Source organism: Sipha flava, unplaced genomic scaffold, assembly GCF_003268045.1.
Source record: "Sipha flava isolate LNK unplaced genomic scaffold, YSA_version1 0_pilon_pilon, whole genome shotgun sequence".
NCBI lineage: Eukaryota > Metazoa > Arthropoda > Insecta > Hemiptera > Aphididae > Sipha > Sipha flava.
The window spans coordinates 1,970,230-2,033,897 of NW_020271713.1; the positions used below are offsets into that span (position 1 = coordinate 1,970,230).

Sequence of the window (63,668 nt, forward strand, 5' to 3'; positions counted from 1 at the left end):
CATATAGACTTCATATAGACTACTATAGAGTGAACGACAATTACTAAATGTTCCGTTAAAACACTTATGTTTTAACGCGTGATTTCCTGCTGTCGTGTGATTTATCATGAATACTATCAGTTGTATGTTGTATATCACTATATGTTGTAATAATAATCGATGTTGTACCAGGTCATTTGTTGACGTCCACCACAACCGATTCCTATATACCAACGTTATCATAGTTAACAATAGAAAACATGGGTTCGATAATGTGCGACGTATTACGTTTTGGATAAACATCCTACATATTATTACATCCTATACCAGTGGTTTTCAACCTGGGGGTCACTAAAGATCATTTGGGGATCTCCAAAAATAAAGAACAAATGGTTATTCATATCAAAATGTATTAGTTTAATTATTATGAATGTACAATAACATATCGAATAAAATATCGTGTAGTGTAATCTTATCTAACGACGGATTTTCAACTAAAGTTTTTAATATAAAAACAAATATGGAAACTATAGTTTCAGCATTTCAAGCACGAATGTCCCATTAAAACAAGAACATTTTTAACATACATTTACAAATTATTATTTTTTTTTATTATTATTATTTATTTAAGTATATGTGTTCAAAAAAGTTTCATATTTTATTATAAATTATTCGTATGGTTCGCGTTAAAGAAAAGTAAAAATTGGGGGTGGGCAGTCATGATTCGAAATAGGTTGAATACCACTGGCCTATATTACGTATTATACACGTATTGCGTTGAGTAAATCAAATGTAGGCAACTGATCTCTCTTTGAAACTTTGAATTCAGAAAAATAACTGTGAAACTGTTATGAATTATCACACGTATCCATCGCTAATTGTGTTTTATCTAATTAAAAAAGGAAAATTTGTGACTTGAAATATATACGAAAACTTTTGCATTCGTATACCATGATTGGAGCGGTACAATTTTTGAATTAACCACTGTTATATGGATGCCAAGTTTTGAAAAAATTATGGAGTACATATTTTTGTAGATAACGCGTATAGCTTGTACTTGAAACAAGAGCAAACTTAAAAATGTAATATTCTTTTTATATCTGTGATCATTTATCAAACACTTATGGCATGAAAATCTGCATAATTCATTTTTTTGTTTTTTTTTGAAAGAAATTATTTATTTTTTCCTTTGAGTAATATATTATTAATTATTTTTCACTTATTGATAGAAACAATAATTTTTTTTTTTTCGATTTCAATCAGATTAAATTTTTTTAATTTATAAATTATGCTAAATTATTTTTAACTAAAAAAATAATTTTTAAATTCTAATATATTTCCCTAAGTAATTTATGGATCACTTTTTGTTCTCACTTGATTATGTACTTATTTTAAAAGATATTTTTATAGTGATTACACCACCAAAAATACGCTTTAAACATGTGGTCAGTAATCGCTTAATAATATTTAAAAGATCCATCGTCTATGTAAACTAGTACCTTATTTTAATAAAAATCTGTCATATAGTGTAAGACTTAGCTCGGTCCGGAAGCCTTATTTTGAAAGAGTGGTATTCCTTTTGCCTAAAATTGACCTTCACTTTTCACCTACATCCTCTTTATGACTAAAAATGATAAAATACGAGTAGATTTCTCTTTTTTCCTAAAAATAATTGTATCCTTTTCGCTCACAGTTTCACGTTTAACATTTTAGAAAATACATTATGGAAAATAATAATAATTTTGGTATACGAGTATATCTGATATAAGAATTTTATCAACAAATTAACGTTATAAAATTAGTGTTATCGATGTAATATACAACAAATAATGTGATCAGGTTACAGATATTAATTTTAGTATTTCGTTCACTTTCGTATGCTTGTTTTTTTTCTATCTTTATATAGTGACCAAGGCCGCCCGCAGGGGGGGGAGGGCCACGGCCTCCCCCCGCTAATTTAGATAATACCTAATTTTTATTGCATTTATATGCATTTTATTTATCAGTCTTGGAGGGCGATAAGGAAGACTGATAACTGATAAATTGACACAAAATTGTTCGTCAGTTTTCAATATCACTAGGTATTCGGTATTTGGTTCATTTGTTTTAATCATGGTTGTAGATTCATATCATATCAACTCTATGGTCCATATACAATTATTGTGGTTTTAATTGATAAAGTCATAGTGATGACCTAGGTTTAAGATAGAATTCTATCTAATTTTAATTCTATTTTAATTCTATCTAAAGCCATGGTGATGATTGTTTTATCATAGAATATATTAAATTTAATCTATTATGTGGTTTTATACTTTTATGATAATATTGTTGTTATTTTTTTAAAAAGTCAACAATCTGACATTGTTGAAGATACAATTAAGCTTTTCTGCATGGAACCATGGCGTGTTAAATTTTTATTTGACGATAATGATCAATGAGTCATAATTATTTATTATTAATTATTATTTTAATTTTGTATTATAAAGGCTTATTTATAACAAAAACATAATATTATATATTTATATATATGAATATATATATGTATATACTTACTATATTATAGTAAATAAATAATTTTTTTTAACGATGTGATAAAAAACAGAATTTATGGTAAGTGTATTTTTTCGCTGCCCCCCCCCCCCCCCCCCGAGAAAAAATTCTGCGGGCGGCCTTGATAGTAACTATACTTTACAAAAATGGAATTTTTAGATATCAATTGGAGCTGTCATACGATTCTTTATAGTAATCTTAAGTACAATTTCGAATCGAATAATAAAAAACTACCTGTTGGAGATGTGTAATGCAAAATTATACACGGATATAATAAAGCATTTACTTCATCAGTCGAAGAACATAATCATAATGAATATGATAAATCAAATATTAACCGCCAAATTGTAAGTACAGCATGTAAAAAAAATTCTTTAAAAGATCTCCAAAAAAATAATAGTATGATAAATTACTCAAAACGACGCATCTTCATATTTAAATTTAGTTGATATAAAAAGTATAAGGAACAATATGTATAAATCTCGTGCAGAAGTCCTTCCTCCTAATCCTACTAATATAAATGGAGTTCATCAGTATATTGATGCAACCGAAATAAAAACTGTAAGATGTGTACATTTTGCATTGCATAACTATTAAAATAAAAATGTAATATTTTCCTGTAAAAAAAAATTACATTTCTTGAGTCATGTTAAAAATATATACGTCGATGGCACGTTTAAATATTAAACCAGATATTTAAAAAAAAATGTTTACTATTTATGGATATGAAAATGGTCAATATATACCATTAGTTTTTTGCTCATAAGTTGATAAATCAATTCATACATATGAATTTATGTTAAAGGAAATTACCGAAAAATTTAACAGCCTTGGATTACGTCTATCCCTGTTAAAATTTATGGTTGATTTTGAATACGCAATGCATTGAGCAATAAAAATTATTTGGTCAAATACGGAAATCATTGGATATAGATTTAATTTAACTCATTAATTTATTAAGAAATGTAAAAACAATAATTGGTTGACTACACACTATAAAAACTACTTAAGATATTGGTAAGTAAATACACTACACGTTTGGTTTACTATTTTTAAATCCTTAAAAGGTAGGTGATTTTTTTGTTGAATATTTAATGACTGAATGATCTGAAAATGAAAAACTACTAAATTATCTGACTATTTAACTGATAACTGTATATTCGATGAAATTATATTCCCACTAAAGCCAAATCATGAAAGTTAATCACGACAACGAATGTATGCGAGTCTTTCACTCATTTTTTAACAAAATTTCTATTGTAATTCTCCATCAATTCATACGTGGTTGGCTATGGTACAACAATTCCAAACCGCTGTTTATATTAAATTAAATAGCATCCACTTATAATGCATTCCTTAAGATAGAAAATTAAAAGAACGCCAGTTAAAAAAAATGAAGATACAATACAGCAATAAAATAGAGGAGAGTTAAATCGGTATGAGTTCATTAAATCAATGACATTCAACTATACAAAAAATGTAAATATAAATTAAATCCATGACATGACATAAAATATTTTCTTTGACAACGTCAATCTATCGATACCATACTTTCCACAATTTTAAACATGAAACCGTGGGCGAAAAAAATGCAATTATTTTTGGGCAAAAAGAGGAAACTATTTTATCTTTTTTGATCGAAAAAAGGAGATGGGTGAAAAGAGTTGTGCATTTTTGTAACAATGCTTGTATATATGAATTATTCGCATGCGAGTGACTGCAGTGATTGGGGAGGGGAAGGGCGCAGAAACCATGAAGGAATTTCGAAATGTTGACGAATAAAAATAATAATAAATCCTAGGCCACAGCCGGACCCCGACACCTACCGTATACGTTGCTCACTAGCGCGAAACACACGAGCCCTGTACCGATATAGAAGTAATTGACTCGTCGTGTTCTATTCGTTCCGTTTCCAAGTTTCCGGTTCACGGTGTGTGTACGGTATTTTTCGTTGCCATATATACATCGATATTATTATACACGTGCGTACATCACGGTTAATCGATTATTATGTATCGCGATTTTAAAGAGCCGCGTGAAATATAGGCGTAAACGTGTGAATAATATGTATGGCTCTATTGGAAAACATAATATTGTCACACGTGCAGCAAAACCAAACGAATTTTACGCGTAGGTTTTAATGCGGGATTGAATTGATTTAAAAAAAAATAAAATGGTAATAATAATTCATTACTTACTTGTCACGCACTTGTATTTTATGTATGTGTGTGTGTGCCTGCGTGTGTATATGGGTGCTTGTGTGAGTGTATGTGTGTGTATCTGCAAAACGATCGATTCGTGAATAGTAATAAAAATAACTAGCCATTAGTGTGAATTTGCAAAATACCCATGTGAATAATTACATAAGAAAACAATTAACGGATCATTGAGCCGTGAAAACGACTGTTCGTTTATTTAATTTTTTTTTTTTTTTTTGTTGAATTGCAGCTAATTGTAACGGCAGTGACAATTATTTACTTAGCCATACAAGTCACTAATTAGCGATTTTTTTTTCGTTTACAATTTTCATTATTATATAGAGATTTTATTTTTTATCGTAGTAGTATTCGTTTGAGTGTTTGATGTCAATAACTAATGATGACCCACTTGACAACGACTGCCCCAACTATTTGAATATTTAAATATGTTCTATTTAATTACCCATTACCCATCGTTTATTTTTTATACACACTTTGTATTGCTAAAAAAAAGCCCCAGAAGTAATTCAATCATGTAATGATACATTTGAAAAATCACAAAATATCATACTTAGAAATAAAGTCATTAGTTGTCAAAATCAAACGTACATGCTTAACTTTCCCAAGGATAGGGGAATGGGGAAAGTGCCCTAGGGCGTCCAAAATATTATACATTTAGGTGGCATCATAAAAATTAATTATATTAAGAAAAATTCAGTGTTTTATTTTAAATAGGTATTATACTGAAATATCTAAGATCAGTACTTATTAAATTGTATATTATACCTAAACTATTGAATATCAAATCTAGTAAATAATATGAATAATGTGTTGCGTTCCTAAAACAATGTATAAATGTTACCGAAGAATAGAATATTATTGATAAATAATTTAACCTAACACATACAAGAAATGAAGAAAATCATACGCTAAAATTGCTATGTTAATTTTATAAGAAAAAATTAGTGGGGAGTGGTGGGGACGTCAAATTGTTTTTCCCTAGGGCGTTTTTAATAGAACAGCACTGTGTATACGTATATGTATCGAGCGTATAGAATTATTGTTTTTGTTAAGTGTATGAGTGTGTGCTAGTCATAATGTTAACAGTACTTTGCGCATAATAAAATAATTATGTATAAATAATTTGTAATAAATTAAAGATGTTGAATAAGTATATATTTGTTAAACGATAATCCCGTTGGTACTCAGCGTAATTTTTACGAAAAATGTTTTCAATGACCAGCGATGAAACTGTGCATACTAATGAGAATACAAAACTGATCAAATTGGCCGTGGGTTGAAAATCCAATGCGATGGACGGAAAAGTTTTTAGATGGATGTTTGCAACTGTAATAAATAACAACATTTTGTCGGGTAAAAATACATTTCACGACCCTAAAGATGAAAAAAAAATTAGGAAAAAAAATGACAGTGAATAACAAGTTTAAAGAAACAAGATGTGGAAAAAAATCACTTTGGGCGCAATATATATAATATAAAGGATGTTCGCGAATTCCGCTAAGTGCCGTTGTCTTATGACCATCGTTAAATCTTTTACATGAAATTTTTTTAATACTTACGATTTTCTTTAATATAATTTTCATAAAAATAAAATCGATAAAATATAAAGTAAAAGAAAGAAAATTACAAAACTTTTTTGATTATGGTAATTCAAAATGTATGCTTTGTTCGTAAAAGCTATCCTATAAAATGTTACACCAATTTTAAGTAATTTTAATCATCTTACTGAAGTATAGTTTGGAACTAGAATGAGTGTATTTGGTAAATGAATATATTAAAGAGAGAGGCTAATTTAATTTTGAAATAATTTTCGTACAATTTTACACTATTCATACTATATAATATATTAATCCAAATTATTTGTCATATATATATTGTATTTTACTTCTACTACATTATTCGATTTACTTACGGGGAAATTTTATATTTTTAAATATAATAAAATAATTTTATTGCTATTAAAAATCACATAAATATTATATGTATTTAGATACTTTCCACTAGCAATGCTAACATGTAAGCAATAGCTCGTTCATATAATACAAATTTAATAAAAATAAGATAGATTAAAATATTATGTTTATATAAGTATTGCTTTTGTTCATCATGTAGGTACGTGATCAATACAATTTTAATCAATTACTTATTTTTTGAAAAAAATTGAATTGAATCGAAGAAAAAATTGTGTGTGATAAATAGATTTTTCATAACAAAATTTATTACTCCTGCTCTTAATTTAAAATTTCGAAACCTATTTTGACCAAACATAATTCTCTGTAAAATGAAAAACACGACCAACAATGAAGTTTTCTTGATGTATGCAAATATAATGGAATATAGAACCAAAAAGCAACGGGACTGTAGTCACTGTTAAAAATTATTCGATTTAAAAATATAGTTTGTTCGTCAACAAGAGGATTCGAAAGAATAAACTTTGAAACAAGAAAATGAAAGATGAATTAATTTAAATCGTTACTAAAAATATGTTTAAAAAATGTTCAAAAATATCGTAGAAGATATTAAAAACAAACTTACCGAATATTTTAAGACTTGTAATATTAAAATATTTATTCTAAAAAAAAATATATTTATCCACAACTCTTTAGATTTTACATATCCATAGCGTTATAATATGAATTAACAAATTTTATTATTAAAATAAAAATGTTTTTACGAATTTTGTTTGTTTATATTTATCATTGAAATATTGATAAATTATTGTATCAATGATTCATAAGATAATAGTAAATTAAATAACTAACAGAGTTTCCGTAAAAATATATTTTGTCTTATTACTTTCCAATAATAATTTGTGTATATTATAACATAAGTACTATTAAAATATATGATAAAAAATTTATTGTTACTATTTATCAATCATTATAATATGAAGATACAATTTTATAATTTATACATAAGATATACAACAATTCATCAGTAATTAACAAATTCGAATAAATATAACTAGTAGCTATGTAATAATAACAATGATATCATTCATATTATAGTAACAGATAGTAATTTCGAAATACTTGACTAGTAAATTATATATTTTGGGGGCATTGAGTATGCAGCAATCGTCTAATATTATTATTACTATAGTGTGATAAATGTTTTGACCTATTTTATTTTTCTTTCATTTTTTGCATCCGTTCGAAAACGGTCTATCGATTTTAAAAATAGTAAAAATCGTCCTCAAAACAGTACAAGATTATTTTATAGTTATAAAAAAAAAAAAAAAAAAACTAACTCTCATATAGTAAGAAAACATTTGTTAACTCAAAATAGCTAAAAGTTGAATTGTTGTACACATAGGTATTAAAAACCTTTTTTTTTTTTTTTGTTTAAACAACCCGAAGGCTTCTTTATAATAACGATCAATGATCTTTAACAATACATTTCAATGGTGTACATAAATATTAATGATTACGAGTATTACATATACATATTAATGTAATTAATATGTAGATATATTTATTATTAGATATTTTTACAACATATTTGTATATATATATATGTATGATTATATTTAATACTTTCGCAAAATGGTTATCGAATATATTATGCTCGATAGTTTTGATAATATTAAAAAGTCACATATCATGAATTAAAAATAAAATATTTGGAAAGAGAAAAAAATGAAAACCAAACACTCGATTACATGCACTCCAACAGTTATATTTAGGATTACGCTAAAAGTATCGATAGCAAGGAGCTTGTGACGGCGAGTTTGCTGTGACAGAGATTATACGAAAGTTGCGCTTATTATTATAGCGATACTTTTGGGCCTAGAAGTTCACAGGTTTTTCAGGCAAGAATCACGTAATCAAATTTCAACCGTATAATTCACGCAAATAAATTATCTTCTGCTCGTAATCTAGTGACAACATGGACCCATTAAAGCGCATCGTATATTATATAACTCGAAAGGGTCAAAAACTTTTCGTAATTACATTATTCTTATGAATTATAATATATTATGTGTATATATAAATCGATAGTAGAAAGTAACTATCAATTTTGTTACCACGCAATGGCGTGGTATATTAATTTAATTTTTTGTCGTCATCCACCCGTCTTGGGGTTTTGACGACGGCACGTGGTGTACAACAAGAATGATAATAATAATATCACAGCGCAGCAGGACAAACCGTGAATGTTGAACACTGACACAAAGTCAACCAGTTCGCAGTGATTTACCGGTCATATATTTATGTGTCAAACGTGCTCGGAGTTGTAATTATTGTTATTACTTTTAACTACGATTTAAAGTGACAACTGACCCTGACAAAATTTGGGAAAAAAAATATCAAACTGAAAGTGCACACTCGTCACTCAAATCGTCCAGTCTGATGATTTATAAAATGATCTATCTTCCGCCGTTGACTTGAACATTACACGACATTCAGTACAAAACTATACCGTAACCTATACCAACAATATAATGATAACGCGTTATTATTATTCTGCAGCCGATATCGACGACCGATGTGTGTTCGCATATTATATTTAACGTTGTTCGCTATGACACGGTTGCCGTTCGGTTCGTGGATTATTTATTATCGGCGCGGAATAAATGAACATCAAGTATAGGTACGGATAAAAATATAAACTGATAGTGCGCAGTTAAATTCATTCATACGAGAAAAAATCTCCGTGTCGTAAAAAAAAAAAAAAATCAAAAAAATACATTTTATAATATATACGCGTGTACGTGTAACTATATATGTATCAGAAATTATTAAAACCAATATATGATTTTAGTTACATTGGGAAAAAAAGTAATTTTACGACTGAACTATTTTCTCGGATGAACGCAAAGTTTATAATATTATATTGTTATGTTCTGGTACATGTATAACACGATGACGTACAGCAATATTGCTTACGACTGGTGTTGTCGTCGTCTAAATCGTTATGCGTACACGAGATTTTTGCAATTTTTTTTTATATATATTATTAACTCGATTTAATGGTAATCGCGTGCTGTGACGGGATGCATTTCACTTTTGCCCGTTCTTCCGCGGCACGTCGTCGACCCGCGCGCGTTTCCGCGTGTCATGATCGCCACCATCGATGTTTTCTCGAAGAGCTCTTCCGACCGGTTGATTATAACCGGCTGCTACAGAGTACACAACTATATATAGCACGAAAAGTAAAAATCCATTACCGACAAAACTTGGCTTTTAAATGTTTTTTTTTTCTTTTTATATCGTTAGATAACATCGGAATCCAACGGAAACTCCATTGATTAAGAAGTTCGTCTTAAAACTTTGAACAGTTAGAAATTAAATCGGCCGGCATGAAAAAAATAAAATAAAAAAATAATGGGTTTTATATATATATATATATAAAATCACCGTAGGAGGATTAAGTCGTTTTCGGACCGATATAAATACGTATGTGTGTGTGTGTAACGTTAACGCGTTATCGTTAAAATCCGCCCTCCCTCCCGACCGAACGCGATGTTTAAACGCGCGTTTCGGCGGAGCTTCAGAACTCCCACACCCCTTCGTCGAATCGTTTAGGATATCTCACCGCTGAGCTAAATCTAATGGACGCGTATAGTCTCGGACCACCCCTACGGATACGACGAGGGGGAGAATCAGTAGCGTATTACGTACGATCAGCTTGCTTGACCCTGTATGGCCCACCCGACCGCACGCCCTGCCGGAGACGCAATCCAGACTCAGACTACTCCGTTTCGCGTGGTCAAAATTTAACTGTATACTTTTTGCGCTGCGGTCTCGATATCGTTGACATTGCGGTACTGTCGCTATTTTTTTTTTTTTTTTGCTCATCACGGTGGACATTATAATTATTTATTTTAACCCCACATTTCTCTGCCTTTATTGCACTCGTCTGGACACACTCTCTCCCGCTGCTATCGCGTTGCCAAATGACGTGAGTTAATATCGACCACGGGAGTATCGATATCCACAACGAGTGGAGACCGAAGTAATGACCTGAAGCTTAATATCTACACATTAAAAATTTTTAAAATGTAGCTATCTGAAAATCGAATGCACGGTAACGTGTTTTAACCAGTCTAAAATTGCAGACACCAACTGATCTGAGGAATACTTAATTTCCACTAAACATAGACTATATATATATATATAGACATAAACCGTAGACTTTAAATTGATTAAATCGATACAATCTATAGCAGGGGCGGTCAAACGGTCGATCGCGGACGATTTCTGAGTCGATCGTGTTAGAATTTATTTTTAGGCCACGTGTACTTCAACAATGCCCAGATCAATAAAATAAATATTAATATGTTAATTGGACTTAAGTATTTAGATTTTAGAAATTATTATATTATTTTTAGTAATTAATAATCAGTTTATAGTATTTTATATATGTTTATATACACTTTAAGCAAGTATGTTTCTTAATTATAATTATTTACTAATATAAACATTTTTCCAAGAAAGTCGATCTTCAAAGGTGAAGTATATTTTTAGTAGATCGTGGCCGAAAAAAGTTTGGCCGCCTCTGATCTATAGTAGTATCATATAAACCAACGATTAAATCAAATTATGGACCATGCAACATGGTATAAACAACTATAAAGAATAATAAAAATAGTAAACAATTAAAAAAAGGAAAGTTTATTGTATCGTTGACATCAATAAAACGTCACATTTTAATAAAAATTTATATTTTTATATAATATATAATATTATATCTATATAATATATTATATTATATAATACATATATTTATATATATGTATATTTTTTTATTTGTTAATATTAATTTGTGGCCAGTAAAAATTTAGTTGGAATACGCAAAAAAAAAATAATAGTAGAAGAGCTACATCCCCCTGCGCACCTTTCCAATCGATTCAAACTCTGTATACAAGTGTTTCTTTATATTAATTTTTTTTTTTTAATTTCAGACCGTTTTCGATTGTTGTGTAGGCACTCTCACGCGTGTCCTCTTTTCCTATTTTCTAAACATGACTCACTCGTTCTATTACTTTGACACTATAATAGGCGTTAACACACGCGCTCGTGCCGCGGTCGAGTTCGACAGACGCCGTATGTAACCTACATTATATTGGTTGACTACTTTCAATGCACCGAATTAATAATATAGCACGTATCGTGATAAAAAGCTACGTAAAGCAAAACGCGCTTGTAAAGGCATTGTTCTTTTACCGTAATGAGTTCTTACTTTTGGTTGTTCGGAAACAAATATTTTGAAACAAAACAAATTTTACCAAAAACTCAATTAATCGAGTATCGAACCAATATATTTAGTTAATTAATTATGAGTGTTATAAGTGTCTATAAACGGAATGATACACCGAAGTGTTTTGCTTGTTGTGTTTTTATATTGTAATATTATGCATCACCACTTCACTCTGATAAACTTATGAACCATATTTATTCACTTATGAATTACTGGTTCTCTACACGATATACGATTTTTTGTTTGTTTATAAAAACATAGTACTCTAAAATGAGAAATTCAAAATGTATGTGACCATAAAAATAAAAATTGAATATTTCGTTTAATTATTGTGTAGTTGTGATTTCAAAAGGATGAAATATTTTTTCCTCTCAAAACACAGAAATTAACAGAAAAAACGAATATTTAACGTTAAAAAAATAATTTTTTAATAATAATATATTGTCTACACAGTATATATTGTGCGTATAACTAATTTTGTGAAACATCGTAATGCGTAACTATTTTTCATGCGTTGTTAAAATATTAATTCCGTTACTGTTTTAATTCATCTTTCTTTTCTAAAATTCATAACTTTCCAAATTTTCAAACAATATGTAAATTATTGATTCACGTTCTTTATGGTGTTCATTCTTGATAATGTCATAGTTTTAGCAACGAATTAAAACATGCACTGACACCGTAATTACGAACAGGAGAAAATAATTTATCAATTGCACTATGTCATCGCATCATTATAAAACTACAATATATATTGTATTTTTTCGAGGGACACTTTTAGGTTTTATCATAAATTTTCCACTTCGATAATTATATGGATTTCGGTAAAATTATTTTCGATTAATAATTAAAGATAAGAATGTATACATTTTATACATCTATAATAGTATATCTCAAAAATAAATATTTATTGAACTATCATAATATTATATTGGACCGTAATGCATTTTGCAGTCATTAAATTGCCGAAAATGCGCTTTAACGGATCAAGATTCATAATAACTTAAAGAAACAGTTATGCTATTGATACTATAAATGTAAGCAAATTTAATTAAACTAAAATATATCCTGTATGTATCTATAAATATAAAATATATGCTTATGATATAACATATTTTTACACACACACACACATCTACTACAGCTTCCGGACAAAAAAAAAAATGTTTTACAAAGGTGAAAGATTCTTTTATCCGTAATACCCTTACATTTAATAAACATTCATGACTCGAATAGGGTTTATTCATTATCTTGCATCCTTGCATTCGAATAGTTTTAATTGTTTTAGATGAATACCTAATGTACAATGTACATTGTATATGTGTGTACCCACGAAACGAAATTATTTACACTAAACATTTTGAATTGGTATTAAACTTTTCCATGAAATTAAAATGTAAATAATATACGCTTGTTAAAAAAATAATAAAATGCATTTACTGCACTTAAAATTCTACTAACATTTTTACACGAATGATAACGGCACAAATATTAATACATATATAGGTATGTACTCCGTTTAATGACAACGTACGATGTCCGTGTCTCAATAAATAACGAACGTTTTCTCTCTAACATGACCTATAATCTCAAAAATTATAAAAAAAAAAGTTGACCTTTATATGTTACATGGTTTTGAAATTTTAATAAAAGTTATTAATTAGCAAAATGCGAAACACAAAACCTTCATAAGCGATGAAGAATTATCGAATTCCTCAACCCCTCTCCGATTGCAAATAAAAAAATAAATAAATAAACTGGGATTAATTATTCTTCAGATAATTGTAAAACAACGATTGCCTAATTATTTTTTATCGAGTTTAATTCTCAACTGTTTGATAATGAAAGGTTCACATCGGGATGAAAGAAAAAAAAAATAATCATGTGTCATATAATAGATAAACAACGAATTTAATAATGATTACCGAAATCAAGTATACTTCTTTTAGTCTTTTGTAAATAAAATACGTGTTTTTATTCGAATAATTTCGAAATGTTTGATTATTTGAAACATACCATGTACACAATTTTCATCTCTTAGACTGTTTTCTTTTCTTTTTCTATTTTTCATTTTTAAAACAATACCAATTGATTGAATTATTATCATTGATTTCATGAATACGATATTTTATCAGTCGTGACCTAAATAATCAATAAAACTACTTTTCGTTTTCTGAAAAGAAATTATACAAAGCGGGCAATCAATTATATTATTGGCTTACGTAGAGTTCGCGTTTTGAAAACTGACTATTTTGACAACGAACAAAAAATAACGTCGATCACACAGTGGAATATTTTCAAGTTAAACTTATTGAATTTAATTGTACAAATATCAAATAAGTAGAATTAAGTTATATTAAATCGTGCTGTTAGCAAATCATCATACATAATAACGGATTATAGTAAAGAATAAAATGATCCACGATCGACCAAAATTGCCGATAAAACTTAGAACCGTCGCATAGTACTACGGCGATAACTTTTAAAATTTCACTAATACGGTTCATATGATTTTGCAATAAAGCGGTTGTGCGCAAATGAAAAGAAAAAAGTTTAAATTATAAAAAATGTCGTGGTGCTTAATGCAATGTATTATTACAATATCTAAAAACCCATACAACAATTATTCACTTTTATTCGAAAGACATAGAAATAATTTATTCAGTATAACAATATGAATAATACGCGTCGATTCATTAATTTTTTATTACTGACACCAATAACTTCCCGTCGAAAATAATGGTGATGTTACTTCGTGCGATCATGAATTTCCTTCATAATATACTAGGTACAATATTTACAGTACCAAACGTGAGATACTTCTAAACATAACGGGCCTTTAGATTATTATTAAAATCTGGGTCGAATATGGGAATGAAGAGAAAATTTAAAATTAATAAGATGTTCTCGACCACTAAAATTTAGTTGGGTAAGATAAATTACCGTGATGTAGTATTTTAATTGGAAAAATTATTATACTCGGGCCTAATTAGGTGATACATGTTATTAAAGAGAGAATTAATTTGAAAAATTCTTCCTAATTTGTAGTATACGAGTAAGTTAGGTTATATTTAATGTAGCTACAGATAATTACACTAAAATTATATGTAAGCATGTTTAGATTTGATAAAATTATAATTTTTAATTTTCGGAAAAAAATTTTTATATTAATGATATTTAAAACATATATTTATTTTTGTTTTTAATATTTTAATTCTTACTTCAACTTATTGTAGTTTAAATAGGTCTAATAAAAAACTTTTAATTTTAATCGTAAATCTTTTTTAACAAAACTGGAATTAAATTGGCAATATTAAAAATACATTTTCCTAAATTAAAACATGTTCAAAATATAATAAAAATGAATCATACACATAAATAAATTTTAGTGTATAAGATATTATAAACCACTTAATTTTATTATAGTTATTGTTAAAAATATAATACACAGGCGTGTATTTACTCCTTAAACGAATATGAAAAGTTATTTTATATTAATTGATATTTTTTTGATATTATATTTTACAATTATTATATACTATAACATCAAGATAATAGCAATATATTCATGTATTACGATTATATTTGTATGAACGTAATTGTTGTTTATTACAAAAATATTTTAATTTACATAAGTATTCTATTAACTCACTAATAAAAGCGGTATAGAATTTTGAATTTGAGACGGAAAAAAAATGAGAAACTTTTCTTTTCTTTTTTTTCTCGTATGATATATATTATTTTTATTTTTCAATTATTTCTCTCTGCATAAATAATGATTTGAGGAAAAAAAGAGTTGGGTTAGTAAAAATTATGGAAATATAGATTAAAAATTGTCTTTTTGTGCAAAGTTCGACTAAAAGCTATTGGCAACGGTCCAATGAAACCAACTATATTTTTTGAGGTCGATATAAAATGGCTGAGAAGTGATATTATGGAAACAATCAATTAAACGTTAGTAGAATATTGAGTAGCAGAATTACATGCAACTTTTCAATCACGTCTCGTCTCGGTTGTTTGTATAGTATGATGAATTATTTACTAACGATTTAAATATATTTTCTCGAAATTCGAAAACGTTACGAAAAACAAGTCGCGCAAACCACGTACAACACGGTCATTGAAAAATATGTACACATTTTATACAAAATATATTTATTTGTTTATTTATTCTTTTTTTTTTTTTAACTAGATAATACTCAAAGGTAATAATTTTTTTTATGTGAAAAAAATAAAAAAACCAACAAAATTATCGTAATTTAATCCAACCGGACGCTTATGGTAATGTAATTGTAAATTGACCTGGATGAGTCGACCACAGGTATCATTTTCTATATCTCGCGAACACCGATCAGATGGGATATTATAATATAAATGTTTGATCACTTTCCGACAAGTAGTGCAATAGTAAAATAGATTTTATTTTACTACGTTGCGTGAAATAAACACCGTAAGATTTTCGTTAGGACAGACCGACTCGAAATCTTATATTCGAACCGACGCACGTACAGTCTCAGTTATCCGGGAGCACCGTAAAACTGGACCGCGTGCGTCCGTTATACGGATAATGGTCAGATGATTTTTTTCCCCCCGATTGAAAACTATATTTCCATTTTTCTCCATGCTGATGATGGACTGCAACCGTCGGAAATCGCGTTATTTATATAAAGAGAAAAACCATAATATGCAGACAATAATGTTATATACTGGTACGCATTTTGAATCGACGAACGCAATATTATTGTGATTAATATCGTGCTCGCTCGTGTACCGCGTCAAAGTTTAACGTTCCGCAATTCATGCGATTAAATTGTTACGCACGCTTGCCAATGCACCACGATGGAGCTATGTCGGCGAATAACATTGTAAAAATCATTGTTAATTGAACACTGAAATCTTTCAGTGATTTCTTTCTACATCTCATCATTCGTCCATTATAATAATATTATAACGCCTCGGTGGATCATTAATATTCAGTTTATATATTTGTTTATTTATTTATTTATTTATTTATTTTTTTTTAATAATCATTTTTCACTTTTAAACATTTCAAGAAAAATAAAACCAGTGAGCGCATAATATTATAACACACGTCTTAAAATGTAACAAAATTATATGTTTCGATTCACTTATTTAATGATGCCATCATAATAATGAAGGTTATAAGTTCTGTTAGTTGATTTAATTACAGTTTATGGCATTATTCCAACGTCATCAGACGTGTCTAACGAACAAGCGTATAATATATGGTTTACGTGCGACAAAATTATAACAATATCTCCACGTTTAGTAGTGTTTCAAGCTCATCCCTGTTTTTATCTATAGAATATCTGGATGTATAATTTTTTGCATAGAAAATACTATTTCAGTCTAAGAAAGATTTAACATTTTTTTTTTTATAAAATAATAGTTATAACATTAATAAAATAATTATTTTAATTCCCTAAAGTCTTATCTTATTCGTTGTAATTTAAAACGTATCGTGTATAATATAACTATTGTGGACGTTATCGTTTTTGACCAAAATACACCCTTCCCTCTTCGACATGTGTCCCTTTTCGACCAAAACAGTTTTAAAAAATTAAGACAGCATTTTATTTTTATAATTAAAGATCTGTAATGATGGGCATTATTCCACTGTAAAATACTGCACAAATCTTTTATAATAATGTACACCATACGATTTTAAACCATTTAAAAAAATAATAAATTACGGACCTTTTGATACCCTCACGGACAACACAAATCAAACTATAAAGGCCTAACCTTACAATACTCTATCGATATAATAAGTAGGTCATATCTTGAAACGATCAGTCCAAGGTGCATCCAGCCATACCCCTCTATATAACAGGGATATACAACTCTCTCCTTGACCGCCAGTTGCGACCGCAAGGAGTTCTTCCCCATAAGCCACTGGTGTATGCGTAAGGGGTTCTTGATCTTAAGAATTCAACCGTCAGATTAATTAAGGAGTCTCTTGTGACGATTGACCACCATGTACGAATATCTAACTTTTATAAATCATTTGCTTGATTTGAGTTTTCTGTGTTGAAAAGTGTCCAACTGCAGTACACCAAATCATGTGTTTGTCTCATTTTAACATCATTACACTTCTGCGATAATTGTAAGCGCACAGCTCGTGGGCATTCGAATACCTGCTACAAAACAAGTAAGTGCTATTTTATTTGGCTTGGCAGACTGTCCAGTTGCACTGATCGACTCTAGAACCTTTGTAACCCTGAGAGCTCTCCCTTTAACAAGGATGAAGGTAATCAACCCATAGTACACACACTTACATATACTCCCCCCTCATATATCTCTCCATTTTTGATCTATTCCTTTTTTATTTTTACCTAGGTATTTTCGAGTTATTACATAAAATCATTCATAAAATATTATGATACTTCATGTGGACCTAAAAATAATAATTCAAAAGTGTGTCTAATCCATTTTCCTATTTCAGATATAATTATTCATTATTCATTTTTTCCCTACGTTGTTAACTAAGAATAATATAATAAATATAAATTTAAACTGTACATTTTAAAGAAAACTGTTTTTTCCGAAAAGGGACAGTAACCGAAAAGGGGAGAGTACATTTTTGCTGAAAGGGAGCCCACTATTGTCGGTATTTAGTGATAACCAACAAAACACTACAGATGACAAATTGTTATAACCATTTTTACATAACTATATACAAAAACTATAAATTTGGTTAACAATAAACCGAATTGATTTTTCGAAAAACTAGATAAATGTATCTCAAGTTTGAAAAACTAAATTTATGTTGTGCCCATGATTCATAGTTAATATATTACTATCGCAACTACTGATTATTATTGTGCAATGCATACTTATATTTTTTTTTTTAATTGTGAATTTGCTTCGTGTATAAATTCTAATAAAAACATTTTCATTTGTTCGTATAATGTTAAAATATTAAAACTGAAACTTCCCTATACATTAAATTAATCTTTCTCTTAAGACTTTTTTAATCGACACAGAAAAAAAAAAGTGATAATAATAATAAGATCATGACCCTCTGAAGAACACGATGAATTGTATTATATAACGAAAATATACGATGTTATGAATAATTTTGCAAAAAGCTCAATGACGATGGCACACAGTTGCAGCAGTTCTTTTCAGGTTTAATTAAAATAATGTGTAATCAATTTTCATCACAGTTTTATGACGCGTCAAGAATTCCTTTAAGACTGATGTTGCTAAGAATATTTAAATCTCGACGGCTGTTTATTCGCGAGCACCAATATTAATGAACTCAGTTAATTTACCAGACCCTGTGCCGGAAAATAAATATTAAGATACGATGTATGTACACTACGTGAATGTAAATACACACGTAGATGCATTACTTTTTAAATACACGCGTATCGCGTCCTCGAGGAAAAGTGATTTAAAAATCATAACATTTACCCGTTTCGTTTCGGGATTATACAAACATTTTAGACGGGTGTAGACGCCGTGGCACCGAGGGAATTCGCATTTTTGATTTTTACCAATCCTCCGGATATCTCACCCAAGAATCAGAAAGCAAAGTCGATGGCAGCTACGACTCCCTTGGGTTCAATTTAACGGTAGACCACGCTATAGCGTTCTTAGCGCGTACATACGTGCACGTACTACACGATCTCGATCCGTATCGAATTCGCGTATTATCACAATGAATTGTAAATGCACGAACCGATAACGGCGGCGATATTTGTTTAAAGAAGAAACACGAAACGCGTATACGGTTCCGATGGAAAACTTTATTGCATATTCGTGTGTCTACACTAGGTAAGCATGAGGTTAAAATATGCGTGCAGAGGTGATACTTGAATACCTTTCACCGGGGTACTAAAGAAACTCATATATTACAAATAAATTTAAACTGAAAATTCTTAAGTTTGATACTGCATTTTAGGATATTAAATTTAAATTTGCAATACGAGTTTATTAATGAACATACAGTGATGAATGTTAAACGTTTAAACAGGTATACATAATTAGGATATCAAATGATACAAGAACAATTAATTTGAGACAAAAAAGTGGCTTTATTCAATGTGCCTTGGTAAAATTTAAATGTGTGCTGTTACCGAGGTCGTCGAATACGAGTAGTACGTTGATGTGCATAGACGTAGCGTGACTTCGTGTTCAGGATATACAAAAAAGTTATAGCTATATATGTAAGAAGTTAACTTACAAATAAAAATGGTAACCTTCAAAAAAGTCGAATATAAATCGTTGTTTACTTAGGCGTTCAGGGCATGCAGTTTCATACCCTGCGACCCCCTGGCTACGCCTAGGTTGATATACAATGTTTTCGGCGAATGAATTTCAAATGGTCCGATAAAAGGAAATGAAAGTATTCGCACAATTTTTACTTTTACACACAAAAATTAAGTTATTTGGTTATATCAACATCAATCTGCGATATAATGTTAATTCATTTTGAATTAATTTAAGCATTGCTGTATTACAATCTCATTTAAACTTTCGGCATGATTATCATTTCTGTACCTGATCGTGATAATAGTTGTAGTTTGATTCAAACAATGACAATTATAATAATTAAAAAACGATCTGGAGGTACGCCATAGACGATGGATATTTAAAAATAATAATAATAATAATAATAGTTCGTGTTGTAACTAGTGTATCCGAAATGATCACAGATGTGTTTTCGACAATGCGATCGGATATTGTCGTACATCGTGGTGGCTATAAAGAAGGTTCTTTCATTACGGGTTAATGACGTGCCAGAGCTAAAACCGGAAACGATCGATGGTCGAACTTGACAATAGATAAGCATATAATATTATAATGTCATGCCACCCTCAAATGCTTGCGGAAAATGCACACAAAACCGCTGAGAATCAACCACTGTCGTGTTTCTATAATACATTATAAGAAATTGCATAATTTACATAAAGAATATTACAATTATTATGTTAAGTACTGCTCTCAAAATTCTTACGTAAAGACGATTCTCGTTCATCGTTCATTTCGAATAGGTTAAATGACATGGTTAGATTGCAACTCAAATGCCTGGAGACTAAAATAAAAATGACTAAATTTCGAATCATTGAGATTGTACACGTGTAACAAACATACTTGTTTCTTTGCACTCCTTATCTAAGGTGCAGTGATTTAAATTGTTAATAGAATAATAATTATATCTGAAGTCACAGTAGCGCATTCTCGTTTAACAAAATACAATATTTCAAAAAAGTGGACATTTATCACTTTTGATTTTTGGATCATCACATAGTCAGGTATCATTTTTAAATTTATAAGTCTGACTTAAAAAGTTCATTCTGAAATCAAAATCAACATATTTTATTTACGACTAATGATATAATATAAATATTTTATACGCTTCAAAACGATAATAATTAATGATTTCAACAAGAACGTTTATAACATAAGAAACGTAAAGTGGTATTCAAAGTTCAAAAGCTCATTCGTGTTTTGTGCTCAAAAAATATTCTGCCTGTGATACATTTTTCCAATTTCTAGATATGCAGTTACTCAAAGAGAGCACCAAAGATTTACATATAAATATACAAAAGTGAAATTGGAATTTTTAACATTAATATTAAAATTACGCCCTTAACCAGTTTCGTATTATATGGAAATGTTCACGAAACGTCCACCACACCTCTCCACTTTGGATGTATCGTGGTAAATTCCAATCCATGGGAATTTTTTTCACTTTTTTAACTTGATAATTGTATGCACAGCTGGTTCAGGGATAATACGATACCAAATGTATAAAAATAATGACGTATAATAAGACATTTGTTGATGAATGTGCACCCTAACTAAAACGTGCTTATGATATTTATTTCACGTCATACTTAAAGAAATAAATGTTGGTTTTTGAGTAAACGACAAAAGAACAAAATCCTATTATATATAGTTTCCTTGAAGCTGAATTATAAGCTGCATGGTCATTGATAATGCAACCTGGCCATTGCGAGCCAATGCGTACGTAGTTACCACTGTTAGGTTTATGTTTGTTTTTCTTATCAACCATATACCGAGTTCACGGGAAAGATTATACTATATATTCAAAATGTGCTACATTACGTTTCTGTAGTCCTGTAATAACGGAATCAAAGTTTTTTTTTACATTTCTTAAATCCAAGCTAATCCGTTGCAATTTGTCTGCATTCCTTATGATAGGAGGTATATAAACCTACCCTACGTATGCTTGGTAACGCGATTATATTTTCTGTTTTTAAATATCAATCGACGAACGAAACTCCGCACTGCGTTGTTATGGATTAGAAAAAATACGTAGACGGTGACAACGAAGGACAAAAATCAGATTGCGATAGATTTAAAATGCACCAAAACAAGAATATATATATATACATTCATATATTTGAGAATAATGCGGGGTAAAATTCGAATCAGTCGCTAATGATGAGAGATCGTATTACCATTAGGGGAAATGATGCAACTATAACTATAAATTGGAGACCGCAATCATAGATTTACCACAGATATGCGTTTAATGTTATAATTCAATATATAACAAACATATATAAATGCAAATGCAGCCACAAGATTTAAATTGCTCGTGTATAACGAGAAGAAAACTGCCGATGTGTAACCCATGTCAAGTTATATACATAAATAACGCCACGCGGTATCTTTATATGAAACGGTTATTAATAATATAATTTTCTCAACGAGATTACGCTGATTTATTAAGCATGGTAAATAATATTATTATTATTGAATTATTGCTACCATCGATTGTACGTTCGTTCGTTTCGCAATCAATTACTCGTGTGCACCTCCATTAAAAATCACTATGGCCTCCGGTGGTGCGGTTTGACACACATATTAAACGATCTCTTTCGATATCTCCACAGATTACGAGGATAAGAAACACTATTTTGTACACGCTCATCCGACCACAAAGTTCCGACGTGTATCACGCTATATTATAAACATAATCGGGGTGTATAGGTAACCACCACTGTCATTGCGTCCGGCCCGCTATTAGGAATCGTTCATAGTAACAACGGTGATTATAGTATCAATGTTAACGAGAACGAATTTTAGTATTATTTTACGGTAGTAAATATGTGATAAACGGTTATAATCAAACACAATATAGTGAGGAAAGAATATGTGTTTTCTTTCGTTTATTTAAAACCCCGTTCTCGGGGTTATCCGCCAAAAGACTATCATGCACTTTTATCTAGTCCCAGTTGACGCATAAATAGGTTTCTCGATAATATTATAATAATGCGTTCATAAGACGTTGTTGATTAATCTAAACCGAATCCACTAGACGAGGTGGTGAGCATTTCAGTTTTTAGAGCGTGACACACGAACGATAAAAAAAGAAAAATAAACAAAAATAGAATCCCATTCATTGCCAAGTCACGGTCTTACGATTAACATTAATAAATTTCATTTTATTTTTCATTTCATGTTTTCTTTTCGACGTGTACTGATGGTCTCCTATTAAAACCACCGGAGAGACTCGAAATTGTTTTAACATGCATATTATATGTTTAGGTCCAGTTATATTAGATTTGTATTCAAGTATTTGAATTTTAGTAATAATTATTATTATAAATAGAAGAATCAAAGTGTTTACTATAACACTAGTATACATTTACGTGGACTAAGAAATAATATTTCAGTAGATATGCATAAAATACTTTAACAAAACTGAAAAAAAATTTGACAAAATATATCACGTAATATATGCCATTGTATCAGACTAATTGATAAAACAAAATAAAATGCTTCAAAAATATTTTTTTAAACATACAAACTTTGAATTTATTGTTTCACTATTTGTATTCACTATTTTTGTCAAAAATAATTTTAAACACTGCATTGGACATCGTAATTATTTTACAAGTTATGGATTTATATATATCATTGGTTAGTCTTTAATCTTTGATTTTTCCAATAAAAATAATTTACAACTTCTATATATTATTGTTTATAATAAAAATGCCAGCCTCTTTTAATAGTCAAATACATTTTAATAATAAACTTATCAAAAAACTATATGATTTATGTATATAATGCTGTTTTTTTATGAAATACTTTTTTAAGCCTTAGTTCAATGTCGGATTTGTAATTATTGAGTATAAATCAGTTAGTTTTAATCAAAAAAGTTTTCAAAAAAAGGTTAATTGAGTGGAAAATATCAAATCGTTTCATTTTGTATTATTATAACTATAAATGATAATACTCATCAATTTTTAATTCAAACGAATAAATTAATATAATAAACATAACAAAACATAACAGTAATGCATTTCGTTCGATGTGATAAATGTATACAATTTTTAATTACTTTTCTAGCTGTTAATACGAACGAATTCTGCAAATAGTTTTCACATAGAATGACATGCGTTGAGGAGTAACGAAAATCTGACAAAAAAAAAAAACCTATTAGTACTCTGGCGGGAAAAAACGAATTTGCCTAGTTTAAGGTCGTCGTTAAAAGTACACTGATATAACAAAAGACACTACGTTGGTTAAGACGCCATTATGCTTCATTAATGTCATGCGTAATTAGTCCCAAGTACGCACTGGCAATTGTGATATCACTGTCAAATGACTTGGAGTTTATTTTCCGCTTGTCGATTTCCATTCGATTCGTTAGTTAAACAATCATCGTTTGATTCCGCTGCAGAAATCTAATGAATATAATATATTCAATTCGCACTATATAAGTTCAATCGACTTAATCACAGGGGATCGATGTTTTTAGAGTTTGTATTCATTAGACGTAACGACGATAAATTTGACTAAACACACCTGACAATATTTTTGATTGGGGCCTACATCAGTAGCATAATAAAGTGACAATACAAGACGGAGCTTGTTGTTGTTTAGATGATATAAAAATATATTTATATTCATATATATTGACATTTCCGTTACAATTTAAATTCGTAGTACGAAAGTTTCGTATTTAAATGTAATCATTCAAAGTAGAGCCGGTTGTCATCACAATATTATTAGAAGATAAACTAAACACGTACATTTAAAGAGTGCAAATCTGACTGAATTGATACCTAAGTGTTTATCTGACTGAACAACAGTATAGTTCTTTTCAAGAAATAAATACGCGTATGTTGCGATAAAACTTCGAAAAAAAAAATGTGTTTCATGATTTGTTTTCATTTTCGATTTACACAACAATCGAAAACTACCACCCACGTCTTAAAAGTATGTGGATTTATCACCTACCGAAAGTTTGATCTTAGAAAAAAATTCTAAAATAATTGTCAATGTTCAAAAAACCGTATTACTCTTTGATCGCACTTTGAACTTTCAAAACGTTATGACAAAAAAGTTAGTTGAAGCCAAATATTTTTTCATTACTAGGTGAAATATCTCAAGCTTAGTGTTGCAAATAAAATTTTCAAATCATAAAACACAAACATTTTCATTTTATTAAAAGAAATAAAAATGATTGCGGAACAAAATTTATCATTATTTGCTAGTTTTTTTTTATTCATTTTTTCTTTTTTCTTACGCTCAAGAAAATCAGTAAAAAATTATCTTTTAAAAGTACCTTTGTGATTTTCCTAGTTTTAAAGTATGTAACATTTGGTATAGATTTACTGTTAGAAAGTTTTACCTTAGAAAAAAAATATATAGAAAAAACATATCAATACATTAAAACCAATAAATTGTTGTTCTCTAAAATTGAAAATACAAACAACTTATGTTTTTAAATAACTTAAATATTATATTTGTAATAATTTTTAATAAAATAAATTAAAAATGATTAAATGTTTAATAATCGTAAACTACTATGTAAAAAAATTAATAGTTTATTATTTTGTATATTGTAATAATGTGTTCATTTATTTCCAATATAATATTTTATGACATAATTTCACATTAGGAAAAACATTTTTTCACAATGTTTTTCATTTATTTGGGAAATCAATCTTCATACTTTAACATCATCTGTTTCATTAATAATATTTAAGTTAGTGATAGTTTATTTCATTATGTCAAAATTACAGTTACTTACATTTGAAATTATAATTATTTTAAATAATAAATTACTGATTTTTTCCACCATGATAAAATGACACCATTTTTTATATTTTTCAGAGTAAATTAAAATCTTATCAAAAAGTTTTTGCATAAACATTATGTAAATCAAATAAACATTTTTAAATAATGACTATGAAACAATTGAAAAATAACGCGTAAAAAGGGTTGGCAGATTAAAACAAATAAAATAATTGTCATTTTAATAAAAATTAATTCAAATCAAGTTATCGAGAAACGATAAGTCACAGGCAACCTCCTTATATTGTTTTACGGTACACAAAATCACAATATTAATATTATATTATAGTGCCCTAACCCTGTGTTGCAGTAGACAATAAACCCATCGGAAACAATCGCTTTTACTTAAAATATTCGTTCCATTGTAAACGTGAACATAAAAATTGGTCCTGGAGTTTTCTCCGATGCTTTTTCCCTCCTCGTTTTCGATCAAATATAGCTGAATAAGCCTACTCTGCGGTCATTCACGATAAACGAAAAAATAAAAACAACGTGTGCAAACAACCGATGGCTGCATATTTGTGCATCCATATTATGCACCGGCTCGTCGTGGTTCATGGTCAATGCCCTCGTCGGGTGTCCTATTTTCGGGACAACTTTTACGCGAATTTTTTTTTTTTACTGCCGTCGTATTAGTCCTACGTAAAAAAAAAAAAAAACATGTCTATTAATATTAACATCAACAAACCATTAAGTGCACCGTTGACGACTTTCGCGCGAGGACAACCTTTCATCTCGAGCGATCGTTTCTCCTCCGCAATCAGTGAACGTCCGAAACAGTAGACCGGAACAACGTAGTGATAGTAATCAGGCTGAAGCCAAAAAACGAGTGGTATCGAAAATTACGTTTCAAGTTTTTATATAGATACCAATACTTACCGCGTCATTTATGCCGTCGGCATTTATAAGCGACTGCAAGTTTCTGCCGAGGGTCTGACCCAGTGGCGCGACCAAGATTTTTTTAAGGGAGGCTCCAAAAATATAATTATTTTAAAGTAGCTAGCAAATTTAATTATTATTTTATAGTTTGATTAATGCAAATATCGTAATTATAATGTAAAACTAATTGATAATGAAATGTATAATGTAAAATAGAAAGAAAAAAGGTATGTATAAGATTATAAATTGAAATCTAAGCAATGTTTTGTGTAGCTTAAATTTTGTATTACTTCTACGGGTGTTATACCAACTTTGTAGTGGACATTGAGAGTAGCTTCAAATCAATTACTCAATTTTACCAAACATTATTAATTTAGAAAGATACGACACGGTTCAAGGAGGGGGATCCGGATCCAAGGACCCCCCCCCCCCCACTGGTTGCACCACTGGTCCAACCAAACCTTTAATGGTAACCTATGCCATGGATAAATGTGTTTTGGCTGGCTTAACGAAAATCACGGTAACTTCAACCATAAATGATGGTTGTATATGGTTCTATGACTTGACGATCAGTCATAATTACCATGATTACAAGTGAAAATCGGAGAGGTTTTGGGAGCAAATCTCTCTAGAATTCCTTAATAATTGTTCATCCCCGTTCCCGATGGTAACGATTACTACCTACTCTCCGCAACGGTAAAAATCAAAACTCTCCCGGGGGTCTCGATAGATTTACGCAGTGCACATTGGTCCGTTACCGGTTTCGTTGCAGACGGCGAGGCGGCAAACGGTACAAGTCGCACTATGATAATAATATTGTCGTCGTCGTCGTCGTCACTATGAGGATATTAGGTCAAGAACGTGGCCGTGCGCAGTTGTACCATGTGCATCATATATATTCACAGTAGGAACGCGTTGCGATCGACTAGGGAACAGGTGGTGGGCGTCGGCGGCTTCGGGCCGGGTGGGAGAGACGTGGCGCTGACGGAGGAACAGATCTGCCGGTTCCGCGACACACAACGAAACACGTCGTGCCATTGCTCCTTGTCTTTTCGGCTTCAGCTGCCATTCCAGTCTGGTCCCTCAACCCGACACGAACACACGCGCTAAGTATCGCACGCACAAGAAGTACACCGCCGTCGTCATCCTGTAACAGTGTCCTGCAGCAGTAGAACAAAGGAAAACAGTAAAATGTCCATCGCCACAGCGGTCAAACTCGTAGCCGTAGTCGCGTTCGTCCTGCAGCAAATCTCCGTGGGGCTTGGTGAGTATACACGACCGCGGGACATTGCGATTGCTATAATTATTATTATTTTTTTTTTTTCAACTTTTGTTCCGACGCGCCTTTCTTATAATTGATACGTGTTCGCAGCGTCCGATCATCACAGGCGCGGCAAAGAGCTGTTGGACACCGAGGACAGCGATTTCTTTCGATGCAAACAAGCCACTAGAAAGGTAAATATTTTTTTTCACCGATTCGTTCGTCAATAGTGTCAAAGCAGCAAATTTTATTTAGCGGAGCGGCGCTTGGTTTTGAAGTGAAATTTCGATTTTTAAACAAACACCCGTGACAAATATGCCCCGTCAAATGTAATCAATTTGTCTCCTTTATTTGTCCAATTTTTCTATATATGTTTATTATACTATGTAGTTACAATAATAATTATTAAACCGTACATAATCATTTTCACCGTCGAGATTCGATTAGCATTCTGATAAATGTATATTGTTATCTTACAATGATATTGCCATAAATACGCACAACCATTGTGATACGCATGAAAACATGGTGGACGTTTTTGGAAATAATGATTTTAGTCCATCGTCCTGGTTGATTTAATAAAAACATAATAGTTCCTTTGTTAAGCTACAACAATGTTAAAACTATCCAACGTTAAAACCGTTAGATTCTTGTTTGAAAGTTTATATCAAATACGAATTTAAATCATAATCTGTAATGGAATATATTTTACCGTAAACAGTTCAAGCCAAATGATAAGTTTACTTTGTTTATTTAAAATGTTATTTTTGCAATAAGATGACAGTTATTTTTTGTCACATCGAAAACTAAAATAAATATATATTATACTATTTTATATGTCTTATGGTCTATAAATAACGTTAAATAACTAACTCAAACTTGATGTAATAATAAAACCCTATAAATTTAATTAATTTTCAACCAAAAATTAACACTAAATAAAAAGCTTACATAACTTCTACAATTGTTGTCAAATTAAAATTAATTTAATGTTTTCTTATTAATTTTAAATTACACAATGGAAAAAATATGTCTAATAATCATTTAAAAATCACAACGATTCAAAGACTATGAATTATTCATATTAGAATTTTTTATGTTTACAATGGTCTAATTTACCATAGTTAATTATATTTAAAAGTAATACTAATGGATTCAAATTAACAAATTTAAAAAAACTATTGATATTTGCCCCAGAATATTTTAACACATATTTTATACGTCATAGTGTACAACTATTATATCTTCTCAGAAAAATTATTGAATACGTACGTAACGTAATTTAAAGTTTATTTTACCGCAACAATATGTACTGTCTTTACTGTTACAATTCAATTATTATTTAATAAGTTCAGCAAATCTTATAAACTTTAAAATAAGTTTAATTAAAACATAATTAATATTTTATTCGTTTTAATTAAACAAAGTATAAATCAGCATTTTTTAATTCTATTACTATCGAGTTTTAAATACGCTGATCCACATTTGATTGGCTTTTAGAAAGTCTATTGTTTTATATTTTCTTCTTATTATAAATATACATCTTTATATTTAATAAATCAATAAATACTTCAAATAAAACAATTCAATTATATTCTATATTTTTTTATGTCTAAGATATATTCATAAAACTACTAGTATTATACTGCTAAACATTGAATGGAAAACTTTAGACTGATTAAACTCGGTAAAATACTCGATTGAATAGTCAATTTCAATTAACTTGTCGAGTACAGTTTGGGTCAATAAACTTGGAAGAGAAATTAAATAGTAGTGCTTGTTTTTCTTGGACAAGCTATATAATTTATATAGTAGAGTGGGAAAAACAACGAAGTTGTGCTAATAAATTATTACGCGATCAAGTTTTTTTTTTTTTTTTTTAATGAACAATATTTTAAAATAATTGGTAACAAAATTTATAACATACTTTTAAGCTTGATCATGTTTACTTTCATAGGAAATATAATTCAAAAAGTGTGAAAAATACTGTATCCATGCATTAAAAATATAATATCTGCTAATAATATTAATTAATATAATTTTTAATCGCTTAGAGGTATAGGGATTAATGAGTTTTAATTTAGTGAGAACAAAAAAGTTACAAATATCAAACGAATAGTAAAAGTGTGTATTTTTAAATGTAATACAATTTAAAAAAATACCTATCTCATTTGTAAAATGTATGGAATATTTTAAGTACAGTAATATTTTTATACCTAAATGAGCAGATCACTCAAGATCTCATCATAATTTTAATGAACTGTATACTTAATTTATTAAAAACAACTATCTAATTTAAAATTGTGCAGTTAGATTTTAGAACATACACGCAGTAAAATACTAATAATAATTATAATAAATGCAATAACTGTTTTGAAATAATTTCTGAATTACATTCCATTAAAATTCTAAGATAATTAACAAACATGAATTATTTGAACATTTCACAACCCATTCACTTTGACAGTGATGTATTAATTAAACATTTGTTGCTGTCCACTTGCATTTAATTTGTTTAAAAATGTATCATTGTAACATTAAAAATCTTTAAGATAATTGTCTGGCTATCGTGAGCCATAATTGAACTGAATAACATTATACTCGTAGTTTTACAATGCAATTCATTTTTCGAATTTTTTTTGTTATTATATTTATTTGTCATCGTATATTTTCACACATATTTTATATTATACACTTGTTTTCGAAACATAAAACGATCTTTGTACAAATTATTATTAAGGCTAGTTGTTTTATTATTAATATTGATTAAAATATATCTTGCGTTTGAACAAGGCAATATTTCCCCGATTTTAATATTTCGTATTTTTTCTTTTGAAAATTACTTTTTTAGATGATAAAAACCATTATGTTCATAATATTTATTTAGTGGTGTACTAATCGATCTAAAAATAATTAAATGTTTATTATGAAAATACGATAATGGAAATTGGTAGAACAGTACGTTATAGTATTCGCATTAAGTTTTACGATAAAACAGTTTTATGTAAATAACACTAAATTAATTTTTACAACCACATTCAATTTTTGCAGTGTTCGCGTATTTATTGTTTTATTTTAATATAAAATTTATCGCCATAGTTTTTTTTTTTTTTTTTTAATAAAATCATTTACGAGCATAAATAGTAAGTGCATCTTTATTATCTACAGAACAACAAAACTTTATGACTTACTATACAATATTTTCTTACATTACAGAACTCGGTGTGCCGAGAAAACAAATAATAAAAAAAAACACGCCAGTAAGCTTTTAAGCATACTTATTTTAACAAAATAAGTAAATAAGTATTTAATTATTTTAACATTAACGATATTGATGAATAACATTAAGTACTTTTTGTTCATTCATTCCAAAATTTCGCAGTAATATCTGATTACAATTAAATAAATTAACGGTATCTTGGTCTAAGTACGGTATAATATAACACATTAACCATTGTATACGTTACATAAGCAGTTTTGAATTATTTTTATTTTTAAATAATACATTACCCGTACTAAGATTACCTATAAGATATTGGTTAGTTCTACATTATACTAACGATAAACTTAAATTATTACTAATTAAAATAATTATTTATTATTCCATATTCCTTAAAAACTTATTTATTAAAAAAAAAAAAATAAATAAATATTTTATAAACAATAACACGTATGGTATTAATATTGTAACGATTATAAAATATCATTTAACGCTTAAAGGAGAAAACTTGTCGGCTAACACTAAATTTTCCGTATTTCATTAATCTAAAATCAGGTTGATCCAAATAAATCGTTTTTCCTCGAGCATTTAAATTGTTTAGTCTATCATCGTTACACATACCCAAGGAGACTGGACCAAACTTTACTTTTAGATAAACTTATATTCGTGATAAAATTATTGTGCTAAAGTTTCTTCTGGTTTGCAACAATACGTACAGTGCCAACTTATCAAGAGTTTTTGATCACAAAATCATTCCTGGTTGCTGCGATAGGAAAATAGAAATCTTTATAAAAAACAAAATTAAAACACATTCGCCGCTCCATTCAGGATTTAAAAATCTTAGTTTTTAATCAAATCTCGCACTGTTTGTACTAGTATACGAGTATGTATATTTATAAACACACGTATACTTGTAAAATAAATTTAAAACTTAGTATAATTATTATTATAATTATTTTCTTTTTTCAAGTCATGCTGTGGCAAGGAAAACTCGTTAAAACGATTTGGTGATAAAGACAAAAAAGCGGCCGACGAATGTTACGCAGAAGTAGCCGAAAAGTTTGCAAAGGTTTCAGGTAATTCTAATTGGTCACAAAATTACTTTTCAGCAAAACTTTTTGTTCGAAGAGGTTTCTATTGGACCACTATAACATGTTTTATAACTTTTAATAATTATATTATTATCATATTCCGACGTTTTAATACTACTGCTATTTCGGTTGAATTATTGCAATGCTCAGAGTGTGCTTGTATTGAAATATAATTTTTAATACGCAATATCCATATTTTACTTAAGTTGTAAACCTAAATCAAAAGTAATTCTATATCATCAAATGAAAACAATAAAAAAAACTCGATAAAATTGTTTGTATTTGCAGAAATAAGTTACGAATTTTAATTGTTAATCGGATAAAATTTATCGTAGTCTAAGTGAATTCCTTATAAATTATATATTTTTTTTTTCACGTGATATTTTTATAAATTAATTTAAACAAACACTAAATCGTAACAAAAAGTAATATGGTTTGTGTAGTGGCAGTAATAATTAAAACTATTATTATTATTATTATTATTATTATGTTTAGGTATGTTATTTGTAAAATATTTTGAATAATCTACTTAATAAAACGTATTTCAAACATTTTAAGATGTGTTCCACGAGTATGCATGTATGCATTTACTTAACTTAATCAAGTTATGATAATTTTAGACTGAAACTTTCAATTTTCAAGATTTCTATTAAAACACAAATGTATCCACTTTTAATCTTAGTTTTTTCTTTAAGTTTTCCACATTGTCAAAATAAACAATAATTTATGCAATTTTATAAAGGAAAATAAACAATTTAAATAATAAAAATAAAAAAAACGTTGGAAATAGAGTGTTACATATTTTATATTTTTAAATAGTGAATTTTTAATGACTTTTAAATCATGATATGTTAGAAAGCAAACAAACATTTTATTTTTACAAAGACAATCATATTTTAATTGATTTGTTTATAGAAATCTATTAATTCCATTAAGAAATAGTATTTTTTCATTGAAGTTGTATGACGAAAATAGTTTACATATTTAAACTTATCATAAATAAAACATACGTAAGCACCTGTACGTGTGTATATGTTTATGTGTGTGTGTAATCGTATATCGCACCGCGTAAATTATGCTTCGAAAATATTTTAAATCTAGTAAATATTAAAATTTGAATACTGTTTGCCTTTTCATCCTACTTTCTAATTTAAAAAAGAAGAAAAAAAATAATGAGTCATAAAAACTTGAACCCACTCCAGAATTCCTCCGGGCTATTTAATTTTGACCCTTCGGTGTATACCTACTGCACCTTAATTTGCATAATATCTCCTATCACCTATATACTGTGCGGTGGTATATATTGATGCCTTTTTACAACCCGACCGCCATTACAAAAGGAAATTAACTTGCGTATATTTTCATTATAATAATATTATATGATCGTCGCTTGCCGAATTCAAAACATTTTAAGTCCCGCACAATCAAAATTATTCAAACTATACGCCACACAAGTTTAATAATTATCGATCATAACCATACTATTAGAGCAGTGGTTCCCAATCGGGGGAGGTAAATTCTCCCCAAAGAGGAATTTAAATTCAGCGTGGGGGGGAATATAATGATGATGAAATAACCAGAATTTTGTAGTTAAAATAATTATACTGTTTTATAGTCAGTAAAATTAAGAACAATAGATTTATATTCAAACGGTTGTCCATCGATAACTATTTTATGAGTATATTAATGATTGATTTCTTCGCAGGTAATTTAATATATATATATATATAGGTACAACGTTTAAACATTAATGATCAACTCTTCTCCAAAAGCTACAGAAAAATCTTTCCGTGCATTAATCCCATTTGTTTCTACTTATCTTCGTGAGTCTAGTTATTCTACATTTTTGCAAATAAAAAACAAATAAATCGATTAGTAGTAGAAAATTATATGCGTTACGCGTTGTCAAAAATATTTCCATGGATTAAGGATTTAGTAAAAAAAAAAAAACAATCCCAAATTTCTCGTTAAATGTATTAATTAATTAATTTTTATTTATTTATAAAATTTCATTTAACATTCATACGTTGAAGCAGTATAATATTTTGCTTATCCGCAAACCCAAATATGTGTATAATACATAATTGTATATCTAAGAGGAAAGATGGTTAATTTTTTGTTTTTTAGAAAATCGTTTTGGAAAAATATATAAATCCCGAATTAATTTAAAAAAATAATAAGAAGAATTAGAGCCCAGTAAGGGATTATAATACAAAAATCTTCGTTATCTATTACAATTAATAATTTCTGAAATTAAAATCTTGATTGGGCGCGTATTATAACATTATTACGTCATGCTAACGCAAATTATGAAATCTATATTTTTCTAGCTAAGAATATTATTATTACCATCGAACCACGTCAATGTCATTTTATATTGGCCCCAAAACTAATTCTCGTCGGTTGGTCAGTGAAATTGCAATATATATATATATATATATATACACGTACACGTCCAGATTAAATTCTACTCTGGTGTCCAAATGTATTAAATTCTTGATTAGTATCTTGTTTTTGAAAATATATGTACATCATAATATAACACTGGTATAAATTAACACGGAAATTAATTTTCTGTTTATTCTATATGTTAATTTTCGCGGTGATATCAAAAAGAAGTTACACTTGTACCTGTTATGTATATTTTAAAATATAATATTTATTAATATAAAGAAAATCTTATTTTTTTCTTCGTAATATTAGAAGTATCCGATTTTACCGTAACATAAATATGTTTATGATTTATAATTGTAAATCGACAACCTATATTTTGTTATTATAATAATAATTCAAACATATCAATGGAAAATTCATGAATCAAAATTAGTCGATTAAAAAAATAGCTTAAAAACAGCTAATATTTATTAAAATAGTCAAATTAAGAAAAATAAATCAAACCTTCATAAATATTATATATTGTATACAATATTAACTATGATCGATACTTATATTTGTCTGGAGAAATTTTTTACCAAACGCGTTGATTAATAGTGATGATACGATGTTAAAGGTGATCAATATTCATACATAATTAAGATTATTTAAATTCTGATTTACCGAGGCATTACTAAATCTAATGTAAAAGTTGGCTGAAACGATATTAGTTTGAAATAATTAATTTCATTCTCGTCATCCGACGGGTATTATGGAATTACATCGATATTATCACAATAATTAAAGAATCAAATTAATATTTGTGATTAGCTATACCTTTAGAATATAAACAATTTTACTGATTTTTGACTAAATAAATTTGAGATTGAACTACAAATATAGAAATATCTATAAAAATTACTTCATAAATAATAAATATATAACAGCATAATATAGTATCTACATCTAAATCTATATTATACAATTAATCGTATATACCAATAGACGTTTTCAATTAATATTAATGTTTGATTTTTAATTTATTTTAACCATATTTAATCCATTGATCTGTCGTTTCAATACGAGTGAAAATGCAAATTATTAAAATGTTCGATGATTGAAAACAAAATTATTTTTTTATTCTTTTAACACAATAAATCAACACTGAACCTAATTTTTTATTATTATTTCACAGTTGCACCAAAGCAAGACCTATTTTCCAGCGAAGCCGTAAAGATTACCAAGAAGAAGCAATTCGTAAGTAACTTAAAAATACTCTTTTCTTATTCAACCGTATGGCTAAATTATATTTTTGTTATTTGTTTTCCAGTGTCTTCACGAGTGCATCGGCAAGAAAAACCAATTGGTAAATCAAAATCAATTATTATGAACTTAATATATTCAATCGCAAAAATAAATATATAAATCAAGTGTTTATACTAATTTAATCGAAAACACTTTTTTAGCTATTGGAAGACGGTTCCCTGAATAAAACTTTCATTAACGAGTATGCGATGAAGAGCATCTTCAAAGAACAATGGCAGAAACAAGTAGGACAGAAAGCATTGGACAAATGTCTCGGAGAGACCTACAGTAAGTGACACCACCTCTACCATAAACACAACCGCCGTGTAACTTTATTATAAATGCGTGTACAGAGTGCAACCGAAAGATCAGACAGATTTCTTGGCGGTTTTAAAGCGTCTTGAACTTCCTGCATCACCCTGTGAATCACCACTATCGGGGCTTAAAGTTTTTTCACCGAATAAAAGCCGTAACGCTAAACGCTATGTGATTTTAACGCGTACGCGCAGGATCTCGCAAAAAGCTCGTACATCTTACTTCTCACTTCGTTCGACCTTTTATTTCGGATTTTCTGATGATTACAAAATATTGTGTAAATAATAGTTAGATCAATGATGAAACAATGAAGCTCTCTCTATCTTTCTCTTCTGCTATTTCTTTTGAATCGAAAGCCTAGTGAAGAAATTCCCATTGCACGAGCGTAGTGCACCTTTATGCGGTTTCGAGTAAAAATGCATACATGTCCATTTTTAAGCGAGTCGGTAAAACTTATATTTGCTTCACTTTTTCTAAAACTAACTCATTTAATGACTATAACTGTATACCGTTGTTGCCAATGATAATGCCCGTATAGTTTATACCAGTACCAATGTAAGTACAGCCATAAAACGCACACCTGCTGTCACGTATGATTTTTGTCTTATTAATTTTCACTAGCTTTATAACTCATGCCCAATTCGTGAACATTATTTTCTTGAATTGTCTGTTAAATGTTTTTACCTTTGCGAACAAGCTACTATTCGAATTAATTCTCTTATATAGAAACACTGATATCATCAACAATATTCCCGTTATCATGACCGATGTGTATACTACTTTTCCACTCACGGTAGTTATATTATAAATATAAACGCGAGTGCAACACACGCACGTTAACCGTGTTAACATAATTATAGCTTTGGCCGATGTGCGAAAATTCGATTAGCTCCCAATCAGGTTTAACGGTACACATGATACACGCGTTTATTCGCTAACATTGATGCCGTCGGTAAATCATTAAATATTTTTCTCCTTTTTTTTTCGTTGGCACATTTTTACATAAACCGGATAACTTCACCTGGCCAATCATTACTATTTCAATATTACTGATAGTGATATGTTCCAGAACGTTTATGTATATACCAGACCATTTAAGTGTATGCAATATGCAAATATCGGACGTAATATTATTCTAATGATCGTTTTACATGTCTATCGGCAATAACTAACAACGTTAATTTTCAATTCTCATCGACTGTATGTACATGGCCGTAGACAATATTACCCATTATCATTTTTAAGGTCACATCTATAAATCGACCTTTATTATTATTTAACATAACAAAAAATATAGCGTCTGATGCCTACAACAATTTTGCTAACTTGCAACACTTCTAAATCATTAACGGTTAATGTGCTGCGTTCAATTATTTAATTTTAACATCATTTTTTTTTTTTTCAAAACTTCAACGTAATAGCACAAATATATTTTGACCTTCAACATTTAGTTCTTAACTAAATATTTTTTATAATTTTACGTTTATGTATAATACCGATAATTACAGGAAAAACATATTTTTAATAAATTATGTTAAATAACAATATTTTTCTCAATTTTTTTGTCATAGCTGTTTGTTTATTTGTCACATCTATGTTTGTTTAGAATTTAAATCCGGTGGCGGCACCCGAATAGTACATCGACTGATTTTTCGCGCATTATTATTCATATATTGTACACTTTGATTCGTTTACAAATTCACTTTTATCGATAACATGACCTACTCGTTTATTATTTACTTAATACTAATACCTACTATATTTAAGTGTTGCATATGAGAATAATGTTGTGCACTTGAGATAAAACGTTGATTTAGTTGTTGATTTTATTAAACATTCAGAACCCTCAGCTCTCCTCAGCGCTATATTGATTTAACGATTATTATTTATATTTTCAACCAAACAACAACTATATGTTATACTAAAGTGTATATTTATGCATATAATAACAATGTATTCCGATGATACACAACCACGTATCATACTAATGAATTATTTATTGTTCTGCTATATTTCACCGTGGCGTTTTTTCGAATGAGGAGTAGTTGGTTTTATTATTGATTTTTTTTTTTTTTTTCGTCGAGAAATATAAAAACTAAACAATTTGTTTTACTTCGATCTTGATGCATATTTGTTTTTATTTTTGGTCAAAAATCAAAAATTACTTTTGAAATTGTGGTAGAATGGGTAAACAAACATTCATTTTTGGGAGTTCACTGCAGGTTTAAAGTCTCACTTCCTTTTTTGTATTTCGATATTAGCCTACAGCCTATACAAATATATACAGCAAATAGGTTTCTGTTTGTTACCTCCGCTCTAATTTATGGATTTCAACGTGATGTACGCGGTCTAACATAAATGTTACACTATACTGTAACGTCGTGTTTTACGTTTCAGTTCCGTGGCCAGCAGAAGAAACAGAAAACAGATGCAATCCTGAATACGTACAGTTTCAACACTGTCTGTGGCTGGAATATGAATCGGTGAGTTCGAACCGTTTGTTTCCTTTATGTAAATGATATTGAAAACGTTCTTAATCGATAGACACTATTTTCGATCATGTTTCCAAGTATCGTACTTGTTCATTTTTGGAGTTGTATTTTTTTTTCTATGATAATCTCGATTGCGCTTTCAGCGGAAAACATTCGATTATAATCATAATATATGCTATGTGGTATTTAAAAACATATGTTCCTTTACAAAAGTAATGGTTTAAACCATAGTTATATAATTTAATGAATTTAGTATGAGTTCCAACCAGTCAATATCCCTTTTAATAATGCTATAGAATCATATCAAGATATTTAAAATATATTTTCAATGCAGAAGTATTCATTAACATAATAGTAAACCAAAATTCCACAAAGCGAATGATTATCATAAAAAAAAAAAATATTAAAAAAATATATTTTTGTATTTATGAAGAAAATTAAACAAATATTAAATTAAAACTAATGAGTAGCATATACTTATGAATGTACTAATCATATTACATATATTTAATAAAAATAATTAATAATTCATCAATTTAATTTCAAACTTTTTTTAAAAAAACTTATATTGGTATTTATTTTTATTTAATTTATTTTTTTATGAACATCAGATATAACGTTTTTTTACTATTTTACAAATTAAATAAATAAATGACTGCATGAATATAGATTATTATATATATTTTTTTTAATGTAAATTAAATAAAATTAAGAAATTAAATATCAAAACTAAAATCTGAAATTCTTTTAGTAATTTTAGTATTTTTCAATTTCAAGTCGAAAAAAAGAAATTACTGATTTTGATTTAAATAATAGTAAAATTTTTTATACGATAAAAAAAAATATATTAAAATATAAATATATAAATGCACTTCTATAATAAATATACATACCTATTAAATATATAAAATATTTTTTTTCAACTTTAAAATATTATAACGATAACTACAGATTCATTAAAATTCTATAAAAATAATACATAATAATCGATATCCAATTGCAATATTGATTCTGTTTCAATTTAAATATTTAATTTGTACGATAACTTAAAATAATGTTCTTTATAAACTAGTGAACAATAATATATAATTTAACATGGAAATAAAATTATAAAATTTTATGTAAAAATAAAAATCAATACTTATTTATATTTACGTAACACTAACTAACTTGGTCATTAAATTAATATAAATCTTAATACTGTTATTACATTGAGGTTTTTGTTAAAAGTTTCTTCATAATGTTAATTATTATTATTATTATTATTATTATTATTTTTGTTTTATTATTATTAGTATCATTATTATTACCATTATTATAATTATTATAATTATGATTTACTATATAAGTAAGTACTACGTGTAAAGCATATATAATTTAATAACTTTCATATGGATATTTGGTTTTATGAACTTTATATTATCATTAAAAATGTATATGAACAAATATGACATTTTGATGAAGATCAAACATAATTATATTCATAATTATATTATATTACAATAGAATCAATGAATTTCTTTATATTGAATATACATTTAATATAATGATTATATTTATTTTTCAGAACTGCCCGAACGATCAACGTAAAGTCAGCAAGTTGCTATAAATTTGATTTAAAAAAGAATAATAATATATTAAAAATATATTATTATTTTATTTTATATATTTTATTATATATATATATATATATATATATATATATATACTAACTTATTTTATTATTTTGTGGCAGGCAAAAAATGCGAGAAGACGCGAAACAGGTACAGGATGCAAAAATCTTCCACAAATTAATTATTTACAAATAAATTAAGATTTTTTTTTCAATCCGGTTTATTTCGGTATTAATAATATTATGATGAGTACAAATTTATCAATCGATTCAATGAAATATTAAAATTTAGAATTTAGTTTAATTATTATTATTAATATTATTATAATTATTATTATTATTATTATTATTATTATTATTATTATTATTATTTTATTATTACTATTATTATTATTATTATTATTATTATTATTATTGCTACTATGATGCCTATATTTATAATGTCAGTTGTCTTAAAAAGCAAAACAAAAAATTATATTCTTATTGAATTTATAAATCCACCATTATTATATTATTAAATTTTATATATTATTTTTTATTTTTATTTTTTCTAAATTATCAATTATTTTTATATTATCAATAAAAAATATGGTTGTTCAGTTCTTAAATTGTGTAGATGGATATATATAAATTGCATACTTTGTACACTATTTTATTATGAATATTACATTTAATACATAATAATAGATAACTTATACAACGAGTTCTTATATAATTTTTTTTTTTTTTGTGAACCTTCATTGCTTTCGTCGGTGCTAATCGAACTTTTTCACAGCTCTGAGAATTAAAAATTAAACGTCCTCTAACAATATGAAATAAACATTCACACATACTAAATTATAACTATATTGCAAAGATAATTTTTAATTTTTTTATTGACATTATAAATTATATATTAAAGTATGTAATTGTATTTTTATACTGCGTTTCAACTACTAATCAAAATGTGTGGTCAAACAAAAAAATCACAATAATTTTCTCGAGAATAGTTTTATTTTATATCAATGGATTATGAACGTGGTCTAAATTTTATTTTTTACCATTTGTTAATTTATCTAGATAAATTAATAGATAACATTATGTACGCTGTTTATGATTGGCATCCTTTTAAATCTTGCCGTTTCAACTTTTCTTACCTTCTATGTTATTTTTAAAAATCATTTTCTGTTTTTACGAACAATTACGGATTAATAATACTGATACTATTAATAGTACACTAGATAGTACTAATGTACACGACGGAGCAATTATGAAAATAGTAGTATATACACATCTGTCAATCCACTGCAGGTTCTCAAATCGTGGTCCGCGAGACCCGCAAAGGTTTTTTGGAAGTAATCCATAAGCTCCGTGGACACATTAAATCAAATTCACATATAATTATTAATAAAATGTATGTAAAATTGTATATTATTGGGATCGTAAGTCATCTGAAAATTACTTACATTATATATATATATATATATATATATACACATATTTAAATTATTGGTAATATAGATAATCCAATAGGTATATATTGTAAAAAAATACGCATTCCACATAAACAAATTAAAAAATTAATTGTCGATGAATCATTTTATTTTATAAATTGTGGTTTGAAATTGGCATTCTTGGCTTTTAAGGCTCCATGGATTTTTCATTATATCTTGATGGCATTGTGAGCAAAAAAAGTTTAAGAACCGTCGCTCTTCGCAACAATGTTTCTCGATTCGATCGGTACCGACAACACGTTCGGAGAGGGACTTTGTTTGTTCGATCTAGACCGTCGTCGTCGTTTATCCAACGTAACGGATCGGAAACTCATCAGAAAGTAAAAAGAAAGGGAAAACCGGGAAAAAAAGAAAATTAAGAGAAAAAAACTGGCAAAGGGGAAGAGTTTAACGATCGATAGCGTCCGTGGCGCGTAATGAAGGTTTGAGGAACGCGCACTAATACGCGCGTTCCGAATCTTCGTCATTATCATTATACTTAACCGCGATCATTATCATTATTATCGCGATCGTTATTATTATTCCACCTCTGTTCTCTACCCCAAATACTCGAAACCCCCACTCGGGTAAACGTTTTACGTAATGTCCCGCCGCCACGTTTTATATATGTACTCGGGAGCCGTCTTTTGTATCAAGATTCCTAAATGGCTCTCACTCATTCAATGTAATAATTCCTCATCGGTTCTACGGGCGTTTATCGATTCCATCGATTTCGTATGAATTCCGTCGAAAATATTACCATTGTTCATATTTTCTTGTGACCATAATGATGACCGAGAGGAAAAGTTGACAGCTAATGCATATACAATTTTAAAAATGCGATAATCTTTATCCTTCGCATAATACTGCGGGATGATCACTCATTTTTATAAACAATATTTGTTGTGGGCCATCGAACTGTGAAGAAATTCGTGTGTTGACTTATTCGGGTGGAAAGGTAACCGAACGAGATTTCACCATAATTCCACGTATATAAGTGCGCTAACCTAACCATGGTCGACACAGTGGCCGAGATGAAAAATTTGTATAAATAACACAGAACGTATAATATTTTTCAGTTAAACTCGATGATCTTAAAAGGTCCTGATAATAATTGGTCCAGGCACGTCGAAACGTCGTTAAGCATACTGCAGTTTAAAATTGTGCTGCATAAATATTAACAATCTATCTTTACCCAACCGCATATTATACTGTACTCGTGTCACAGCTGCAGTTTATAATATACACGTGTAGGTTTCCGCGTGTTATTGCGATCGAAAAGTACCGTTTACGTGCGCCTTGCTGCACACTAGCGCGGTCACGCACCAATGCAAAATCAGAACAATATTGCGCCCCTTATACCGTTTACAACTAACAACTCTTAATATACGTGTGTGTTTTATGTACCCGAGAGTAAAACGTTCCAAAGCGGTTCGTGCCGAGAGTGTTTGGTTACATCAATGTTTCTATGGTATAAAAATTATCCATACACAATCTCACCGTGTGCTACGGTGCCCCTACGGATAGCATTTCTAATATTATCGTAAAATAAGTAATGACCTCAGAAATACCAGTACTTTAAAAAAATAAAATAACCGTAAGTGTAACAGGCTATCGTATTTATGTACGCGAGAAAAGTTTTGGAAAAACATTACGTAATCGGTGTTATAATAATTTATATAAAAAAAAAATTAAAAAAACATTTGTTTAATGTGATATAAATTTTGATAAAAAGACGAAAACGATTCAATGAAATAATAGTATGGTTGCCATAATATGCCACCTATAGCTATAATATTATTTCACATCAACGTTAATTGTAGTTCACAATGGCAATAGTTTGTTTTTACAATTGGTTAATTTGATACTTTCACATTTCCGTGACGTTTAAACGTTATATTTATATTAATTGTTTTTCGATACTCGGTGTGCTGTAGGTATAACTGATAATCTATCGAGAATATTCGGGTGCACGAATCATTATTAGTTCGCTAATAGTTTTTTTTTTCATTTAAATTACGGTACTGTTACTGTTGAACATGTAATCAAGTCAATAACGTGAAAAGCATCTGGAATGATAGCAAACCGCGATTTTTTATCAAATTTATCCGAGATCGTTCAACATCTCAAAGGTGAAATCGTGTAATATTAAAAAATAAACACACATCTGTAGTTGGTTCTCGTTAACAATATTATATATTACCGAAGCTGGGCATTAACGAGTTAAAAATTAAAATTAAGTTAATATTAACTAAGTTAATTATTCGTAACTTTATTTTGGAACTAACTTTCAATTTAATAATTTACTTTTTCAATGTATATAACGTGTTAACTAAAAGTTGATTTTATATATGTGTAACAATATTAATTCTCATTAATTTAATATGAACCAATTTTTCATATGACTTTGTTTATTTGAGAATTATTATTATAATTTTACAATAGCTTGTATAATAATAGTTTATAAAATAATTGAAATTAGAAGAATTAATTTAGGGATTTACTTAAAATTTATGTATTTTACGAAAATTGTTCTTATATTGTTCATATAAAAATCAGTAGGAATAAATAAATAGATTTACTATGAATGCATATATATATATATAGAAACTATTAAAAAATTGTATAAGTGAAAGAGCTTCTGGATACCTTAAAGAGTTTTTTCAGTGTAGTCCAGTATTTCATTGCATGAAATAAAAATGAAATAAATAAATACTAGTTTTAAAGTACCACTTGTATTTATAAAAATACTCCAGTTCAACATTTGTTTAACTTTATATTTAATTGATTTTTTAATAGTTAAAAATATATAGATTATTCTACCCCTTTGATGAGTGGTAAAAGAGTGAATATAGTGCTCAATGGTCCGTTTTCTAAATACGAGAAAAACTCTAAGCTTACAAATTATCTAAATTTATATCATTTTTAGAAATGCTATTTTTATTACCAATGAGAAAATGTAATTTTTTTTTTTTAATAAACTTAATCCATTATTCTCCGGCTGGTCCTGCTGATCCATGACGCAGTCATGCTTTTTCTAGTACAAATTTTTTCTAGAAAATCACGTTTCACCGAAACATTGATGAACATTGTTCGCAATTAAACATTTAATAATTTTATTAGTAGTAACAGCGAAATAAAAAAAAAAATGTTTAATTATTAACACGTTCGTGGTCACTTCACTTTTTAATATTATTCAAGTACCTACCTCAGAGAATCACTTTTATATTACTGCTACAGCATGATACAAATTAAACGAAATACAAATGAGAAATATAAACATAGAATTGTTTATTTATTTATGCCCAAATATACGACTGATCATAGTAGCCATAATTAGTCAGATGTCTTGTTTCATTTAATACCAATGAAAATAGTACTAAATAGTACACTGAAAAAATTTACGGAGACTGAGAAAAACACGGAGTGTAAATATCATACAAACACACGGCGAGCGTTGAGTGGTGAGCGGTGGACGATGATCGGTGAGTGGTGAAGAGTGTATACTAAACAGCAAACGATCAGCGTTGTCTATAATATTTAATAGTCACCTGCAGTCACCACCATGGTTAGGTTAGGTGCTCAACCTAGGTTAGCTAACCTTAGGTTAGGTGATCAAAATTCCGACGTATTTTACTTATGGAAAATACATTTTTACGAAATAAAAAACATAGAAGAATTGAAATGAGTGCACGAATTGAACAAAAACACGCTATACATAAGCGAGTTTCATCGTATTTATAATAAATTAAGAAGAGAGTGAAAGGTTTTTTTTTAATTTTTTTTTTAATTTTTTAGGTATATCAATAGAGAGATTTTTGATTTTATTTTGTCTAAAGTAAAATTTAAATTTACAAAAAATACGACAAATATTTGTAGTCAGAATGTCGATCATTCAATAAAGAAGGTTTTGATTGATCTTCAGAAATCAAAAGTTCTTTTTGTTCCACCAAAAAATTCATTTTTGAGCTCATGGTGTGTCTCAAATAATGTTTAATATATTGTAAAGCTTGACGACACCGCTCACAATTCAAGACTCCTTAAAAAATAAACAACGAATCACGCACAGCCCATCGCTTATGCTCAACACTCAAAGTCAGTATACACAGCTCCAATGAAATTACCGTTTTTGATTTATTTCTGTGAACGCTCGTCACTCATCTCCCACCACTCACCGAGCAATACCTTCCAATGTGCACACAGTTTAAGCCGAGCGTTTACCGATTTGATTTTTTTTTTTTTTGGAGATGGTATCACTTTAGTAATTTCATTGTTGTTAGCATTATTTTTATCATAAATCTTAGGACCGTCATGTTATGACTACGTATGATCAAAAGATTATTTTGTTTACACCAGGGTTGTTAATTACATTTTTTTATTGACTTACCTAATCATTATCCAGTTTATCGAAGATATTAACTTCTAGCTAATAATGTTATCTCAATTATAATGCAATATCTCATCAGTACTTTAAAAATTATATAGAAATTATTATTTTTCCTTTGTAGAATAATCAAACATATACAGTCACAGTATTAGTATAAAAAAAAAAATTATAAAGGAAAACAATAAAAGAGAAAAATATAAAATTAAACAAAAACCAAATAAATGTCAAAATGACAGATTAAAGTAAAAAGGCCATGAAGACGGCAGAAAGCAGACAAGTGCCCCCGTCGTTCGCGACGGTCGTCACACCATCCGCGAACGCTTCGGGGCTTATCGCTTACTCCGAAAACTGGTTCGATTATCTATCGGGCGTCCCGATTGATAATCGAACGAGTGGTGACACCAAGGCAAAGGGGTGTAACAGGTAAGATCACGGTATTCGTGCGACACGACCGTGTCAATGATCACGCATTGTAAAATTAATTTAGTTAATTATTTATAAATTAACTCAGCATGTTAATTTATGAAAATCATTGAAAATCATTGTATACGTTTCTGAGTTACTAAACACAACATGAAACAGTAATTTCTCATGCGGTTTGATTTGATTCCTTTTTAAACACACAACTGAGTGTTTTTTTGTTTAAACCAACTTTTTCATATTAAAAATTTACAAAAAGTATAAATTGTTTTTGTTTTAATCTAGATTAAAAAAAAAATTGTTTATCTTAATCTAAATTAATTTATAGTTATTTATTTATGAGGCTCACATTGTACATTTGACCACAAAGCGTGTCACAGTTAATAATCACGTATTATAAATACAGTATTACGTTTCGTTCATATTTATAAAAATGTTTTTTTTTATTTTTTATATAGTGATTAGTAGAATTTTTTAATTTTTATTAACTTTTCAGTTAGTATATAATTACTTTGGTAGAGAATATTTTTATTTAAATTTATAAAATACTCGTTCAAAATAATATATATTTTTACGTTCTTAATTTTTTATATTTATAAATATTAATATATAAAATCCAGACACAATCGTTTTGAACTACTGTTTTATTTTGTTTTGAATTATTAGTAAAATGCAGTGATATTTTTTATCTGAATCCAACAGCGAGAACAATAAATAGTTGTAATTGATTTTTGATAGTTTAAAATATACAATTCACCCAGGCCTACTAAATTCACAAACTGTTCATGCCACTCCCTGTATTATATATATATATTTATGTAGACAATAATCTATCGCATTTATAAACAAATGGCACGTATATATATATATACCTAAATTATATGTATATATGTATATAGAAACGTATAAATATATTTATTATAATATACATTGTATATGTGCTGTTTTTTAAATCAATATTTCAAATTTTCAAATGCATTAGGAAGGAGGAAAAAAAATTCAGATCAGAATTTCTTTTATTTTATTATTTTAATAATGGGTGTCCCCTCAATCCCTATAAATTGATGCACTTTTCCGTTTTTATTTAAATATATTTGACTAGTTTCATTAATATAACTTATCTATGTTAAAAAAAAAAGTAATACGACGTTACTTTATATATTTTAGCATTTGGAAAAATGTCCATATTTGAGTTGAACAAGAAAAACATATAATTATAACAATAAAAATACCAAATAACATTAATATTATTTCATAAGATTGTCATAACTTGAAAATTGTGTGCAATATTATTAAACTAATGGTTACATGCTATTAAAAATTAAATTTTTATTTTAATCAGTTTTTAAAACCGATGGTATAAAATGCAACTTTTGCAATAAATATAAAATTCAGCAACTTGTTTGTCTTATACATTTTTTACCACGACTAAAAAAAAAAATTTATTCAAACTTCAAATTTAAACTATAACTTGATGATTACTTTCGTTTTGAAAGGCTCTTTAAGTTTTTTGCACCCAGCATTTTTTTAAAAAAAAAATAGTATTTTAATTTTTATATGATAGTTCTTATGAATATTTGAACTTTATTTAACGAATATAAATATACAATTTTGTTCAGTAACATAATATGTTATATTATATATATATATTATAATTTGGACAATTGATAATATAATATAATGAAATATATATAATGACTTCTATAGAAATAATTTTGTTGGTACATAAAAATAGATCAAACTATTTTGATGGATACGTCTGTTTACGATATTGTAGTAAAATACAAATACGAGTTTATAAAATTCCATAATCTACATTGGCTGTGTACAGACTAAATATGCAAACTGTATAAATAGACTTGAATTATATTAATACCCTATCTGATACATTTTAGAAACTAAACAAAACAACAAATACTTAAACATTACTAATATTATGCTTTTGTTATTTGTTACAATTTCTAACTGTACTCAGTTCATGTTTCTTGTACTTTTAGGAATGCGCAAAAAGTTATACGTAAACTAATGATAAAGTCAATTGCCGCTTGTAGTCTCTGTGCTCTGAGTTCAATTACAGTGTATCTTAGCATTTCAGAATTTAATTATTAAAATCCTAAAAACCTAAAATAGTATAATAGATAATAACGACTGTTTTTAGAATATTGTAGATTATTTAATGACAGCACTAAAAATTTAACGCTATATTATATTATTGTCAAATTACTTTGCCATATTATAAACACATTACTGATGTTCATCATTACATATTTGAGTATTCGTTTTCAGTTTTCAGTATCACTGTTTTATTGTAATTTCCATTTTACTGGAAAATAGTAGAAGAAATAAAATAGATTTTTAAATTCTTAAATTGTTGATACATATTACAAACCTACGAACTATTATAACCGTACGAAACAATAATTGTTAAGAATAGAGTATAATTATTATAAATCAATAATTTACTATAGTATATAATTTATCTGAATAGCAACCATCTTCGTTCGACACTGCAGCTGTATTCACACAATGAAAAATATAGAAATATTATAACGTAACATTTTAACTATCACCCGTTTGAATATTACCTGTTTCATACGTATCTATCGGTGGTTGTGTTTTCATATTAATATTATAAAATATGTACCCGCTCGTAGACTAGATAAAAGTTTTATCACACATTTAATACGTGACCGTGCTTTTCATCAGGGTGAGTTGGTTTGCACGTGTTGTTGTTTCGAAGAAAATGAAACAATAGTGAAGTCCTACTAGTATTTTCATATTGAAGAGTATACATACAGAATATCCCACGGGAACTAATTCTAACCACGTTATGATGTCATGTATTCATAAAGATATTCAAATTATGATTTTGGTACTGAGAAAAAAGGAGAAAAAAAATGAGTCTACAAATATACAATCACAATTAATAAACGGTTGCCTTTCTATTCTGATCTTATATTTGAAGGGATGAGTAGAGTAAGATGATAATAATAATAGTTTTATTTTATTTTTTTTATTTTTATTTTTTTAAATACTGTCTTATTGAATGAAAGAAAGTGTATTATAAATATTATTATACAGTTTACCAAAATATTATATTAATTAAATATATGTGTAGTATGTGTAGCATTTTCCAAAAATTTCCAAGCGTTTGAGTAGGTAAATATTTATCAACATTTGCCTTTTTTTACCTTTTCGATATGAAAATATCTTATACCACGTTCATATTTTTCCGCTTGGTAGTTCAAATTTTCGAGTTCAGCTTTTTCGCATAATATTCCATACCTATTATATTATTAAAAGGAAAGGCGATTTTTATGATAGTTATAACTTAAATTCTACTAGACCAATTTGCATAGTTTTCTAACCGGTCCCAAAATTCTTCGAACTCAATTTAACTATGTAATATAGAATATATGATTAAATTATACTTATTATTTTGAATAAATAACACTCAGAAGAATCAGTTACAGCTAAAGTACATCAGAAGCTTTCAAATAATCGAAATTAGCAATATTTATCCTGAAATCACACATTTTTAAGTAGTTTAAAAATTAATGATGAAAAATATAGGTTTTAACATAAACACAAACTTATATTTTAAAACCTTCATTAGTGAATGCGAGATTCTAGTGTTTTTACTGGTCCCTTAATATATTTAAACAATGTTGCAAGCAGTAATTATGTCGAGCATAATTAGCGCCCTGTGCCAAGAATTTTAGCACCCCCAGTACCTCTATTAAATGTTTTTTATATCTATAGGTTATAAAGAGATTACATATGAATAGGGGGTTCTATATAACTATTTATTTTTATTTATTAAATTAATAATAGAAATAATGTGTGTAGGGGATATAGAAAATTGAAACGAGTGGAAATATAAGACAAAGGGTGTCCGACCTCAAATAGTTGGTAAAAAGGTGAAGGAAAAAAAAGAAGAAGAAGAAAAAGAAGAAGTAGGAATGAATATAAGAAATAATCAACAACTAAAGAACAATATAAGTAATATAACTCATACTGTATAGGTAGAACAAAACATGTAGATAATAACCTTTCATACTAAACCAGTATAATTAATTTACAAAACAAATTTTTGACTATACAAAAAATAACTTACCTTTAAATAATTTCTGATGAAAAATTATGATGTACCTCTTGTCTTTATGAACTATATTATGAACATTATCATAGATACCATCTATAAGATGGGTTCAAAATAATTTGCTATGAAAAACGTGGTTATTTAGGGGGAAAGAAATACCAATACTAAAAATAAACTAGCAACACTGCTGATCAGGACAATGTTTATGATGTTGACTACGTATCAAGACTATAGCGCTGAACATGTTCAATTGTATGAATTAAATAATATAGTTGACTTTTAGTAAAATTACTTAGATTATAAAAAAAACTTTTGGCACCTCAGTGGTCATAGCGCACCTCTCACCCCCTCCCCTACCACAAGACATAGCCCTGTTTGCAAGTTAACTTCACACTAAGGATACTGATAAACGAACACGAATATATTATAATATTTTTTCAATACAATTTAGAACATATGTTAAATTTAATATGTTACATTTAATTTAATAGTCCAAAATTGATTGTGATCAATATTCTTTGTACTGCCGATATCTACTAAATATTATTATCTATTTTATATGTATTTGTTTTATTATATATAATTAGTTCCAATATTTTATCATAATTTGAACTTTCTATTATATATATGTATATACTTAAAATCAGATTACACACATTTTATATGTAGTTAGCAATTATAATATATAATATATATAATTATAAAATTGTTACCGCTGCCAAAAAAAAAAAAAAACTTTGGCTTCATTTTTCAATTCAGCGTAGTGAATTACCCAAAAACTGAACGCAATTATTTTATGTATAATATAAAGTCAAAGTTCCAAGAAAAAGTATGAAAATACTTCAATAATACGCATATCTGAAATAAATACTCAAATAGTTTAAGTTAGATATTAATTAGCAAATAGCTCAAACTCATTAAAACTGGATGTTAATATCAAGTTTTATTTGACAAACATTATTTTATCTTTTAAAATAATTTTCCGTTTTTAAATTAAAAAAGATTTTCATTAATTTTAAAACTGCAAAAGGTTTTATTATTATTCAACTGGCTTTGGATAAGCCCATGAGTTTTTAATCAACGGACATTTCAACTACATGAATTAATCAGTTAATAGCACACGCGATTAAATGGTCGAGTTATAAAAAGCCGACTGCGAGTCGGACACAATAACGTATAACTATTATATCAGTTGTAGGTAACTATTTGTAATGGTCCCCTTCGACGATAGACATTTTAACTAATGCTCACATTCACATGATGATCAAAATAATTATTTAGTGGCTTTCTTTAATTTTCTTTTTTTTTTTTTTTTTTTAACACAACAAAACGAGACTACTAATACCGGTTGACAAATTATTCCGTCTCCAAATCGCAGTGGCATACTGTAACCGTCAGTGATGCAGTCGATTTCTTCGAACCGTCACAGCTCAAAAAATCTCGTTGAATATCTCTACTAGATATTTAGGAAACGTTATCCCCCCCAGATCCAATTTAGTAAACCAATCGAGTGTATTACTGACCGAGTATAAAGTGAAAATAATAGACGTCCATTCACGGAAAACACAATCTAAATTGATAAGTTGATTAGGAATAATACGAGCCTTTGTATAATGCTATGAACATGCCATGTGTTTGATTTTTAAGGGTGGAACGGGGACGGGGAGGGAGATTTTCATTTCTGATTAAAAATGAACACGAATAAATACACTGATAATAAATTAGGTGTACATATATTGGTAGATAATGGCCGTTCCATAATGCGGCAATCACTGCTGTTTCTTATCACAGTCATCGAAACTTCAGCTTTTATCCTTAAAAAAATACAATATGTCCAATATGAAAACCTAAAACCGAATTTACTTTGAACGTGTATGTACAACATGTATGTATATCTTTTGAAAAACTCATCTAAAAAAACGTCAGATGTGACAAATTGAATAAAACTTTGTGTCCCGTGGTATGCATTATTTAAATTTTCGGGTTAAACTAAAATAACTCTTTCAAACTTATTTTTGCGTTTTATAATTTTACATATACGAGTATATACCTACGTATATAACATACAAACATGCAATATCCTTTAACGCTATCGTGAATACTTTTTTTCTTAATAAAAATCGTAAATAACATTAAGTAGGTACATTGTCACCAAAGCAAAACATTTATTTATTTACAGACTTAATTTATTTATCAACATTTTTGAATAGATAAATGTGTATATTATTTTTAAAATAGGATGAAATAATTTAAACTACTAATGCAGTGATTTTAATTAAAACAGATATTTGTATTGACATATTTAATTCGAAAGCAATTAAAATCACATTCTAAATAAATTGCTGAAATCGAATATTTTTATTTTTTATTTTTAGTAATTAAAATGTTTACTCAATTTAAAATTCTAAAATTCAATATTAAAGTTTTATGTACAAAATAAATACTGTAAAGGTTGAAAAAAAAATTATTTAAATCTAAAGGCATTGTAATATATACTCTCCGGTATATTATTCCGTTGATCTATGTTGGCTGCATAAGTGTGTGCACGGGGTAGTCAAAGTAGGTATTTGACTATAGTATACTCTGTGAATCTTCCCTACCTCACCAAAATATTTAATATTATCACAATAATAAAAACCATATTATGTCCAACCACTACAAAACGTCTGTACACGGTAAATACACGTATAAGAATATTGGAAAAATATAATCAATAAGTTAAATTAAGTAACCTTATCCAAATTTGTTGTTGATATTAAATGGTCAGTAATGTCTGCACATGCTTATGGTTGGCTGTACATGGAAAAAAAATAATTAAGGCTATCTTAAACGTAAAAAAAAAAATAAAAATAAAAAAATGGTTTTTCTCTTACAAGTGATCGAATATATGTGTATCAGATGTATATTTGATACATATATACTAATATTAGATTGCATTAATTGTAGCGACGTTAGTTATTTCAGATGTTGGAGTGAAGTATCTCACTGACGAGTAAACTCGTTTATCACGTATATGAAACAATCATACAACCACTCGATGTATGATGAAAGTATAACGTCCGTTCGACTATAAGAAAGAACACATCACTTTGGAAAATATTTTTCATTTCTCATATCTTTGTAAACATTATACTGTTTATAGAGTGCAATGTTATAATTACGTCAGTAGTATTGTTTGTGCCACCATCAGTTCGTATTACAATTAGCTAATAATGGCAATTATATAATACTAATGGGTTTGCATTAAGTCCGATGAAAGTTTTTCAATAAAAAAAAACGATTGAACTTTACCCGCACGTTACAATCAATAAAAATGCAACTAATCGAGAACACCTTATTCCAATGCCATTACAACATTGAATGTTGATAATAATAAATTATTGATAAGTGATAAGAAATAAAGTAATGCGTAGTACGGTTACGTAGTAAATATTGAAAAAACGTTTTGAATAATAAACGATGGGAGCTCAAAATCAAAAATGAACTCATACAACGTGATTCACGGAATCCAATCGTATACAAGAATAATGTCAAGCTACTCGCGTTAATCGTCGGACATTGTATACCACTTAGGCATACTGATCTACTCGTTATAATAACCATTGAATACTCAATTTCTCTGGTGTAAAATTCCGTTTTCGGAAATATCGTTCTGTATATTTAAAAATGTAAAGAATTATTATAACACATCCAGAATTGAATGACAATATATATATATATATATACATATGTGTGTGTGTGCACGACTTGTGTGCATCATTTCTTGTTTATTTAAAAATGAATTTCATCGCGTCCGAACAGTACGTGGATTTTCTTTTGTTTCAAGAGTGATCCATTTTTATATTCCTAATTCGGAAAAATGAAAAAACGAACGCGTGTCGTCCGCGAAAGTTTTTCGGTGTAAAAACGTCAGTCCGGTCATTTTATGGGTATACACGATCCAGGCAAAACGAGCTATTTATTCTCCAGAGTGCCATTAAATACTGAGAAGCGCCACCACGTTACTTAGATGAGTACGTTTCTAAAATTACGATACGCTTCAAAAATATTGTACGGTTTGCGGGTAAAATAAAACACGAGCACGCACGATCGCTCACATAGTTTTATTCCATTCTGACCAGGTGTTAAGTTTTTTTGATTTCGACAATGAAATATTGATTCTTCGTTTTTTTTTTTTTAACCATTTGTAGCTTTTCTGTTCAGCATCTTATATTGGAATTACATGAATACGTGTCAAATTAATGTGTATAGCTGCTATTATATGTGTATTGTTTATATATTTCAAAACTCGATATCAGATATGATGGTAATATAAAATATATGAATATATTTTATTTTATTTTTAATTTTTTAGTTAATCTATTTTTTGATTCACGAGTTTTAAAAAAAATTATATATCACCCTAATTGACTTCTTTTATACCTTTTTATATTGCTAAATGTAACCAACTTTAAAATATTCTATAGCACATATATTATCTATTGATTATTGTTAGTGCGAATACGTATTATATGTACTGTAAAAAGCGATTATCGTATTTTTGTCTAACATTTTTCATACTACCGTTAATCATCTCTTAATTTCGTGATTTTTTTTTTTTTTGTATCATTAATGTTTATAGTTTTATTGAAAGCAATGAACAATTAGGTCACGTGCGTCAGCATTGTGATTTTTTACCGTTAAATCGAAAATCAATTCTATTCTGAACGACTTCAATTTAATGGTGTTATTAATTTGATAACTTATCAGTTTGTATTGCATAAGGCAAATACAATTTGCGAAGCTAAAAAAAATCACTACCGTTTATATGAACAATCACGCAGGATACTATAAAATAATATAGCAAAATAAATATATTTATTACATTTTATGAAATTGAATTGGAATTGGAATTAATCATCGAATTGAAGGAAAATTTCAAAATACAAGTAGTTCTATATTTAAAATTTAAATAATATTATATATATAACAATATTTAATATTGTTGGAGTAACTCTGTAGTTTATTTTTTATTTCTGTTCTTGAATTAATTATATTTACTAGAACTTTGAACTTACATATTATTGTTGACGAATCATTTGTTAACGAAGATACTATTATTTACTTAACAGTGAATTAAAAATTAATTTTTTCAAGTAAAAATTTTAAATAATGAATAATAATAAATATTTATTGAATATAATAAAAAATATACAATATTTGATAACTATTATTTAAAATTATAGTAAAATATATTAAATAAACTAATACAGGCCATATAGGTAAGTTTATGTAAATATTTATGTAGATAACTTAAATGAATAATTGTTATACAATTGAAATCAATAGAATTAATGGAAGACCAAGTTTCATTATTCCTATATTATACACAAAAAATAGTTTTAACGGTTTTTCATAAATTATATTAATTTTTGAACTCGCCACGTCGATATATTGATCGTACTATATCATAGAAGAGTTAATATAATAATATAAGTAATAAAATTTAAATAATTAATATAATTTAAGTTAATAAGTCATAAAATAAGTTCATAAAATGGTATAATTTACCGAAATCGTATAAGCTGTAGACGGACAGATATACGGTTAAAGTGTGAAAGGGGAATAACATAATGATGTCGATTTCGTTTCTTTATTATTATCAAAATAGAAAAACCACCAGTGAAAAGGGAGAAATATTCAAATATTCACCAAAGATTAGCGTTATGGATTACATGTGAAACGAAAAATGACGTCCACTGGGTTAGTGAAAAAAAATTCTTCAAATGTCTACTGACAAATCGTTTTCTTATGAAAACTTCACCCCGACACTCAAATGCAAATTATGCTACTTTCGTATATTATATGTGTTCACATTTGAATTTCCATCACAAAGCGGTGGTATTAAAATCAAAAACCATGTAACAGAAGCCCAAGTGATGATATATATATATATATATATATATATACGAGTTTAATACATAATAGAAGTAGTCAGTAGAGTAAAACGTGTTATTATAATATAAATGTGTACGCACGTAAGTGTATGAAAGTTTAGTGATGGTAAAATAATCTAAACACATCACGAGGTTGGATTTCCGATAAGATTCCTCACCCACGCTCGACCGAATTCGGGATAAAGACATCCGAGTGCGGTCGGTATAATTCGTACGTCATAGAAACAGTATAGTGATTCAGAGGTGTATAAGATTTATTTAAAATATTCAGAAGTCTGATAGCACATTCTGTTTGCTAGTGTTTGTATACAGACAGCAGTGCAAAGAGGGTGGAACGGATTTTGCAGCAGACGTGTGTGCGGCAGCGGTGGTGAAGGCAAACGACGATGAGACGATAGTGTGGTGATTGGTGGTAGCGGAAGGATAAGGGGTAAGACAGAATATACAGAGATAGAAAAAACGAGAGAGAAAGAGAGAAAAGAAAGTCTAAAAATTATGGTTAGCCTTGAGGGTCCATACATCACGGGCCGAAAACTCGCACTGACAACACAATTTCTAGATAAAACCCCGTCCGAAAGTCCCTGTGGCAGTAGCCGGAACACAGCAATTGGCCGTGTATACGCTCGAACTACGTGAGCTAAGTCTGCCGATGGGTGAGGAATAAATGGGTAGTCGGGCGGAGAGACAGTTGGCACATGAGGTGTGGACAGGACAAGGGACGGTGGTGAAGTGGGTGGCTAAAGGATAACGTTCGTGGTCCTGGTACGGAGAAGAGAAGAGTGAAACGACGGTCCGGAGAGGTGCGCAGACGGTGGGAAAATTCAATCCCCCCAAGCGCGGAGAACTGCGACATACGTCACCGAATTTCAATTTGATAAACGGTATCCTCTGCTCAACAACCATTCTTTACGGGTCTATTTCTGTGTAATGTTTCGACGAGACGTGTTCTGCTATTTTTATTCTATTCCCCCCCCCTCAAAAAAAAAATTCGAAGACGGACGGACCCTTAAGAAACTAACATTGAGCTTCTTAAAACAGTGTACATAAATTGGCAATGGCAATAAATATCTCGTTTTTTCATGCCACCTGCTGTGTACGGTTCACGTAGGTATCCAAACATAATGATAATAACGTAACGTTATGATAATAACATAACGTAATATATAACGTTTTACACTTTATTAACGACGCTAATATATGAACCGAGTTTTCGAATAAAAATATAATATCAATATGAAAAATAAACTTTCCTGCATTGGTGGAAAAAAGAGAAATTGAAACCGAGGTTTTGGAAAAATTTCACCCCTCCTCTAGAGCACTACCGCTCGCCGTATACTTCCATCTCGTATTAATTATAAATCAGCGTAATTTATTGCTCCCAATGCGCTCCGTTATGCGAGGATACCCATTTTAGCAATAACCAAAGTGTATAAATATCAAAAATATAAACATCTATAATGTACATTTATATATGTATAAGTAAAAACGAATAAATAAAAAAAACCTCCGAATAACTGGCAAATAAAAGGACTTGTGTAAACTGCAGTAATATATGCGTGCGTTTAAGCGACGTATTCAGTTACGCGATGGTTTTTTTTATTTTTTTTCCTTACTGCGCGCATTTACCAATCCCCTAGACATTTATATAATCTCGGTGGTACTAATATCACTTTAAAAACGGCTAAAACAACGTAAAATATTAAACGGGACGACGCTCGGTGATTCACTCGTATTCTGAACTATACTATACACACATATTTACGATTTCGAGCCGGCCAATATTATTATGCATTTACGCGAGCGTTTGTTCTTTATTTTAATTTTCTGAGACCGGCGGCGCTCTTAAAAAAATCACCGTCTTTGGTTTCATTAATTTGTACACCTAGATTTATTTTTGCCCCGGACGATTTTTGTTTTGCGCAACGCAATCACCGGGGGCACAATGTTACTGCTGGTAAACCATGGGGCTGGTATTTCGTGACTACGGTACGTATGTATACTAGAAATACAATTTCACCCTGAAACGTATACATATATTTATACTTATTAGTATACAAAACAATTCTGTGTAGAGCTATGCAGATATCATATTTTCAACGTTAAAATATGTTACTACTGCATTAGCGTTTCCGTCGTACTACAATTAATATTCTACGAAACAATTATATCTTGTTATACGTATACGCATTATGCATGTATACGGACGTATTCACACCATTTGTTGTGTACTAATTTTACTTCGTAGGTATATGTAATATACGCCATTATTACAACGGTCCGTTTACTCGATTTTACCGGCGCGCCATTGATATAGTTTTCTAATATTCACGACTACCTTTTTACATCGGTAATCTTACGTATACCAGATGTTATACACTACAATATACATTCGATTATTGCACAAAACTTGCTCTATTTATGTACCAACAGGACTTAATGCTGCGGCATTTATTTATAATACTATTCGAAACAACTGGATAACCGAAAACAATAAATTCCGAAATAATTCATCAAACGCTTAAGCCAAACTAAAACCACGCGTCACTCTGAGCTGGTGGATAAAATAAACGTTGGTATTTTTAATTATTGTTGTGGGGTAGGATACTTTAGCTTGTATTTAATATGCTTACTTGCATATACAAATCATAAATTGATTTCTTTCTCGCAGCTGAGATGAAAAAATAACCTTTAAAGTGTATATAAATCTGTGTTATGTCTTAAATATGTAATTGTCCGTTACTTAGAACTTATATGAATAGTGAAGCTTATAGTAGAGCTTCGTCTCTAATTATTAACTATTTTTTTGTGAATCACGAAGGGTGCACAATGTTTCAATTGCAAATTACGTTTTGTTCGATATAAGTCTTGTAAATTTAAAAATCAGAATTCCTATAGTACGCAGAATATTATGTTGAAAATCTCCAAGGTTAATTAATTTAATATCTTAAGGCCGATTCGATAATAAGTAATTTAATAATTTAAGAATCTGACTAATTTCAAGTAAAACTATATTGAGTTACTATAGTGAATACAAGTTCTTATCAGACCAAATTCTATAATTATTAGACATCAAATATTTTAATTTACACATAATTATCAAATTATAAAATCCAAAACTACTAATTTAATTTAAATAAATATGAACGACTATGGTTGGAAATTTAACATTATATCTCCGGTTTTTTTCTACAGTTCTTTCTCATGCCTAGGGAAACAACTGAGAAATCGAAAAAATATACAGTACCATCTGCATCCGATCTTCGCACCAGAATAAAGTTACTATGAGAAAATAATGCTGAAGATTTACTGCCCAAAAAAGTGTTTACACGATAAGAAAATAAACAACGCCAGTCATTACTTCGCAAAATTTGTTCATATATTATCTTATACTATACGTTTTTCACAATTTCGAATGTTATTAAAACGTTAACCGTTATGAAACGGACACTCGTTACGGCCATATCCATTGTACAGTGCCCTGCAGCATGCAGGGATGCGATGTGATGATCGACAGGTAGACAAGAGCGAACAAAACACACTACGTTTCCGTTATGAGGGCAGAACGCATATTATTTTTATACGCGTTGTGTTTCACGTAATAATAGCTTGGTTACGTTTTAATAGTTGTAGGTATTGTCTGTCACGCTGCAGCTTATGAGTTTTTGAGAAAATGCTCATTTCGTTCGACGCGCAACTGCAGTGCTGTGAAAGTACAGTTTCGGCGGAACATACATACGATATTCATACCGGTTTTTATTTTGAGGACATATAAAGCGCATTCGCTAGAAACAGACAAAAAAAAAAAACACTTATTTCTTGAAGCCGTTTGAGAATATAATATTAGTATACAAAAAATATGGATTCTTATGTAATAAATGCACAATGTTATTATACGTATAATATAGTCATTAATAAAATTAATACATACACAAATCCGTAATTTTAAAACCTGTCCTTATTTCGCCTCGAACGTTTACATCAATGACGTTTTAATTAAAAAAGTTGAGTTTCACACAAAATTCAGACATAAAACCGAACGACATTTTCAACAGGCTCTCAGAAAACAATATAATGCCGTTTACGCACTTCGTTACACGCTATTCGTAGATATAATTTATAAACCCTTTAATTCAACTTTTACGAGTCGGGTTGTTAATCGCCGCACTAGGTCCGATCAATTTGCACGAAAACGTTGCGGACACAATACGACGCACACCACAAAACTAACCATTTGATGTTAAACCGTTTATGGTCTTGTGAAAAATAAGTGTCGATAAAACGGTAAGGGCGAAAAGTAGCACATGTGCGTGGTTATGCAGCGTTTTATTGTTGCGGTATTGTGAAACGCGCGAAAGACTTGTCTTATATCCAACCAATTCCGGAGTGGGCATGCGGGATACCAGGAGTAGTTTCACGGTGGGCCGATTGTACTCGTTGGGAAATTTTTTTTTTAGGTTTATCGGTCTACGCTCTGTGTCAACAGACATAGACGCATTTTCTAATGCGATTGCATTAGAAACTGTCTAAAATGAAATAAACGGTCTTTTAATTTTCAATAATAATATTAAGTGTTCAAATTCTCAAAACAATATACAATCATTTTATATAAAAATATATGTGTATGTGTTTTTTAGAGTTTGTTTTAGAACTTTGGTATACCTAAGTGAGCCGTTTTTTCTTATTTTACCGGTAGAAATTTTTGATCCAGTCCGGCTATGTATATTACGCTATTCTAATAAAAAAGAAACCAATTTAATTTATTTAATACTATGTTATTACCTAGTGATTCTTCCCTCCTCTCCTCCCGATACTATCTCAAAATCTTATATACTGATCCAGAACGTTAAATATTTCCTTTGAATCTAATTTCGCCGTTTATTCCTCCAAACTTGTGACAATATGCGATGTTTACGATAGATAATATTTTTAAAGTTAAGACTTATCGATCGTAAATCTTTTCTAGATTTATCATTTATAGATTACTATCGGTTCAAATAATGTTTAAGTGTTCCTACATATATATGTACGTACAATGTTTGTAACTGGTCCCCTGCGAGTATGTAAGGTTAACATTGAAACATTGTAACACGCGCCGCGGGCTTTGAAATGAAAACAGGCATATTATTACGGTTACAGATTTCCCTGATACTTTACTATTTATCCAATCTCAATATAGCTAGAAAATTTTTAATTCATCTGTAAATATTAATCATAATGCTTTAGTGGGCTTTATTTTATGTTTTATACAATATAAATCACGATTTGCATAGGAAATATAAATATCTCAAAACATATTAATTTTTATTTCAAATATTTAAAAATATCATATTATAGATATATTGCCGATGGGAATGTTAATTTTTTGAATTAGACATTTATACGAGTCCACTTTAGTGGTACAGTCTTGAATCTTAAATTTAATTTTGTTGTTATTATGAATTATGAATTTTAAGTACTACATAAGTTTTCTCGAACACATTTAACGATTTCTCCGTTGTGTAACATAATATCCCGTGTTCAAGCGTAGCGGGATTTACTTGAATAAATAAACATGTACATATCGTCAAAAGTCGATTGAATAACGTAGTGAACGATTACTTTATTAATTCTCCACTTCCATCTCCCGATGATGGTGTATTATTATTATTATTATTATTATTATTATTATTATTATGGCTCATTTTGTTGAAATTATATTATCCGTCGGCAGCAGTGACGATGGGAAAAGAAAAGCCGACCGGATGATTTTAATAACTGTAAATGGCAGGTAAGATGAAAAAAAAAACGAATGAACCAACGGACGTGGCGAGGCGTAAAGTTCTTAACAACGTGACACGCTCGGGCTATTCATCAGAGGGTCGAAGAGACGCGACGCCGCAATGCTGAACGCAAATCCTCGTGTCGAGAAAGTTGTAAATTATAACGAGATAAAAAAAAATAAAAATAAAATTATACGCGTATAAAAAAAAGCAAAGAAAAATAGCAGGGTTGATCCCCGGGGAGAGGGTAGTAGTAACGGCAATGGTGGATGCAGAAGGGGTTTTGCAGGGTTAAAGGTCTACCCTGAGCGTCTATCAATCTTCATCGGTCACCCGTCCCCCATACCCGCCAACCAGGCCAACGATGTGCCCGCGATACTGCTACACCATCACCACCGAGCACACAGCATCTCCCCATCCATCCTTTCGTCCCTTTTCCTACATTCTTTCCCTCCGTCTCCGTCGAGACTTATTCGGTGATATTATCAAATATGTTTTTGCCCATTAATTTCGCACGTGCATAGAAACTTGGTCCAAAAACAGTTCGAACTCTGTTTGTACACACATTTATATATATATATATATATATACATGCATAAATAAACACATACTTCTATCTGTGTACGTATATTGTACAACCAGAGTCCTGTGGCAGCGATATAACCTTCGCTCGACACCGAGCAGTTCGAAAAGTCGAATTCACGCAACTCAAAACACGCGGCACAGGGCGCACTTAAAGCTTAACACGTGGGCGTACTTTTGTCCTTGTCCTGCCACCACCGAGAAGGTTTCCGGGTCATTGAAAGAGACGGATGCGAGAATTTATACAGACGATAACATATACTTATACATATATATATATATGTATAAGTAAACAGTGAACACAAAGTACTGTGTGTGCGCGTGCATGTACGTGTGCATGTACGTGTGTGCGTGCGTGCGTGTGCGTGTGTGTGTGTGTGTGTGTGTGTGTGTGTGTGTGTGTGTGTGTGTGTGTGTGTGTGT

At 29.1% G+C, this 63,668-nt stretch overlaps 1 protein-coding gene across 2 annotated transcripts; it reads left to right on the forward strand.

The window, feature by feature from the left end:
* Positions 1-27,915: 27,915 nt before the first annotated feature.
* Positions 27,916-40,872, forward strand: LOC112694263. Of its 2 annotated transcripts, none has more exons than XM_025569688.1 (9): positions 27,916-28,182; positions 28,291-28,373; positions 32,370-32,475; positions 36,059-36,120; positions 36,194-36,229; positions 36,330-36,456; positions 38,881-38,966; positions 40,543-40,573; positions 40,713-40,872. In XM_025569688.1, exons 1-9 carry the CDS (start codon positions 28,110-28,112, stop codon positions 40,781-40,783), a joined length of 675 nt encoding a protein of 224 aa, XP_025425473.1. In that variant the 5' UTR covers positions 27,916-28,109; the 3' UTR covers positions 40,784-40,872. The 2 variants fall into 2 exon arrangements, with proteins under 2 accessions (XP_025425473.1, XP_025425481.1); XM_025569696.1 differs by having other exon boundaries at positions 27,919-28,182; positions 40,543-40,570; positions 40,711-40,868.
* The last annotated feature ends 22,796 nt before the right edge of the window (positions 40,873-63,668 follow it).

Coding starts and splice junctions, on each gene's coding strand:
- LOC112694263 (XM_025569688.1), top strand. CDS start 28,110: ATGTCCATCGCCACAGCGGTCAAACTCGTAGCCGTAGTCGCGTTCGTC. Junction 32,476..36,058: donor AAAGTTTGCAAAGGTTTCAG/GTAATTCTAATT, acceptor ATTATTTCACAG/TTGCACCAAAGCAAGACCTA. Junction 36,457..38,880: donor ATGTCTCGGAGAGACCTACA/GTAAGTGACACC, acceptor TTTACGTTTCAG/TTCCGTGGCCAGCAGAAGAA.